The sequence below is a fragment of the Sus scrofa genome, chromosome 5, assembly GCF_054392235.1.
Source record: "Sus scrofa isolate SSC_HxYL_T2T_F1_AM1 chromosome 5, Sscrofa_HxYL_maternal_Yorkshire_Landrace_v2.0, whole genome shotgun sequence".
In the NCBI taxonomy this organism is placed as follows: Eukaryota; Metazoa; Chordata; class Mammalia; order Artiodactyla; family Suidae; genus Sus; species Sus scrofa.
This window is the reverse complement of record NC_139387.1, coordinates 49,854,206-49,907,459: the sequence shown is the minus strand read 5'-3', so window position 1 is coordinate 49,907,459 and position 53,254 is coordinate 49,854,206. Positions and strand designations below refer to the sequence as shown.

Genomic DNA, 53,254 nt, shown 5'->3' with positions numbered 1-53,254 from the left:
AAAGAAGATATACAGATGGCCAACAAGCACAGGAGAAAATGCTGAACATCACTAATTATTAGAAAAATGCAAGTCAAAACTACTAAGAGATACTACCTCAGACCTGTCATAATGGCCATCATTAACAAGTCAACAAATACTAAATGCTGGATAAGGTGTGGAGAAAAGTGTACCCTCCTACACTGTTGGTGGGAATGTAAACTGGTACAGCCACTATGGAAAACAGTATGGAGTTACCTTAGAAAACTAAATATAGAACTACTATATGACCCAGAAATCCCACTCTTGGCCATCTATCTGGGTAAACTTTAATTGAAAAAGATATATACACCCCTATGTTCACTGCAGCACTCTTCATAATAGCCAAGACATGGAAATCAACAGATGAATGGATTAAGAAGATGTGGTATATAAACACAATGGAATACTACTCAGCCATAAAAAAGAACAAAAGAATGCCATTTACAGCAACATGGATGCAACTAAAGACTCTCATACTAAGTGAAGTGAGTGAGAAAGACATACCATATTATATCACTTATATATGGAATCTAATATATGGCACAAATGAACCTATCTACAGAAACGAAACAAACTCATGGACTTGGAGAATAGACTAGTGGTTGGCAAGGGAGAGAGAGGGAGTGGGATAGACTGGGAGTTTGGGGTTAATAGATGCAAACTATTGCATTTGGAGTGGATAAGCAATGAGACCCTGCTGTATAACATAGGGAACTATATCTAGTCACCTGTGGTGGATATGATGGAGGATAATATGAGAAAAAAGAATATATATATAAAACTGGATTACTTTGCCGTACAGTAGAAATTGACAGAACACTATAAATCAACTATAACAGGAAAAATAAAAATAATTTTATAAAACAATACACAAAAATACCTACCTATAAGTTTAATAACATATCTCAAACCATTTTAAATGATCGGTAAGGGAATATAGCAAAGTTTGTGATTAAATGCCTCTACTTCAAAAATGTCTATATTGGCAGAGTTCTACATCACAGCACCTGAAATATATTCAAGAGTATATACGTACATGCTGTAAATGTAAGATCTTTAGTATTTTGTTAAGGTAATGAAGTCAATAGTACGGTAATCTCCTTTAAAATGTCACATACCAACAAAAGCCCTGAGTAGACTTTTTTAAAAGAATGAGACAGACTGCTCAGTTAAAGAAGAATTTTTAAAAAACAAAAAATCAGTACATAAAGCTAAAGTAATAACAGGTTAGGAAGTTCCTGACTTCTGTTCTGACCGGAAATCTGAACAGAAGTCAGAAACTTCTAACTCTAAGAGGCTAAAATGGTATTGTGGTGAGGAGGCATAGAAGCTAAAGAGTTGTATTAACTAAGACTGAAGATGAAATATTTAAATATTTACTTTTTTGGGGGGGGGGGGGGCTGTGAGTGCAGCATGTGGAAGTTCCCAGGCCAGAGATAGAGCCAGTGCCAAAATAGCAACACAAGACACTGCAGTGACAATGCCAGATCCTTAACCTACTGCCCACAAGGGAACTCTGAATTACTTTTAAATCAGTTTTTTCCTCAAAATGTTCTGTTTCTTAATTTCCTCAGGCTTTTTCCACATTTTGTATTGGAAAAGGAGTCATCCTGTTCAAATTCAGGACACATGACAAATGATAACTTAAAACAGCCTCCACTGAGCCCAGTTTGTCCAGTCCAGTGTTTAGTCTGCCCTAGAAAAGCTGAGCTGTATATCCAAAACATCTGTGCAAAACAGCAATGGAAAATATGATGAAGGAAAACACACCTGGGAACTAAGAAGAATAGTAAGTATGGTAGGAAGGGCCACTCAAACCAAGCCTGGCTCGGGAACTTCCGCAGTGGCCTTAGAAAGTCGATCTCTAAGAGTCTCAATTTTATTATCCCCCTACAACAGTCTCTACCTCACCAGGACCACTGCAAAGATCAAATAAGAGTATACAGATGAGAGCACTCTATAACTTATGAAGTGAAATGGAAATATTAGTAAAAGGTTTTTATGGTAAAACTCTTCCATGAATTATTCCAGGCTTAATGATCATTAAAACAGATCCTTGAGCTCTATCCAAGAAAAGACAAGCCAGGGTAAGTACCACAGCAATCTACTATTTCATCTTTTAAATTTTCTTTTGTCTTTTCAGGGCCACACCCATGGTCTATGGAGGTTCCCATGCCAGGGGTCAAACTGGAGCCACAGCAACACCAGATCTGAGCCATGTCTTTGACCTACACCGCAGTTCCTGGCAATAATGGATTCTTAACCCATTGACTGGGACCAGGGACTGAGCCCTCGTCCTCATGGATCCTATTCGGATTCATTATTGCTGAGCCACAATGGGAACTCCTACTTTAAATTTTTTAATAAAAACGTGTTCTAGGAGTTCCTGTTGTGGCTCAGCAGGTTAAGAGCCCAAGACAGTGTCCATGAGTATATGGATTCAACCTCTGGCTCTGCTCAGTGGGTTAAGGATCCAGCATTGCTGCAATCTGCAGCAAAGGTCAGAGATGTGGCTCAGGTCCGGTGTTGCTCTGCCTGTGGTGTACACCTGTAGCTGCAGCTCCAATTCAACCCCCAGGCCAGGAACTTCCATATGCCACAGATATAGCTGTTAAAAAAAAAAAAAAGAAAATGTTCAGTAATATGCAGAATGAAAAATACCCACTTATAATAGTTCTACAGTAAAATGCACAATGAAAAAAAAAAAACTACTACAACCCCCTTTCCAACACTAACCAACTTTGTACATACTACAGAGTCAGGGGGGAGAATTCAAGCGATCACATATACATGCTTTTAGAAATTTTTACACAAATTTTATTGCTCACACTGCTTGATGTTTTCTCTTCCAACTTATTTAACCACTTTCCTAGTAATGGGCATCCAGATTACTTCTCCAGTTTTTGCTGTTACAATTAATGCTATACAAAATATTTCTATCCATGCATCTTGGCATGATTCCAAAACTATTTGTAAATTCCTAGCAGTAGAATTTCTGGGTCAGAAAGCATACTCTCCAAAAAGTATTAATTTCATTCCCATCAATAGTATGAGTGCCCATTTTCCCACATGCTTACCAAAATATGCACTTTAAAACTTTAGGGAGTTCTCTTATGGTGCAGCAGGTTAAGGATGTAGCTTTGTCACTGTAACAGCTCAGGTAGCTGCTGTGGTGTGGGTTCAATCCCTGGCCTGGGAACTTCTGCATTCAGCAGATAGAGCCAAAAAAAAAATTTACATATGCTCATTATTATTATTTTTTTTTGTATGTATGGATGAATAACCTCTTCACTTGTTACCCTGTTTTTGGCCACCTTTCTCTTGATTTCCTACCACCACAGGTGATCATTTGTCTTTTGACATTATTTCCCCTAACAGAAGTTTTAGAGGAACAAATTCTGTGTGTCAAATTTATCTATCTTCTATGGCTTCCAGGTTTTGTGTCCCACTTAGAAATCTCTTCCATACTTTCACATAGGTTTCCCCCCACAAAAATCATGCTACTACAAAGCCAAAGTTGACAAGCCCCACCTCTGCATTCAAAGCTTCCAGTCATTTTTAGGTGCCACATTCTTAAATATGAACATCCAACCCATAATCATAAATTTCTGAGTGAATATAACAATACAGACAATAGACTAAGACAAAGAGAAATAGACTACAGAGGGAGGAAATCCTTTTTAAAAATCAACTATCCTTAGAATTAGACAATAATGCAGCCATGAAACAAGAATGGAATACATATGTAAGGAATATTCAAGATAACAGAAGAAACACAGCAGAAATTTAAAAACCCCTTAAAAATGCTGATAGACAAAATCAAGGGAATCTTCTGAAACAAGAAAAAAGATGAGAAGATTAAATAACTGGTCCAAGGAGGTTTAGCTTCTGAGTAAGATTTCCAGATACAGAATAGAAAAAAAACAGAAGTGTTATAGAAATCAGAGAGGAGTTCCCGTCGTGGCACAGTGGTTAACGAATCCGACTAGGAACCATGAGGTTGCGGGTTCGGTCCCTGCCCTTGCTCAGTGGGTTAACGATCTGGCGTTGCCGTGAGCTGTGGTGTAGGTTGCAGATGTGGCTTGGATCCCGCGTTGCTGTGGCTCTGGCATAGGCCAGGGGCTACCGCTCCGATTAGACCCCTAGCCTGGGAACCTCCATATGCCGCGGGAGCGGCCCAAAGAAATAGCAAAAAGACAACAAAAAGAAAAAGAAAGAAAAAGAAATCAGAGAAATAAGAGATTTGCTCTCAGCACATGAAATGGGTAAAATTAATATACTTGATGTGTCTGAACATTCATTGTTATAGCCCCTGATTCTGGTACAAATCAGATAACCCACATATTTGAAAGACAAAGTTAATCATTTATTTCAACACATAAGGCCCTTAAGATAAAATGAATAAAGGAATATTGCCTAAGAAACTTAGAATTAGTGATCCTGAGGCATCTTGATAATGGGTAACAATATTTTATCAAATGGCATTCAGCATCTTGCACTGGTAGCAAGTGAGCTGTACCTATCAGTTTATCAACATTTTCCCAAAAGCTACAAAATGAGGACAACTATACTGGCCTAATCATTAAAGTGGCAATTGAGAATGTGAGATACGCTAGCCAGTAGGATCCCTAAAGAGACAACTCAATTTTTTCATCAAAATAAAGTGTTTGGGAGTTCCTGCTGTGGTGCAGTTGGTTAAGGACCTGACTTCAGCAGCTCAGATTCCCATGGAGGTGTGCATTCAATCCTTGCCCCAGAGCAGTGTTAAGGATCTAGCATTGCCACAGCTGCTATGCAGGTCGCAGCTGTGGCTCAATTCAGTCACTGGCCTGGGAATTTCTATATGCCACAGCTGCAGCCAAAAAATAAAAGTGAAGTGTCTGGCAGGGGAACAGAATGGAATTCATATGGAAAAACCTTAATGTCTATATGCCAACAATTATTTCACCTTATAAAATACATAAAATATCATTCTAGTTATCAAAACGATCACAACAGAACATCAGTCATTAAAGGAATTAAACCTTACAAACAGGAAAAATCAAAAAGTATGAAAATACAGTGTGTGGTGGCAAAGCACTGTAAACTTGTAGCTATTATAAAGTTTAGAAATTTTCAATTTAAAAATGGGATGGTTGACAGATACCTGGTACAGAAGGAAAGTGAGAAAACCTCTTAAAAATATTTCCTGTTTTAAATACCTCATTTACTCACTAATTTTAGAGAAGAGTCAGTTGCTCCCAGTTCTTAACAGAGAATTCTTTTAACAAAAGACTAAAAGGTTTAAAATGAAAGAAAACTCGGAGACTTCAGTAAATAGAAAAACTTTCTCTCTCCTACCTCTACCTCCGATAAGACAAGTATCTCTATATTCAGAGATACATAGTAATTTTACAGAATGCCTTTCCCCTTCAGTCATACTACAAGATCCTCTCAGTAAAACAGAACTTTCTGACACAAGGTCCATCAATGTACTTTACATATCTGTGGATCCTCACTGCATCTCCTGCAAAGGTATCTAAAATCTGTATACATGTACATCTTCCTATAAAGACAACTGGACTTTTATCAAAAGCTTCAGGAAAAAGTGTCTTCAAAAATTATATTACTGTAGAATGAAAGGTATTGTCCATTCCTGTTAAGTATAAGAAGTTAATTTTCCCAGTTGATCTTTACACTTAGAAAAACAGTATTTCATTTACAATACTCTCCCAAAATATGAGTATTATCATGAGGGGATACCCTAATTAATGAACCTCTTCTTGTTGGACACCTACCCTAAAAAATATAGTCACTCACAATAGTTTAAATGTTGATTGTGTGCAGGATGAAATGTCTAAATAAGCTGAAGACCCTAATACAGCAGGAAGCACTGTGGCTAAAAAGACTGAGAAGGGCCTCACTGAACTTGATTAACGACTGTTCTTACACTTGAACGTTTAATCATATTTCTGCTTTTCTATATACTTTTTAGTTTGTGTTCTGGACATAAAAGCTATTAACTAATTTATTTAACTGGAATACTACTATCCCTAATTCACAAAGTACCTACCATGAGTTGAAAAATTTCATTAAATAATGAATGACACTATATCCTCTGTCTCCATTTAACACCATGGAGAATTACACATGGCTCCAGGATTTAACTGCTGAACACACACCTAGCTCAAAAATATTAGCCTTAATAGCTGAATGCTCTTACCATCTTCCTGAGATTATTTAATATCTCATAGTGAGCAGAGAATCAAAATAACAATTTTCTGCCTCAGCATGTGACTTGTTTGCAGGGTAAGAATGCCCTTTGCCCAACCCTTAATAAATTCTAGAATACCACAATCAAAATGTTTATTTTAAAAAACTCTTCTTTACAGTGAGAAGTGTATGGAGTTCTTGTTAGTGAGAAACATACAAACTTAAATTGAGATGTGTGAGGATGTATGTCTAGAAAGGATACTTAACTCTGGCAATGTCTGCTACCATGCATATAAGAATACACACACACACAAACACACACACAGAACCCTAAAGTTTTCAGAATGAGAAAAACACAATTACAGCATCTAATCTTTATTACATGCTCGTGTGCCAGGCACTGTGTAAGGTCTTCTAGATAAATTCTTAGTTGAACCTCACTATTGCCCTATGAGGTTGATCTACCATGCCCATTTTATATTTTGGGAAATGGTCTTTTAAAAAATCAGTATAAGGAGTTCCTGGAGTGGTTCAGCAGAGATTAATCTGACTAGCATCCATGAGGATGCAGGTTCGATCCCTTGCCTTGCTCAGTGGGTTAAGGACCCAGCATTGCCGTGAGCTGTGGTGTAGATCACAGACACAGCTCACAGCTCAGATCCCGCGTTGCTGTGGCTGTGGTGTAGGCCAGCAGATATGGCTCTGATTCGACCCCTAGCCTGGGAACCTCCATATGCCATGGGTGTGGCCATAAAAAGACCAAAAAAGGAAAAAAAAACAACAACAATATAAAAACTTGCCCAAGATCAGTTACTAAGAGGCAAAATCAGCTCTCAAACATAGCACTGCCTGACTCCAGACTTACACTTTTTAATGACTAAACATTTTGTCTGCTCAAATTAAGAATCCACCACTATGCGCCTGTGTGATGGTGGACTAGTCGTATTACCTGTGTATCCCCTATTGTACCTTGTATTATCACATAGTAGGTACTTGAAGAAAGCTAACTGAAGGATAACACATCCTACTGCAAAACAGCTTCAGGGAGAATGTGTGATTTGGCCAGTGGAAAACAGATAAAAATTTTTGATGAACGATTTATATAGTAACAGAGAAAAACAACTCTAAAAGGAGCAGTTATATATAAATAAGGCTTATTTTAAAATAATAGTATGAACCCATGAATAAATTCCCATTCAAGAGTTATCAGTGATGAACACTAAAAATTAAACATTTTGCCTCTTAACTAAATGTTTGATCAAATAAAAACACTGAAGGTGCATGTAACTTTTTTATTGAGGCACAACAAGGCATTATAACTCGCCTAAACTTGAGGCAGTTAGTTTAGTAAGCTGAACGTTAATACAGTTAAGGATTAAGTGCAAACAATATACATTCACAGCTTGACTAGCGAGGCTACATCACAATTTATAAAGTGCCAGATTAGTGCTAATTGTCATTCAGCTTGATATTTTTCACCATGGGGAGGAAAACAAAAAAGTAAGGACCTCCTCCTTCCTCTAGGAATGAAAACATTTTCCTAAACCATCAATCACAAGGGCAAGGACTACTTTTCTTTTATTCCCACTAATTCGAATACCATATCCTTTCATCGTCAATTCTGTACTGACTTTCAATCTTGGTAAAGAAGATAGCCTGAAAATGTAGAATATTTCCAACTACTTCCATAAATTGCTCCCCTGTGCAAACGTAACCATATCTGGTCTCCCTGGAAGAGCTGAAGAATTGCATGATTGCTAGCAGTTTCATGGTCTGGAGCACCATCATTGGCATAGGCAGATACCAAGACCTCTTCATTCTTCATGAGGTTGACATACAGTGGCACATTCACTGCCAGCTTTAGCATGTGAAAAATGAAAACATATGTGCCATTCACCGGGCAATTAAATCTACCAAGCTGAAGATCAAAAGTTTCTCCCAAGTTGTTCAGAAGAAGATCAAACACAATAGGTTGGTCTAAAGTTCCAGGGGCAAGATTAGAGGTTCTGGCTGCTGAGAAGGCAACTCGCATCTGCTGAGGCAGGGGATACACGTGTACTGGCAGTATGGTGGCTGCTGGGTTTGTCACTGGCACATCCACAGGGGTCATGCTACGCGAGTCTCCTTGTCCAGAGTCACCACTGTTAAACGTTTCGTTGTCTCTTTCTGGGCTGCTCACCTGAGAAGAATCACTCCACCCTGCTGTTTTATTAGCAACAGTGAGTTTCTCATAATGAAGCAGTTAGCTTTGAACACAATATTTAACATTAGTCGGCTACTGAAACACAGATAAAAATACATTTTATAGTAAATTTGTTTAAAAAGCAATAAAGTAGAAATACAGGTTATTTTTCTAGATTTCTCTGGCAATAGGCTTTTTCACTACTATTCTAAAGCCGGAAAGGATCTAGATGATTTTGTCCAATGGCCTCACTTTGAAAATATTAAAAATATGTGGCCCCCAAAGGTTGGATAACTCAACCATAGTTACAGTTAGCAAAGTCTAATACCCAGGTATGCACTCTCTTTTTACTTCTTTATCTTTCTCTCATAATTCTCACTGAGTTCTTAACTCCTCACAATGACAAATTCACTCCAAGTATCTAATGTCAAAGGACTCAAGAAAGCTGAGATTACATAAACAACTCAATTTTTGGAACTACTAGCCACTAGACATTCGAATGTATTTTGTTATGGTACTAAGTCCCATGATAAATGCTTGTTCTTTATTTCCAAGTTAATAGGATAGAAAAATTTTAATGTTTTCAGTATTATACAGAAGGCCAGGGTAATGGGATTTCTTAAAAGGAAAAGATTCTCTTTTCTTGTGACAAAGTTAGTCTTCAGTAATTCTTGATTTTCTAAGTTACACTGAATCTTTTAATAGTACCTTCACATTTTAAGAAGAATTAAAAGTATCCTGATTTTGTTCAAGTCATTGTGTCTTAATTGTTCCTTACTGCTATCTATCAGTGTAGTGACACTAGAGTATTTAGGAGGGTTGATTATTCTAAAACCTCCATCCTGAAGCATCACACAAAACTATTACAAGTCAGCATAGTGAATATATAGCAAGGTAACATTATGCTCTGGTGACAAACAACTTTAAACACACACACTTAAATTGACATTTGATTTCCACAGCCTTTCTAGTAGTCTAATATTTCCCAAAGGTCTTCAGTACTACATTTAAGCAAGCTGAAAACCTCAAAAGATAAATGCTGAAAACAATGCACTTTGGGGAGAACCTGACAAAAGATAAAGAAAGATCTAGTAGTATGTTTTGAGTAAATAAACTCCTCAGTTAATTATCCTTACCTCTAGAATTTGCCCGAGGACCACCAGATGTCCCTCCTCGCTTGTAACACTGCTGGAAGTTATCCTAAAATGAACACATAATATTTACCTTAGCGCCAAAAATGCAAAACAACAATTACCTATTACCCAGGATTACAAATAAATCTGTAAGACTAAGTGCTGCTCTGAGCACCTGATCTGGCCTCCTCCAACAACCAAAGGGACACCAGGAAAAACAAATAAACCAAGGGCCACAATAGCAATACTGCTTCATCCACGAATTAACCCGACAGATTAGATATGTTAATATCTGCAAAAGCAATGAAGCACTTAGAGAACACTATGTAAAAGATATAATGCTAGGTAATGAGGGAAATTCATAAATACGGCCTGGTCATCTATTCCTCATCTCAGTGTAAGAGGAGATAATGAAGCAAAAGTACAGACCATTTCAATCTAGATGGATCTAGATGATTTTGTCCAATGGCCTCACTTTTAAAATATTAAAAATGTGTGGCCAATCTTGCTCTATTTATAAACCCAAGTATGAAGACCAATTACAAACTATGCTAGTGTTTTGTTTTGTTTGACGGGGAATTTGGTAAGAACTATAATGTATGAACATGTTACTGCTTGGAATCTTTTAAGGGAAAATGTTCAAGAGGCAATATTTCAAACAGACTCCCAAGCATAGTGAAAGTCAGCCTCCACCAAAGTCACAAAAAGAATAATTAGTGATGCAATAAGATTAATACATGTAATAAAAAATTTAAACAGGATAAAAAAGTATACAATAAAAATAATCATTAAGCTTCCTATCCTAAACCCCCTAGTCCTCTTCCCAACACTACTACTATCATTAACATCTTATGTTTCCTCAGTAACATATTTAAAGCAACACACAAAAACACTAGAATACTGACTGGTATTAAGAACAGATCACTCTGTTACTGAAGTCGGTATTAATCAACATATTCCCTTCACACAGGGTACCTCATGATCAAATAATAACAGCTAACATTTGCACCCTTGATATAAGCTTGGCATTGCGTGCTAAGCTTTTATGTACAGCACTTCATCTAATCCTCAGGATCTCTCAGAGAGTAATCCTCAACACTTCAGAGTAAGATAAGTAACTCAAACAAATGAGTCTTCATCTAACAGATAAGGAACTAGCGCTCAGAAAGTGTAACATGCCCAAGGCCACACAACAAGGGAAATGGTGAGATCAGGGGTCAAATCCATATCATTTAGGTGACTCAGTGTGTTCTCCAAGGTGTGTTCTTCAATACTGCCTCTGTACAGACATCTATCTTACCTCACGCACCTCTAAGCTCTTCAAGTACAGGTCCTGTACACATTACCAGCAGAACTCAGTAAAATACCATACACATACTGAAAGGATTGTAAAACTTCAAAACGGAAAATGCTGACGTGGTATAAATTCATATCCATCTGTGACCAGTGACAGGGGGTTCCCAAAGTTTGTTAAAGTGGAATGCCTAGCATCCTCTTATCAGTCTTTTATCATATATAGTAAAGAACATCTGCTGAGCTATTCAAATCAAGAATTACAGGCCAAACAGAAACAGACTCAGTGACAGAGAACAGACTTTTGGTTGCCAAGGGGGACGGGGAAGGGAGTGGAATGGACTAGGAGATGGGGGTTGGTAGATGCAAACTATTACATTTAGAATGAATAAGCAATGAGGTTCTACTGTACAGCACAGAGAACTATATCCAGTCTCTTGGGATAGAACATGATGGAAGATAGTATGAGAAAGAATGTATATACATGACTGGGTCACTGTACTCTATAGCAAAAATAAGCACAACACTGTAAATCAACTGTACTTTAATAAAAAACACATTAAAAATTTTAAAGAATAAACAAAAAATTAAGCTTATAAAAAAGGACTCTCTGAGCTCTTATATCTAGAAAAGTTAAACCAAGGGCAATATAGTAAAGACCATGGGCTCTAGAGTTAAGAAACTTGCAATCTAATCTTAGTTCTACCATTTACTTGCTGAGGGACCTTAGACAAGTTACTGGTTTCTGAACCCCTGTTTCTCTTATAGGGTGGAAAAATAAATGAGTTAATTCAAACTTAATAAAATCCTTAAGACCTGCTCCATGTAACAGGCATTGGTGATTAATCCTACTTGAGTTAGGAGAAAAGCTTCCAACGCAACTCTCCATAGCACTTACAAGTAGTTCTAAAACTAAGAGTGCCTTTACAAAACAAATTATGACTCTGCTATAGTTTAATCTCCAGCGTAACATCAACAACTGTACTCTGATTCACTTATGACAATCATTCTTACCCTTTGGGAATAAGGTGTTCCGGGATACTCTCTAGCTTGGAACTGTAGCTGGCTATAATTTCCATTGGAAATTGAAGGAGGTCCTCTATAAGTATCAAAACCTAATAAATAAACAACTTACATAAAATTATGGGCAAAATTGTACTAAATTTTTAAATTTGTCTATTCTATACCACCTTAAACGTTAAACAGATCTTAACAATGCCATCATTGGATTTATGCCTTCTTTAAGCAAACTCTGTAATATTATTTCCACAATAAAACACATATTTATAAAATATCACAGACTTCAAATAAGCCAACTGTAGAAATTTACTACTGCTGGGATGCAGGTGGGATTAGGATGGTGGTTAAGGCCTCAGTCTAAATTATCTTTACTAATACCAAGCAGTGACCAGAACACTTGGAACCATATCTAACTTAAGAGAATATCACTATTATAGGCTCAAAGTTTATGTTTTTATCTGTGGTATACTCTGATAAACAACTAGAAAATGAGCATTGTCTAACTATGACATGTTTTGAGCCAGTCAAGTCAATTAACAAAAGAAAGACATTATTCAAATATGAAAACCAAAATTCATCCCTGGAAAAAAACAAAATGCTCAACCTTTCACTTCAGTTGTAGGATCAATCTGTTTTTCATACAAAAAGTTCCTCTGCTATAAACAACAGATATATTAGAAATACTGTATTTTACAGAAATAGGGAATTCTCTACTACATTATAAATGACATCCATAAAAAGGAACAAGGTATAAAGTAAAAATAGTTTATACAGACAAAATAATTCAGTATAATTAAATTTTATTCAGAGCATACCTTTATAACCACCAGGGGACCGATACGAATTGGTTAGTAATCTCCCACCACGAGTACATCCTCTAACAGATCCCCGGCTATTGACAAATGGTTGAGAGGGTCTGGGAAATACATTCGTCTGTGCTGGGTAAAAGGCAAGGCTACCATTGCTTACTTGAATAGTTCCATCAGGATAACTTGCTGCTTAAGGAAACAGTTTTAGAGTCCAAAAGTTAAATGGTAATAAAAATTTAATACTCTTTACACTTCAAAGTCAGTGTATATCAAAACTTTTAATACAACTTTCTCCCTTTTAGAAAAAAAAAGCAGGTGCTACATATGCACATTTATATATATATATATATATGGAGAGATCCCTCTCCATATATACATATAAAATAATAAATTATTCAAACTTTTTTAAAAGGGAAGAAAACTCTGACACATTCTACAATATAACATGGATGAACCTCGAAGACTTTATGCTGAATGGAATAGGTCAGTTACACAAGGACCAAGACTGTATGGTTCCTTATACAAGGTAAATATCTAGAATAGTCAGATTCATAGAGAGACGAACAGTGGTTGCCAGAGTTTGGAGGGAAGGGGGAAGAGGGAGTTAGTGTTAAAGGGGGAAGATGAAAAATCCCTAGAGATGGATGGTGGGCATGGCTGCAAAACAACCTGGATAAACTTAATGCCATAAAACCTGTACACTTAAATGGTTAAAATGGTGAATTTTATATTGTGCACATTTTACCACAATTAAAGGGAAAAAAAAGTTCAATAATCCAATCAAGGAGTAAAAGAAAACGAATTTTTATTAATATTCTAAATTAGTTAACTAAAAAGGTATATGACAAAAATATCCTTTAATGTAAATCACCTGCCCTATGTTTTCATAGTACAGGTGAGAGAACAGAATTAGGTCATTTGTGGCTAGGTCGAGGGATTTACACTAACCGCCTCTTGTGATTAACCAAGTACCCAAAATGCTCAAATAATCGCTCAGGCTTAAGTTTTAGAAAACCCTAAAGGAGTCTGAAATACCAACACTAAAAATCTACAAGGGCTTCTTAAATTGGGAAATATCTACAAAGTTGCCTATTCTTTAATGTACATTTTAGAACAGTATAAACTATCAAAAGGTTCTCCCATCTCTAAGCAAACAGTAGAATAAGCATACTAAATTATATCTTCACATTAATCAATGCTTTATTATAAGAGGGAAAAAAAGAAAAAAGGCCAGACTGCCATTTGTCTGTGTTAACAGAGTGTTAATAGAATGATTTCAAAACCTTCATAGAAGCCGCTGGATAATGCCCATGTACCTCTACCACCGTCAATGGTAATCAAAGCAATTGGATTTAAAAATAAGAGCCCACTTTGAGGTCAAATCAACCATCTAAGTTCTGCCTCTACAAAAGTTTAAAGGTAATAGGTGAACTTAACTAAAGAGAGGAAAAGGCAATAACTGTTTCTCACACTTGAATATGTGAAGAGATAATGTTCACTAATCAGGAAATAACTTCTCAAGTGTCCCTATAGATCTGCTTTCCATTTAATTAGCTTTCATCTAAGTCTTTAAAATATCATACAAAAGATCTTACCAGTCTCTTGAGAAAGGACAGTTTGTTCTACGTGTATAGCTGGCAGTTGGCACTGGGGTGGTGTTTGTGTACTTGCTGTAGTAAAACTTTGATTGTAGCCAGATGAATAAGGGGATTCTTTTATTTCTTGTTCTTTCCGTGGAGGCAAAGGTGCATTAACATTAAATACCTTAAAAGAGAGGGTACACTAAGTCATTTGTGAAGTTTCATAGAAAAATTAAGGGTGACATTCAGCAAAACTCTACAACATTCAAAAACTTCAATTTGATGGGCAAAGGACTTGAAAGACATTTCTCCAAAAAAGATAAATGGCCAATAGGTACATGAAAAGATGCCCAATATCATTAGTCATTAGAGAAATATATACTAAAACTACAATGAGATACCACTTCATACCCATTAGGATGGCCATGATTTAAAAAAAAAAAAAAAAAAAAAAAAAAGACGAAAAAGCTAAGGGTTGCTGAGGGTATGAAACTGCAACCCTTGTGCACTGCTGATGGGAGTGGAAAATGATGCAGCCACTGTAGAAAATCATACGGTAGCTTTTCAAAAAGCTAAATGTAGAACTGCCATATGATCCAGCAATTCCACTTCTAGGCATATACCCAAAGAACTGAAAGCAGAGACTCAAATAGATATTTGTATACCAATGTTCACAGCATAATTCGTAATAGACAAAAGGTAGAAGCAACCCAAGTGTCCATCAGCAGATGAATGGATAAACAGAATGTGGTATATACATACAATGGAATGTTTTTTGTTTACCATAAAGAAGAGAGAAATTTTGATCCATGTCACAACATGGAAAACATCATGCTAACTGAAATAAGCCAGATACAAAAGGATAATACTGTGATTCCACTTATATGAGGTACCTAAGAAAAGATAAATTCATAGAGACAAAGGGAGTTCCCATTATGGCTCAGCAATAATAAATCCAACTAGTACCCATGAGGAAGTAGGTTCAATCCCTGGCCTCACTGTGGGGCATTGCCACAGCTGTGGGGTAGGTCACAGATGTGGCTCAGATCTGGTGTTGCTATGACTGTAGCGTAGGCCAGCAGCAGCAGCTCCGATTCAACCCCTAGCCATATGCCACAGGTACAGTCCTAATACGCAAAACAAAAACAAAAACAAACAAACATAGAGGTTTCTAGAGCTTAGGGAAAGGGAGGGACAAGGAGCCATTGTTTAATGGGTACAGTTTCTGTTTGAGATGATGAAAAAGTTCTGGAAATAGATAGTGGTGATAGCTGTACAACACTATGGATGTACTTTACCATTGTATTATACATTTAAAAATGGTTAAAACAGATAACCAGTGAGGTTCTAGTGTACAGAACAGGGAACTATATCCAATCTCTTGGAGGTAGAACATGATGGAAGATAGTATGAGAAAAAGAATGTGTATATATATATATATATATATATATATATATATATGTGTGTGTGTGTGTGTGTGTGTATATATATGTGTGTGTGTGTATGTGTATGTATATATATGTGTGTGTATGTGTATGTATATATATGTGTGTGTATGTATATATATATATATATATATATATAAAACTGAGTCACTATGCCATACTCCAGAAATTGACACAACACTGTAAAATAACTATATTCTAATAAAATTTTTAAAAATAGTAAAAACAGTAAACTTCGTTATATTTTACCACAGTTAAAAAAAAATCTATGATTTATGACAGAAATTACACCAAGTACAAAAATTAACTCTCCTGCTATTATCATAATAATGCTTACTGAGAATGAAAACCACATAGGGAAAGAGGGTATTTTTTCAGAAACTTAAGATGAATGAAAAAAATCTGCCATTTATTGAAGTTTTACCATGTGGCAGGCAATGATCTGTCCACACTCTGGTCATCGTCTATAATACAGCACTTCTATTACTCTCTAGCCCCCTTATTCTGCTCTATTTTCCTTTACAACACACAGCATCTGATATTATATAAATTCATATATACACACAAATACATATATATATACACACACACATATATATATACACATATATACACATGAGTATTTTTCTCTCTAGCCCTCCCACCTCCACAATAAAGTGTAAGCTTCTTAAGCACAAAGATCTGTCTATTCTCCATTGTTACAACCCCTAAGAACAGCACTGGCTTCATGTTTGCTGAATAAATGAGTGAAGGAGCAAATGAGAACCAATTTAAACTGGATAGAATGCAGATAGAGAAGACCAGCCTAGTATGAGCAAAAAAGACATTGTGGCTGGAGGGGCTGTGGAGAAAAGGGAACCCTCCTGCACTGCTGGTGGGAATGTAAACTGGTACAGCCACTATGGAGAACAGTTTGGAGATACCTTAGAAATCTATACATAGAACTTCCATATGACCCTGCAATCCCACTCTTGGGCATCTATCCGGACAAAGCTCTACTTAAAAGAGACACATGCACCCGCATGTTCATTGCAGCACTATTCACAATAGCCAGGACATGGAAACAATCCAAATGTCCATCAACAGATGATTGGATTCGGAAGATGTGGTATATATACACAATGGAATACTACTCAGCCATAAAAAAGGATGACATCATGCCATCTGCAGCAACACGGATGGAACTAGAGAATCTCATCCTGAGTGAAATGAGCCAGAAAGACAAAGGCAAATACCATATGATATCACTTATAACTGGAATCTAATATCCAGCACAAATGAACATCTCCTCAGAAAAGAAAATCATGGACTTGGAGAAGAGACTTGAGGTTGCCTGATGGGAGAGGGAGGGAGTGGGAGGGATCAGGAGCTTGGGATTATCAGACACAACCTAGAATAGATTTACAAGGAGATCCTGCTGAATAGCATTGAGAACTATGTCTAGATACTCATGTTGCAACAGAAGAAAGAGTGGGGGAAAATCTGTAATTGCAATGTATACATCTAAGGATAACCTGACCCCCTTGCTGTACAGTGGGAAAATAAAAAAAAAAAAAAAAAGAATCTGACTGAAAAAAAAAAAAAGACATTGTGACAAGAATGTACAAGGCAAGCCCAGGAGACCAGTCTGCGAAGTTATACCAGAGTCTCTACTTTTTTGAGTGTCAGGCAAAGAATTTTCAACTTCCTTCTGTAATGGACCACTAGTTGCTTTTAATTAGGAATAAGAAAAAGTCAGTAAAGCCAATGTGGCAATTCTGTGTAGGATGGACTGACAGGAGATAAAGGGAAAGCAAGGACACTAAACTTTTCTAGGTGGCCAAGCAGGAAGTAATAAGATTAGAGAACTCTGGTGTCTAAATTCTCCAGCCCATTGCTCTGCATCGTGCCTGCTTTCCATTGCCACTCCACTGGCTCCAGCCAACCACCATCACCCAAAATTACCTGGAGTGGGACATTAAACACCATCAGAAAGGGTACTTACTGGCCAAGAGTTTTTGCTTTTTCCCTAAAGAACAGTTTTATACTATTCTGGGTTTATAGAAGAAACATACAAACCTTGTTGTAATATTACCTTAAGTTTTAAACTACAATTTGTAAAGGAATATGTAATTCAAAATACTATACAAATATGACCAATTCTCCAAAATCTAGCATGACATCAAGATGAAATCAAATGAAAGGTTTAACAGTGACAGAACATACAAGTAAGTGTCCTCTATTACAGGTTATTGATGCCATGGAACATCACTACTATGATATCAGTAATGATTAGTATTATTAAGTTATTTATAGAAAAGTATGTTCCTCACCACACTTTCTTTGCTTAATATGGGTCCTCAGCTTTGTCTACTACTAATTTTCAGAGAAGAAAATGTTCTGATAAAATAGCCATTTGAAATGATTGAGGCTTTGGATCTAATACTCTTCCATCACAAACACTGGACAAATGCAAATTCTACCAGCCCAAATAAGAGTAATACAAAGGCATTTTTTTTCACATAGTACCCAATATTAAGAAAAACAATGCCTTTTTAACAGGAATAATGAACTGCAATCATCATTCATGTTTCATACTCACTGTCTGCATGGCTTGAAAAGGTGCTGTGTTAATGGTTACTGAACTACTACTTGCTGGAGGTGACTGGAAGCCCTGTTCAGAGCCCTTTGACATGGGCGGATTTGGAGAAGCTAGTGAAGACGGCTGCTTGCTTGAGGGAACTGCTGCCTAGGGAGGAGAAATGCAGTATCAGTCAATTACCTGCCATACAACAAGCAGTTAACTTACACTAAACCCCAGACTGGCATAAGTCAGCAAGTTCTATAGAATGACATCTGGACACAGGAATGCAAAAGAATAGCTTTTGCTTACAATTTCAACTCTCAATTGCTGAGGATGCACACTAGCATTTGCTTTGCACAGCTTGCTGACTAAGTGAGAGTCTTACTATTAATCAGTCTAACAGAGGAGGGGCTGAACTTTTTATGAGTAACTAGTCCTTTTCAAACCCTATAATGGTATTTTCCAGTTCGGAATCTAATATTACTCCAAATTCATAGAGAATCAGGCTTAAGAAAACCCTTGAGTTAGTTGCTTAGTCAGTGTTAATTTGTCTCTAATTTTTTTTCTTTTTGGCCATGCCAGTGGCATGTGGAAGTTCCCAGGCCAGGAACTGAATGTGCACCACAGCAGCAACAACGCTGGATCCTTAATCCACTGAGCCACGAAGGAACTCCAATTTGTCTCTATTTTAAAGTCTTACTAGTAGATACCTAAGTTAGACATCTAAAAAAAGAAAGCCAAACCTGGAGTTCCCGTTGTGGCTCAGTGGTTAATGAATCCGACTAGGAACCATGAGGTTACAGGTTCGATCCCTGCCCTTATTCATTGGGTTAAGGATACGGCATTGCTGTGAGCTTTGGTGTAGGTTGCAGATGCAGCTCGGATCTGGCATTGCTGTGACTGTGGTGTAGGCCGGCAGCTGTAGCTCTGATTCAACCCCTAGCCTGGGGTTGAATCAGAGCTACAGGGAACCTCTATATGCCCCGAGTACAGCCCTAAAAAGCAAAAAAAAAAAAAAAAAAAAAAAAAAAAAAAAAAAAAAAAAAAAATACAGTGAGAAACTCAAACTAAGCATACTCCTACCTAGAAATATTCATCTTTCTGCCATTAACAGTTTGGACATATTTATTGTATCGGATAAGGCAATAATATGCTATTAAGTCTATTTATATGGCAAGGTCACAATGTTAAAGTTACCTTTTGGGTTCCAGGACTACAACATCTATAGAAAGCAAACATTAGTAAGGTATAAATGTTAAATCATTAAACTGATCATGCTTGTAACTCATACAATAAGCTGGTTCTGCTATTCTTTTTAAGACAGAAAAGAAATTAAGACAATTGGTCTCATATTACCTCAGGAGTCTCTGAGGTCATAAACTCTGTTTCAGATCCTGAAGAAGCCTGATCGGTAGTAACCAAGCAAGCATTTGAGCTACAAGTTACTGGAGAAGCAGCAGCCTAGACACAAGAAGATATAAAATGTTGTAAAAGGCATGCTTGGCTCACTTGATAGTTCTTGAACCCTGGGCTCCCTCACACGTTACTCTTGTTGAGCACTCAACTACTGCCAAATGCTATGCTAAACACTTTAACGTGTGTATATTAACTCCTAACCATAGCCCTGTGCAGTGGGTAAAACAATTCCTATCTTATTCATAATCAGGCAGAAACAAAGAAAGGTAAGTAATTTGCCCAAGATCACACTAAAATTCAGTGGTAGAATTGAGACTCAAATGTAAGCAGTCAGCTACATTGCCTTTCTAGGCCTGGTCACCAAAGCTACACATCAAATCCCATTCTCATTTACCAAGAATCTTGGCCCTGGAAACCTGGGGCCAGACCGCCAGGAACCATCCGCCATCACTGGGAGATGTGCCCAGGGTACATTAACACTCGAGGCATGGGTCTGCCAGGGATCATGGTAACTATGCTTTTACTCTAAGTGCTCTTAGTGTCTTAAAAAAGCAGGTAGAAATAGATATAACAGAAAGGATAAGCTCTACATAAATCACCGTGGCATGAAAATTCTAACAAAAAAACCTGAGGCTAATAATATGTATAAAACAAAAACTGGGAAAAAGCACAGTAGGAACTAAGGCTGTGACAACTATAACCAACAAAAAACGAAGAGAGAAGCTAGAAGGAATGCTATGGTAACAGAGATCTATAAAATTCTACCAATCACAAGCTCTGAAATGTCAGTGAATCCACCCCTTTTATCTAAACGCTTCAATGCAGTTCTCAGAAGCCTTAGCAATAAAACAGGTGAAGTGGAACTAATTAATGGTAACCAAATATCAGAACAGTGACCTTCTAGAACAGTTCATCAGGATATGCCACTTCTTGGGAAGGAGATGGAGACCAAGTTTTAAAAAGGTCTTATGAAAAAAAAATTGAAATCCTTTAGAACATTTTATATACCTAAATACACAGGTATAATTTAGGCCTGACAAAAATATTAGAATCATTGTAAAACCAGAGTGTTTCTAAAACTAGGCCTTTCTTCTAGCCCTCTCATTAAAACAATGAGACAACTGCTCAAAATAAGTGTGACTGGCTGTTATGGGGCTATAACTAACTCCATTATCACAAAAAAGATTCACAGATGCTAAATTAAAGCAACTTAAGCCACTTAAGCTTTAAAGGACCTTTGTATTTTAGTTAAAAGGTTAACGCAACAAAAAAGATAAACATTCTTTACATTAGTATTTATTTAGAAGCTATGGCAGTTCCTGCTTCCAAATATATTGCCCTTTTTCGGGCAGACTGCCCAGCAGGAGTTAGTTTTAGGTGCTAGTGAATAAACATGATGTTGGAGGTCAGTGGTTCCTAAAAATGGATGCGCCGATTTACCCAGGGAGCAGATTAAAAATACAGATGACTAAACAACATGCCTAGAAATTCTGATCCTGCAGATCTACAAAGGCATCCCTCAGCACCCACAGAGGATTGGTTCCAGGAGGCACTACAGATACCAAAACTCACAGACACTCAGGTCCCATGGTGCGCCCTCCATACCTGTGGTTCCACAACTTCAGTTCAAACCAACCTCAGATATGTGGTACCGTGTGTATTTAGAAAAAAAAAAATAATAATAAAAAATCTGCATATACGTGGACCCAAGCAGTTCAAACCCATCTCATTCAAGGGTCAATGGTTTATACTTTTATTTAAGTGACAAAATAATTCTGATGCAGCCATCCTATAGGCCTGCCCCTGAGATCTACTAAACTAGACTAATAGTTTTTCAAAAATTTTTAACTTGTGAATTGAAAGCTTCATATAGAACCTAATAGCTAGAACAGATAAAATGAAATTCTTTAGTTAAAGCAGTGAGTGGGGTGAGGGATCTTGCTCAATAAATACATTTTGAAAACTGAACTACATCTTATCAAACTAAATATAAACCACTGTAAACAAACGGTATTTACTCAGAAGGTTTTGGAAGGGAAAGCAGTAACTGTGGAACCACCTGGTCAAAATATTTAACGTAGTGTCAAGCAGCTACCATCTAGAAAATTGCCATAAGGTTTTCAGAAAGATCCTGAGAAAGAAAAAAATTTTAAGGTAATGAACAGAAAACACCTTGAACTTACTATTGATGAAAATGAAACATGGCGTTTAGAGATCCCAATGATTTGCCCCCTTTATTTTTCTAAGTGTGTTCTGTGAAAATTAGCTCATCAGGATATTAGCTGTTATATGTGGGACTGGCTAACCAAGAGTTAAACAAAATTAGTTTCTCTCTTTGGACCCTTTACTATGCCAATATACTAAGTGATTTAGGTTCCCAAATTACCTTTGAATTCTTCAGGCTTGCTCTTTCCTTACTAAAATCAGCCTCCTCATACTTAATCTAAAAAACTAGATACTCGTAGAACATTTTCAATAATTGAGTTAGGTATGTTAGGATGCATGAGTCTGAATATTCTTGCCAAAGCAAGTTTCTTCCCTGAATAGCAACAAGAGTAAATGAGAAATTAGTCTGGAGAAGTTACCTGTAACGGCTCTTGAAGAAAATCACTTTGATTGGATAGATTTTGTTCTGTAGATGCTGCAAAGAGTGAAATCAACAGTAAATTACTGGGGAGGAGAAAAGTTTATGTATATCAACTGGGTGGAAGCTAAAGCTTATGCTTTATAAAACAAAGCAGTATCTGGAAGGACTACGTGTCAAGTCCTTTCTATTAAAGCTCTAAAAAGAGTCAGAGAGGACTACAGAATAGGGCACTAGTTCCAACTCTGATACATAATGATGCTTTAAGGTTAAATGGGTAAAAGCAGCATTTCAAGGCTTCCAAGAAAAAAGAACTTTGACTTTAAAAAATAATGGTAATTGTAACATAGAAGATAAAAATCTGAACTATCATGAGTAGCAATTAGCTGATACACTTTAAGTTACAAGTTTCAAAATAAGTCCTAGCAGGGGTCATCTGTCTCTTCCGTTTTTTTCTTTTTGATTATTTAAAATAATATACTTTTCAATTACTTAGTTCCAGTTTAGCTTCTCATTAATGTCTATCACTTCTGTTAATTACTCTCACTTCTTTCTCCTTACCTTGCCCAGAAAGTATTGCACCAGTCTTCTGGTTGGTGCATGCTGGTCACTACAGCTGGACTATGGCTTTGATTATGTTATTCCTCCCCAGAGATAAAACAGTGTAGAATAAAAAGCCTAAAGTTTGAAGCATCAGATCCAGATTCATATCTGGGTTCCATCATTAGTTATTGTGGTAATCAGTACAATAAATACCACTGATGTAACTTTACTCATAGTTAGAATCCAAAAGCCTCCACTCTAGATTTATAGAGTCAAATGCGGGTCAGGCAAGTTCTAGTCAGAATTCACTCAAAGAACATAAAAAATAGCAAAAACAGCTACTGTGTACTTCTATTCACCCATCTGGAGATTTTCTCTAAAATGCAAACAGGTCAGTTAAGTACAGTAACATCCTATTGGTAATTCACTCATATATAACTCTAATAACAGATGGACACATTTAGAATAAATACCTAGATATAGTTTACCCTTAAGACAATCTGCAGTAAAATCATTTGTGAAAGAAATAATTGTTAGACCTAGAGCTGTTTGTTCCAAGTCTTAAGAATGATGACATACCTACTGGGCTACCTGGAGTAGCTGAAGGCGGCTGTGATGATGGAATTGCACTTGAAGGTTTGTCAAAATCCAGAATAGATTCCTAAAGACAAGATTTTAAATAATGAGTAGAAACAAAGCTTACTGCCTCCTGGTAAAGCTATTACCATTAAATTTTTTATGATGTTGTCCACTGCTTATCAACTCTAGGAATCTAGCTAATAACTATCTCAAGATGTTAATAACTTAGTCTTCGTAGGAGAAGAAATTAAGAGTTAAAAATGAAATCGAAAGTCAAACCTCAAGACTGCCAAGTATCAAAACTATAAATTAATTCAAAGGCAAAGTTAGGAAAAGAAATTCCTAACTTGAGGTCTTAAACATCAATTCTAATGAGACTGAACTCTCATTTTTATTATACCCAACCATTGAGAGGGTCTAATTATTTTATCTCAGCCACTAAACTAACTCATGCTCCTAGACAGTTTCATGACAAGAAGCCATTCTCTTCCCACATCTGTGTAGCCTCATTCTCCCAGAAACATTTCCAACATTCTGAGTGTTTAACTTACATACCTAGACTGATCATTGTAGATCTTTTATTTATCATCAAATAATCTTATGAAGTAAGCAATTTCTTCACTTTACAAATAAGTAGAAAGCTGGAGGCTAAATAACTTGCCACAGATTATACAAGTCTCAAATCTTTTTACTGTACAAAAACCTCTTATTTGCCTACTTCATCCCTCAGGAATATCATACTACTCTGAAATTCTGTAAGAGTCTGCATAACAGAATTTAGCATTTAACTATTAACACAAGTTTACAATTATATGGAATTGGGATATAAATTCCTTGAAGGCAATGAACATTATAATCATCTACACACAATGGCACCTACCAGAATGACAAACATAGCATAGATTCCCATAATCTAAGTGGAAATTATGGATGAGCTACAGCAGTAATGTCATTTGAACATTCAAGTTTCTTACATGTTTAATTCATTTTATTACTCACGACAAACAGGATTAGGAACAATTACCCTCATTTTTCAAAAAAAAAAGAAATGGAGGCAAAGAGTTCAGTAACTTGCCTAAACTCTCAGAGTTAGGAGGTAGCAGGGTCAAGATTCTACTCATTCTGGACACCAGAATCTATGCTCTTAACAACAACTTCATTATAATGCTTCATATCAGAAGCTAGTATCATATCACTTAAGATCCATTTAAGAACGACTCATACTTGCATAAAGTTACAAGTTCCTTGAATCTGGGTCATCAGATCCTGCAGTTTTTCTTTCCTCAATACTGGATCCTTTGGAAGGGTAGAGGAAGAACCTACAGGCTGATGCATAGGCTTAGGCACCTACAAGATAAATCCATAATGTGTAAGAGTGAAATCCAAATTCAATAGCCTAATTCAGGAAACTCAGCTTATTAATACATCTTAATGAAATCAAAACACATAGCATTGTTCATTTAAAGATTTAGCTTAGGTAAAGAATCTCCACATAAATGCATTTCTAAGGAATTTAATGTTAAACACATTTCCCTTTTCAGAACATTAATGGGACATCTTTCTAAATACCTTTTTAAAGGGAAGGCTCAGAACAACAGAACTTTTTTGATGGCAAGTTCTCTCATTATGGACATTAGTTACCCTGCATCCTCTATAAGATGCTACTGACTATAATATATAACACATCAATGATTTCCCCCCCGGGAAAGAAACTACTACTACCACATTGAATATCCATCCCATTTTTAGGACATATTTGATTTCAGAAACATTAAAATGTAAAAATGTATATACATACATCCTAAAACTGAGGCAATTCACTATTGTATTTTTTTTTTTTTTGTCTTTTTGTCTTTTCTAGGGGTGCGGCATATGGAGGTTCCCAGGCTAGGGGTCTAATCGCCGCTGCAGCTGCTGGCCTATGCCAGAGCCACAGCAATGTGGGATCTGAGTCGCGTTCTGCAACCTACACCACAGCTCATGGCAACATCAATCCTTAACCCACTGAGCGAGACCAGGGATCAAACCCGCAACCTCATGGTTCCTAGTCAGATTCGTTAACCACTGAGCCATGACGGGAACTCCTATGTTTTGTTATAAAGTAAGTATACTTTGTTGGGGTGGCGGGGGGTGGGCTATAGATGTTTAGAAGGTGGTTAGCCCTCATGCTAAATTTCTTAACACTGTTGCATAGCCTGAAATAGACCTAATGTTTATAGTTATTTCTTATAGATATCAGCAAGCCTGTCCCTACCAGAGCCTCTTCTCCACCTTCAAATTCACTGGGAAGTCACACAGCTAAGCTTATCAACAGTGTCATAAAATAACAGTAAATACACCCTACAAGAACATATCAAAGGCTCTTTTGGGAGACAAGTACAAACTTCAGTGATTTCTTTCATGTTATCTAGTCTTTTGGCTTTGAACTCTATTTTGCCCTTGACTGTACTTAGGCATGCATGCTCCAGGCAGCTGAGACTGCAATACAGACAAATACTGTACTATATAGAGAAAGATTGCAATATAGACAAATATTGTACTATATAGAGAAACTTGCTCTCAGTCACTGAAAGACCCAGCAATTTCAATAAAATGATGTCTCTGCCATGAAACAAATTAAAGGAGTTTTGGTCTGTCCAACTAAATACTCTTGATTTTTTTTTGGTTGTTATCATTTTTATTCCACACTCACTGCATACAGAATTTCCTAAACCAGGGATCGAACACGCACCACAGCAGTGACCAAAGCCACTGCAGTGACAAAGCCAGATCCTTAACCCACTGCGCCACAAGGGAACTCTGTAAACACCCTTATTTTAAATACTATTCAGCAAATTGCATGGTATCATCATTCTGGTGTGGTAAAGACTTGGCATTGCTATACCTAGTGGAATTTTTAATTGCGTTTTTTAAACTGCTTTATTGCAGTGTTAAACTGGGTTTTTAAAAATAAATTTCTTAAAATAGTCATATTACAATTACTGTCATGTGATATCTGACCAGTGAAATAAGGCTACCAGTCAGAAAATTAGTACCTTAGTACGCTACCAATCAGCGTCAGAAAGAAGCTAAAATTACATTACCACTTAAAGAGGAAGAAAGGAGAATTAAAGGGGACGAATAACTAAAATTCTCTCCCCATAGGGTAAAATTGAGGTGGGGTAATTTATTTATAAAATGCAATACTTCGAATTTCCTAAGCAAAATGTTTTTCAGACTGTTAGAGAACCAGAGACTTATGGGAAAGCCTCTGGCTGAAATGGCATGGAAGTCCAGGGCACATTACTAGACGGAGATGAGAACACTGAAAGGGTAGCAAGTTCACATTTCTTAGCAAACAAGGTGGCAACACATCTTCAACAAGTTTGCATTGAAACACTGGTAAATAACTCACACTTTAGTAAAAGACAACACTAGCTAGGATTCTATCCAAGGATTATTCATTATAAGCTTTCAGGTAAGAAGATAATATTTTTTCTTAAAACAGAATAAGGGTTATTTTTCGTTAAACAGAATAAGGCCTTATATTTGAACTAAATCTCCTGCTCCAAACCTAATTACAGACTATTTAACACCTGTACTTTTCATCTCCAGAAAATTCTTATTTTGGAACAGAAATAGAGAATTAATTCAGATCCTTCCCCAACTACTGCTCCTTCAAAAACAAAACATGAAAGATTCCTGTTTCTTCTCTTCACCTTCTTCAAACAGGACAGGTTAATCTGAGTGAATGCAAATAAGTGAAAGAGAAGGAAGAGAATACAGAAAAATGTAACTTCTGTCAGGAAAAGGTCTCCCATGTTGTGACATGCACTTACATTTCTCACTTGTTCACATGATGGTATTCTCTGAACTGTTCACTTTTTTTTTTTTTTTTTTTTTTTTTTTTTTTTTTTTTGGCCATACCTGCAGCATGCAAAAGTCCCTGGGCCAGGGATCAAACATGCATCACAGCTGTAACCAGAATCACAGCAGTGACAACACCATATCTTTAACACGCTAAGCCACCAGAGAATTCCTGAACTATCCACCCACTCTTCTGATGTCACACCACGTCATTAAAATTTGAGCATTGAAACAGTATTTTCTAACTGAAAATTTCCTCTCGGATTAGGTGCAAAAGACAGACTAAGTCTGTTTCCAGTTTTCTAAGGAAAACAAATTACACATTAAAGAGTTAAGTGAAATGCTTTAATATATTAATAACATAAGTTTTACTGATTTTTCTCCTAAAGAGAACTTTTAAATTACCGTTATCACAAATCTTTATTTATGCCTATACTGACAGGAACAGACTAATACAAATCAACTCACATCTTTGGGTTCTGTATTGAACTTCCTGGGCAGGAGCTGGTCATTTGGTATGAGGCTTGCTGCAGCTACCCCCCAGGACTTTGGAGAAATCTGTGATTGTGGTGTTAAAGGGTGTTTTTGACTCTCAACATTGTTTTCCCAGGATTTTGGTGTCTCTGACTGTCTTGAATCCTGTTCTTCACACATGGGAGTGGTCCATGACTTGGTAATGTCCTGTTCACTCTGCAGGGAAGGTGTCCAAGACTTTGGAGTTTGCTTCTTTGGATCCTGATCTTTCTGCAGCTGAACTGGCCAAGGTTTTGGTGTCTCCTGCTTCTTCGGTTCCTCTTGAATATATCCTACTTTGGACTTAGGAGTTTCTTGTTTCCACTGGCTAGGAGTTGGCTTGGTTTTGGAGATGTCCTGCTTCTTCTGCTCCTCCTGCAGAGTGGACCTGAGTTTTGGAATCTCTTGTTTCCTCTGTTCTAAGGAAACTGCAGGCTTTGATACCTCCTGGTGCTTAACAGAAGACTCCCAGGACTTGAAGGATTCCTGTTTCTTCTCCTGACCATCTGGTTCAGTAAGCATATCCCAACATTTGGGGAGATTTGGTTTTCTAGCATAATCTGTTTCCCAAGATTGCTCTTCACCTTGTTTGCTTGAATAATCTACTTCTGTCATGTAGCGTCTGTTAAGAAACTAGACCAGAGAAAAAACTGTACTCAAATCACAAAGTCTATAAAAGACCTTGAGGGTAATACTGAACTCTACTAATATTCCTCTGTCCACTGGTCTGAGCCACTGGCTAACAGGAAACTTCTATCCTTATTCTACTTGAAGACTATCCTGCTTTTTCGTCAATTCTTTCCCCTTGATTAACGGAAATACAAACTTTGATACTTCAAAAGCACCAATCTATATTTGACTCACCTAAGACTAGTAAGCAGTGCACATGGTGGTACCACATTGGCTTGATTGGGGCTCTTTTATCAGGGTTATTCTGCCTCTGCCAGCCTTAGGACCACTCCACCCACCTGATTCCTCTGTTAAGGCAGAGGATAGTTCAACTACACAAAGTTATACCCTTTAACCTGAAGTCTTATGTTTCCTGAATTACCAGCCTTTCCTTATTTCCATTATATAGCAATCATATTGTGATTTTGCTTCTTTCATTCTTTTCTGCTTCCATGAATTCCAATGTCGTTTCAGAAAGAGAACAAATACCCTCATCTATTTCCAATGTGAATAAATTCAAGACAGAGCAAAATCCCACCCATCTTTAAATTCTAATATAGAGGCCAAAACCAACAACAACATCTAACAAGCAATTATTGTGTGCTAGGCCAAATTGTAAGTAATTTAGAATTTAAGTTAACTCCTTTAATCCTCACAATAACCATATGAGACAGGCATTATTATTACACCCATTTTAATGTAGGAAGATAAGAGACACAGCTGGGCTAGATATCTTGCCCAAGGTTATTGAGCTAATAAGCTGCAGAGTCAGGATTCTAGCTCCAGAGCCTCAGGTCCTAGGCACAAAATGATATAAAAGTCTCAAAAACCAAAATTGACTGAAAGCTCTTTCAGTACCTTACCTCTTGTGGTTGTATCTCTGGCTGTGCAAGTTCCAAAAGAGACTCTGAGAAGATAAAAGGAATATTAAATAAATAAGTAAACTAAAGTTTTTAGACTGATTACACTATAATTCATTCTAGCCACAAATTTCAGAGGAGCAATAGAAAAATAGTGCAATTAAGTATATTCATGGCAGAAGTAATTCTCACTGTTGGGTGTTGGTCAAAACCATGTGGTCTGAAGCTAGAAGCTCTCCTTATATAAGACATTTTTCTAAAGTCAAGTTGCAGTAAAAACTGTTTTCTGATTGAAAATAAGACTATCGGAGTCCCTTTGTGCCTCTGCAGCTTAAGAACCCGACATAGCACCCATGAGGACGCGAGTTCAATCCCTAGCCTCGCCTAGTGGGTTAAGGATCAGGCATTGCTACAAGCTGCAGCCTAGGTCACAGATGTGGCTCAGATCATGTGTGGCTGTGGCTGTGGTGTAGGCCAGCAGCTGTGGCTCCAATTTGACCCCCGGTCTGGGAACTTCCATACACCACAGGAAGAAATATTTGAAAAGAAATACTTGTAACTTGCTAGTGGTTACCAGAATGCTGCCTAAATTACCTCCTTAGAAGTGATACTTTTTAAATAAATCCAGCCTTAACAATAAATAGCAAAAGTGCCATTTACTCAAAATATTTCTTCCCAAGAAAAGTGGAATTTTGAAAAATATGGAGTTCCCTTGTGGCAAGGGTTAAGGATCCAGTGTGGTCACTGTTGTTGTTCAGTGACACTGTGGCTCAGTTTGATCATTAGCCAGGGAACTTCAGCATGCTAAGGGTGAGGCAAAAAAGAAAAAATTATACATATGTATATCCTTTTACTGATTTTAGCAATTTTTTTTCCAATGTTAACCTCAGGTTATTTACATTCTTGTTCTGCTATAGTATGGGACTCTATTATAACTTATGTTTCAAACAATTTTAAATGGAATTATCCTAATAGTTTAACAGAGACTCATTCAAATTCTACAAATGCCTCATTTTAACAGTATACTCTTTTGTAACAAAGTGTAACCTAATTTTTTATTAAGGTTCACTCTGCAAATCACAGCAGTAAACCCTTGAGATGTTTCCTAAACCTAGGCTTACCCTGGGGCAAGTAAAGATTTCCATGCATGTAGAAAATAAAATTAAACTAAAGCAGTCATTTTACAATAATCTGACTCATTTTTAAGTGTTAAAAAATGAAACCACTATAAAGAAATTCAGAGATGACAACAAACCTGACTCTTTGACAGATTCAGTCTTCAATGATTGTTTTTTCTTCTCTGATTTTATTAGCATTTCTTCCTCCAATGATACCTCTTTTTCCTTAGCAGTTTTTGGAACTGGGATACTTTCAAAATAGCCTGAGTTCAGCAATTTAGACAGTAGATCTTTCATGTGTTTGTCTAAGAAAGAGTGATTAAGACTTAGTTATCACATAACCTAATAGTTTTTGGAAAATTATTTGGAAAAGAAATCCTAATATAATTTTATCCTACATGTAGTACATCCTTATAATACTTTACATTGGGGGTATTCAAAGAACTGGTTATACCATGAAAAAAAAAATACACAGTTCATCTCTACATCATAATGAATCAATAGAAATTTTAAAAATCAGAATCCCAAAATTTAGCAAGTCACTTAAGTTTCTCTGGGCCTCCATTTAGACCACTTGAAAAATGACTAAACATCAGAGAATCCAATCAAAGAATCTCATACAATACAAAAGCACACATCTATTCCCTGAGCTGGGAGAAAAGTCACTTCTCCCATCTGCCCCCAAGACAACAGAACTAACAATTAGTCTATCTTCCCTAAGTACTTAAAGTAAAACGACATAGCTTCTGAAACATAACCTTTAGAAAAACCTAGCTTGGACAATCTCTAAAGAATTTTTATAGTACAAAATTCTATGATTAAGATTTTACTCTTTAGTTACGCTGTATTTCACTCTTAGCACATCACCAAAAAATCTTAAAATGATGTTAAAGTTGCTTCAACATAAATAGATCTAAAGTCTATTTCATTCTTAATATCCACTAAAAACATAATTCCCAAATTAATCAAAGTTCTCATACTTGATTTGGGCCTATTATTCTTCTCGTAGGAAGATGATGACAATACTATGATTTTTTTTAAATCGGCTTTGAGATATAATTTACAAACAACAAAATTCACATTTTAAGTGTACAGTTTTAACAGATGCAACAGTCATGTTTCTTCCACCATAACCATGATATAGAACATTTTCATTAACTCAAAAAGTTCCCCTATGCCCCCTTAGTAATCAATTTCCTCCCCCTACTCTCTGGCAACCACTGACTTGCTATCACTCTAGTTATCTTTTTTCTAGAACTTCATATAAATGGAATCATACAATATGAACTCTTTTTTTCTGGCTTCTTTCAGAATAATTATAATTAACTTGGCATAATTATTTTGAGATTCATACACACTGTTGCAGTATCAATAGATCATTCCTTTTTTATTGCTGAGTAGATTCCATTATCTGGATTATATCACATTTTATCAATTATCAGTTGATGTACATTGGGCTGCATTCAGTTTGGAGCTATTATGAATAAACTGGTATAAACATTCATGTACAAGTACTTATGTGAACGTATGTTTTCAATTTTCCTGAGTACTAGAAGTATAATTGCTTGGTTGTACAGTAAGTGTACACTTAATTTTATAAAAATTAAACTAGTATTTAGTTTCCAAAGTATTTGTATCATTTTTCATTCTAACCAAGAAATAAATTTCTGTGATTTAAACTTGAAAGGACTTAGAAATTTTGAGATAATTATTCACACTTAAATATCTTTAAAGAGGAAGCAATCACTAGTAACAAAAATGTTTACAGCTTCCAGAGAGTTTTCATTATCCTAAGCTAGTACACAAAACTACGTATTTCATTGTCCAGCCATTTGTACTTGGTCATTTGGCCAAAGCCTATTTAGAAAGCAAAAGGACTCTTTCTCTCCAGATCATTTCCAGACCAACAGACAACAATGTGTCAATAGACTCTGTAGCCAAACCATGCCTATTTTCTAAAGCAGATATGATATATAAGCCTTGACATTAATAATGTGTGGACTTAAGATTCTTAAACAGAATAGGTACTGTAATATGGAATAAACACTCCAAAATGATCAAGCACTAGTCCATAGCTCTTGTCCCCAAATCATAATGACTTGCCACTTCAAAACTCTCCCTAGGTTCCATTTTAGTAAGCACAATTATATAATAGCTGCTTTTAACAGAACTAAACAAGATGTCATTCTCCCAATGAATCTGGTATTGTCAGACATGTAAGTTCTGATGGACTGACACAGTTTCAGCCCTCAATATCATACTAAACTCCTAGACATAAAGTTTAGTATTTACTGCATAAGTCCAGAGTAGAGAAAACTCACATGTCGTTCCTACCACTGCTTTCTCACTACCTTCCAAAAGGTCCCAAAAGTACAAGGATGACTGCTCCATCTGGTCTTCAACACTGACAAGGAAAAGCAGCAGCAGAACAAAGTGGCTTTAGAGGTACATATATTTATATATGGAGCAGTACAATTTATACAATATAATCCATCAACAGTTAAGACAGTCAATGTTAATTTTGTGGCTTTTTTTTAAACTCTTTGGAAATGAAAAATTGAAATTTTATAAAAAATGACTAAATGTCCACTTATGGATCTCAAATGTATGCATTTTTTTCTTTAAAACATCTAAAATAAAGATTTTTACCAAGCACAACTATTAAAGAATAGACCAAAATGACTTTAAAGCAATCAATGTAGTATCATTCATTATCAAGCATATGTCCTAGATAAAAGAAGAGTGGAATGGAAATATTAAGAGCCACATTTGACTTTAAAGAGAGCAGCTCATTTTTCAAATTATATTTCACATATTAAAGTAAGCTACATTCCTTGGATCTACCAAAGTGAAGCAGGAGAAGGAAGCAATCAAATAGGTAATGATGATGGAATGGACTATGGGAATGGGAATAAATAAATATGTGGCCATATAGGTAATTAAGAGTATCTGATTTCTTTCTGAACTGATAGGACTAACTTCAAATGACAAGTGAAATCTAACTCTGCTTTTGCATGGCTAACAGATACAATATTGAAACAACCTTCATATAATAAGCCAAAAGCATAGAGCTGTGCTCATTAGCTAGTTTACTCAATCTAAACAAAAACAGCAAATGAATAGCTAGAGGAGAAAAAAACTGGGTTGCCTTAATTTGCTGGTTTTATATTTTAAATTATCAGATGTGTTTCTTATTATTTTTTCACAGTATAAGAACACCAAATAATTCTCACTTTGACAGTTTAATGATACTGGCCAAGTTAAACTTTATTTACCTCCATTTAAGTACAGCAGTGGTACATAAGGAGGCAAAGACTCTCAGGTAAAAGAGCCTGAGATGGGAGTTTCCTTCACGGCTCAGTGGTTAAGGAACCCAACTAGGATCCATGAGGACCCCAGCCTCACTCAGCAGGTTAAGGATCTGGCCTTGCCGTGAGCTGTGGTATAGGTCGAAGACATAGCTGGGATCTGGCGCTGCTGCTGTGGTGTAGGCTGGCGGCTATAGCTACAGCTCCGATTCGACCCCTATCCTGGGAAACTCCACATGCCATGGGTACAGCCCTAAAATAGCAAAAAAAAAAAAAAGAAAAAAAAAAGAAAAAACCCTGAGATGATTACCAAAAAAACTTGAAGAAGAAACAAAATTAGCACGGTGGTTAATACCTGAATAAGGTTAAAACTTGATCAGACATTGTTTTTAAAATCCATATTACAATAACAAAGCAGATCGTTCAAATTTACTTTCCTTCTAGACAGTCATCCACTTTGAGTCTGGGTAGGCCAATGTTTCCAATGATGAATCAAATTAATGCCTTCTTAGTTAATTACATGTATATTAATAAATATCTATAACCACATACACATATGTATATTGTGTGTGTGGGTATATACATACATGTATATATACAGTTATATATATGCACACACACACACATATATGTAACTAAAGAGCTAGCTAAAGTGTTATGTGTCCGTCCTATTTCAGGAAAATGTTTTCATTAACTTACCTCAGACTTTCATTTCTTTCAGGACAGGTCAGTTTTGAAAATTTAATGAGGTAGTCAAGTTCTTTTAAAGGCAAATACACTGCACCATTCAAGCCCCCTTTGAAGTCTTTCTGCACATGTTCCTGTGTCAAGTTCTGTAATACATACTGAACTTGAAGTATAGTGCGAAGCTTTTTCTTCTCAGCCTCAAGTTTTAGCATGTGCTCCCTTCTCTGGGCTTTCTTCTGCGCTTTAAGTAGCTGTTAAAACAAAGCTAATTAAGGCTGACAACTCTCCACAACCCTATATTAGCAACCCATTAGTCTACAAAATTTTAATCCCAAAAGTTGAGATTAGATGATAAATCTCAAATATGTAACACTGACTGTGAAACTGACAGTCACTTAACCCCCTGCTTGGTTTTTGACCCAAGTAAATCACTGAGTAATAAGCTGGTCTGTCTCAGCTAACTGAAGCAGAAGAGTACAAATATCTGACCCCCAATTCCTATCACCATGATGAGAAGCAAAGTCCCTAACACTATGGTCCCTTTTAAACCCAAGGTTTTGCTTTCCCACATTATGTGTATCAAGCCTTTTTAGGCTATATTAAGAAAATGCTTCCATTTAGGATTTCGTTTTGTTTTAAATCTCATGTTCCAGAGGTCAAATATTTAAACTAAAATGGTTAATTTTCAACAAACCAAAGATGATTGGCTAAAGTATAAGGAATTGAAAACTAAACAGAAATAAAATATCTTACAAATATAATGCCAAAAAAGCCACAGTCAACAGTTTTTTAAAGTGAAATTAAAAGATATTCATAATAATTTGCCCATCTGTATGGAGCTTTATCTTCCAATATTTAGCTAACAAAACATACGTGGAAAATTACTGGAATTTAAGTTTTTCCTCAAATAAATGTATGTTTGTGTAGACTGAGTAGTCCTAAGTCTGTCTTAAAGCTCATAACTATAATACTAAAGTCTGATATAATACCTGGGTCCCAAAAGTGGCTTCTCCTTTATAAAATACCAATAATAAAAAGTACCATCTGCTTCCACTGAGAAACCTAAAAGGCCTTTTCTGCCCATAGTTATTTTCCCGTTTGTAATATTTCTATCCTATTAGATATTTTTCAAGGTATGAAGATTAAGAGAACAAAAAAAAATTTAAAAGAAGACTTTTCCTATAGATGAGTTAAAGTACTCTGATACAGCATCAATATTTAAAACTCTACAAAAGAGATGTTCATTCTCCTATTTGATTCAGATGGGAGGAGGGGACCTCAAGAAAAAGATTCATTATGGCGTCATTAATTTCTTTCTACAGGGTATGAAAGCAACTTAATGTGACTTGTGCTTCTACGAGAGGCAAGGGACAATGGGTAAAGATTTGAGACTGAGAGATGAACTGGTTGGGGGTTATGTGGGCAAGGATATTTTCTTCAGGACACACACCAGTAACACTTACCAAACTCAGTTTGTGCTTGAGAAGAGGAAAGTTGGGAAAGGTGGCAATTCTAGCTCTCCAGGACATCGGATTCTCCTGGACATAGTTTCATGATGGAGGAGGGAAAGGCACTTGGTGCTGAGGACATCTTTGGGACTATACCACACGATTACCTCAGACCTCTCTTTAGCCACCTCCCAGGTTGGATTCAGGGTGGACATGGGCCCAGCCCACCCTGAACTTCCCCTATCAAAGGATGCATTAGATTAAATGCTTATCTTTTTGTTTAGCTGCATCCCCTTAGGCTTCAGCTCCATGATGACAGGACTATATCTCTGTTGTTCACTAGTATATCACTGGTACCCAGCACTGTCTGACACATGACAGGCTCCAAGAAATTTATCCATTCAATCAAGTATCAAGTAAGAATTATGCTGACTCCTAGGTCATAATCAGATGTCACAAAAACCATTGACAGCAGACTATTTCTCCCTATTGATATGGAAACTAAGAAGACAGTTGCTTTCTCTTCTTCCAACTGAGGATTGGTTTAGAAAGAAGAACATTTGAAACAAACTTCTATCAACCAATAGTATTGAATCATAAAATTTATTTTCTGAACTATGACTAAAAATGATAAATCCCCACCAAAGGGCAAAAGTCTTATCATGAAGATAAAGAAGATGTGGTGGGCTGAACAGAAAGACTTTCAACTTTAGTTTGAAGGTAAAGAAGACAATGTTACACAAACTCAAAACAAGCTATCATAGAAGAGGCCTGGCAAAAGAAAGACTTTAGTAAAAAAGAGCCCCCAAATTACTAGGCTTGAAGATACTTTGCTATAAAAATAGTGAACCTACATAGGTGCCTGGTACATGGATGAGGTTTTAAAAAAAGATTTAAAAAGAAGAAAAGAACATCATATATTGAAAAAAATGACTGAATGGAAAACTAAAATTTGATAGGGTAACTCTGAGAAAAGAGAATTAATAGAATTTTTAAGTATTATAGAAGGATACTTGAAACTTCCAAGCAAATGGTAGATTTGAAAGATTTTTTTTTATAGGGAGTTCCCATCATGGCACAGTAGAAACAAATCCAACTAGGAACCATGAGGTTGCAGGTTCAATCCCTGGCCCTGCTCAATGGGTTAAGGATCTGGCATTGCCATGAGCTGTGGTGTAGGTCACAGATGCAGCTCAAATCTGAAATTGCCACAGCTGTAGGGTAGGCTGGCAGCTGTAGCTCCAATTCAACCCCTAGCCTGGGAACCCCCATATGCCATGGGTAAAAGCAAAAACAAAAAGAAAAAAAGAAAGATGTTTTTATAGTACAATGGACCAATACTAAATAACTTAACAGATGGGGGGAGGGGGAGTGAATCAATCACACAAGAATAAAAAAAAAATTTTTAAAAAGACTTAGAAATATTAAATCTAAGAGTTCCCATTGTCACTCAGCAGAAACAAACCTGACTAGGATTCCTGAGGATGCAAGTTCAATCCCTGGCCTTGATCAGTATGTTAAGTATCCAGTGTTGCCATGAGCTATGGTCTAGGTCACAGATGCAGCTCGGACCCGCAGCTGCAGTAGCTGCAGCTCTGATTTGACCCCTAGCCTGAGAACTTCCATATGCTGTGGGTGTGGCCCTGAAAAAGAAAAAAAGAAAAAAAAAAAAAAACCCGCAAAAGAAGTATTAAATCTAAAATAGCCTAGAAATATTTAGTAACTTTAGTAATAGAAAGTGTTAACATTAAGTAATGAATATGTGAACATGAGTTACAGTGTCCTATGGGTAACAAAAAGAGCTAATATCATCTTAGACTTGCATTAACAGAATTCCCATAAAAGAGAAGGTGGTTATATCTATACTAGGCTATTTTAAATTTCACACTACCTTTTAAAAGTTAATTAAATCAGACATCCAGAAGTGAGCAACCCAGAACTACATTATAAGGGTTAAGATGGTAGATGTCTTCAGCCTAAGAAAGATGTTTTGGGCTCTGTTTTTTTGGTTTTGTTGTTGTTGTTGATGATGCCAGAGAAATAGAGAATTTTAATTTACCGTATAAGATAGTATCCAAAAAAGTAGAAAAGACTATTTTTTGAAGCATGTGCCCTATCCCAGAAATAAATTTACCAAAATATTTCAATTGTTAGAACATGATCTTTAAAAGGGCCATCTATTTAATACTAAGATTCTAAAACAATGAAGAACACATCATATTAATTACTGATTAAATATGCAGGAGATAAAAGGGTGAATTGCCAACACACAGAATCTAATAAGCAGTGAGACCAGACTTGAATTAAATTTAACATAAACTATAAGTTTTCCTGGTAATAAGTGTCATGATCTTAAGAAGAAGAGTCTACCAATTATGCTTCTTATTATGTTAAATAATGCTAAACCTACAAGTCTATATTAAACTTCAAGCCTATATCCTGAAATATCTTTAATAAATGCTATGTCAAAGTAGTTTTTCCCCCTTCTCAATGATTTCTATAATTTCACAGTGAAATAATACCCATTAGATTACTAATACTTTATTCACAATGTCTCATATCCACATAACATATGCATTGAGACTCTAGAAATCTGAAACACAAGTTCTTCAGTAGCAATCCCATCTCCCTCAATAAAATATTAGCAGCAGTTGGATGAATGATAACCAAATACCATTATCAGACAATGACATTTTTCTTCAAAATCAGTGGTTTAATTGGCTTTAGGAAAAGCAAAGAAAACATACTCACATCTTGGCTCAGTCCAGAAAAGGTTTTCTGAAGTTCCTTGGCAAATTCTAAATTATGTAGCACTTCTTCATATTTCTCAACTGCTTCCTACCAAATAGGATGAGAAAATATCAATTCTGTGAACTTCTAAATACAAATATGTCTAAATAAGTAGTCATTAAATATGAGATTTAAGACTTTAGGAACTAGCCATTTACTATACATATTCAAAAAAGTAAGGAGAAAGTATTTAGTAGTTACATAAAGTTAAATTTAAAAATTCAGGCATTCCCATTGTGGCTCAGTGGTACCGAATCTGACTAGTATCCATGAGGACGAGGGTTCGATCCCTGACTTTGTGCAGTGGGTTAAAGATCCAGGAGTTCCCGTCGTGGCGCAGTGGTTAACGAATCTGACTAGGAACCATGAGGTTGCAGGTTCGATACCTGGCCTTGCTCAGTGGATTAACGATCCGGCATTGCCGTGAGCTGTGGTGTAGGTTGCAGATGCGGCTCGGATCCCACTTTGCTGTGGCTCTGGCACAGGCCAGTGGCTACAGCTCCGATTGGACCCCTAGCCTGGGAACCTCCATATGCCGCGGGAGCAGCCCAAGAAATAGCAAAAAGACAAAAAAAAAAAAAAAAAAAAAAAAAAGATCCAGCATTGTTTGTGGTGAGCTATGATGTAGGTAGCAGATGTGGCTCCAATCTGGCATTACTGTGGTTGTGGCATAGGCCAGCAGCCACAGCTCCAATCTGACACCTAGACTGGGAACTTCCACATGCTGTGGGTATAGTGCTAAAAAGACCAAAAAAAAAATTCAATTTTCTATACTAGAAATCTGAATAATAATTATTATTATAATTATTAAGCTGTGTCCATATCTATAAAGTCAAAAGTCAGGGAGGCCTGAGCACCGAGCCAGTAGGATCCCTCTGTCATTATTCATTCACTATACAAATATATTACACAAATAGTACAGTAAGGATCACACAGATGAAAGCAACCTCAATAAATTTATACTATGATAGAAAAGACTTGTTGGAGTTCCCACTGTGGCACAATGGGATCAGCGGCATCTTGGGCATCTGAGTTGCAGGTTCAATCCCCAGCCGAGCATGGTGGGTTAAGGATCCAGCATTGCTACAGCTGTGGTTTAGGTCACAACTGTGTCTTGGATCTGATTGTTGACCTAGGAACTCCACATGTCTCGGGGCAGCCAAAAAAAAAAAAAAGACTTATAAATAATTACCTATAACAGACAAATTAAGTATTATAACGGAAATACTGTGAACTTAAAGAAGCAAAATTTTTTGAGATTTTACAGATGAACAAAGCTGATCATTAGAGAAAGGGTAGTTTTTTTATGGGACTTTAACTTAAACCTATATGAAAGGACAAAAGGCCAGTCAGTATGAAACAGAACAAGGTGGGGAACTTGTCCAACCAGATAAAGACATATTATAAAGCTTGCATAATTAAAAATAGTATAATATTCTATTTCTAGGTAGTTATCCAAAAGAAATGAGAACATATGCTCACATGAAGACTTGTCAGAAACTTATATAACAGCATTATTCATTATAGTCCCAAAGAAAAACAATCCAAATATCCAGTAACTGTTAAATGGATAAACAAAGGAATTCTAGTTAGCAATAAAAAGAAATGATTTTTTTTTTTTTAATTTTTTTTTTTTTTTTTTTTTGTCTTTTTGTTGTTGTTGTTGCTATTTCTTGGGCCGCTCCCGCGGCATATGGAGGTTCCCAGGCTAGGGGTTGAATCGGAGCTGTAGCCACCGACCTACGCCAGAGCCACAGCAACGCGGGATCCCAGCCGCGTCTGCAACCTACACCACAGCTCACGGCAACGCCGGATCGTTAACCCACTGAGCAAGGGCAGGGACCGAACCCGCAACCTCATGGTTCCTAGTCGGATTCGTTAACCACTGCGCCACGACGGGAACTCCAGAAATGATTATTGATACATGCTGTAACATGGATGAACCTCAAAAACATAAGAACAAAGTCTAAGAAGCCAGATGCAAGACCTTTTTACAAAATCTCCAGGAAAAAAAAAAAATTTATAGACATAGAAAGCAAATAAGGGCACAAAAAGGTATTTGAAGGGGTTATGGAAATGATATAAAACTGGACTGTGGCGTTCCAGTTGTGGCTCAGCGTTAACAAACCCAACTAACATCCATGGAGACACGGGTTTGATCCCTGGCCTCGATCAGTGGGTTAAGTATCCAGCATTGCCGTGAGCTGTGGTGTATGTTGCAGACGTGGCTTGGATCCTGCGTTGCTGTGGCTCTGGTGTAGGCCGGTGGCTACAGCTCGGATTGGACCCCAGCCTGGGAACCTCCATATGCTGTGGGTGGGGCCCTAGAAAGACAAAAAGACCAAATAAATAAATAATACTGGATTGTCATTATAGTTATAACTCTACAAATTTACTATAAATTATTGAATTGCACATTTAGAATAGGTTAATGTTACATTTGTGATACCTCAATAAAGCTATTTTTAAAATAATCTGATATAATCTAAGTCTTTATAAAGGTATAGAGCAATAGAAACATGTGTACTACCTGTCTTAGCATAAACTGGTACAAGAATTTTGGAAAACAATTTGGCATTTTTACTATGAAGTTAACTACGGGCAAACTACATAGCCCAATGATAGGTATATACCCTGAAAAAATCTTACACCTGTACCTCAATAATATATATAAGACTGATCAAATTAGAACACCAAAAAATAATAGCAACTCAAACATCCATCTACTTACAGACTACTACCGAGTAAAGAAAAGCAAAAGAAATACAGTAACTTGCATCAATATAAAAATCCTAAACATAATGAGTGAAAAGGGTAAACTGCAGAAAATACAGTATAATGTTTATTATAAAAATTCAAAAAAGCAATTTGAAAAAAAAAATTCAAAAAAGCAACCCTAACAGATACAAGGACAATAAATAAGTTCTACTAAAACAAAAGGAAGAAAATAAAGGGGGTAAAATTCAGGATCAGGTTATAGGAAAGAGAGAGTTCTGGAAATGAGCTTCAATTATATTGATAATACACTATTTGGATTGAGTGGTGGGTTCCAACACTCACTTTATTACGCATTATAACTTCTACGTGATATTTTGTTTGGACTACGTATTCCACATAAAAGGGTAGAGAGGCCCCCCAACTATAGAACGAAGAATGCACAGATAACAACCATAGTACACAGTCCTCAAAGGGATATAAAGCTAGAAAGGAATATCCCTTCTTATCTACTCCCAAATGTTAAGTATTAACTTTGACTCAAGAAAAGCAGTATCAAAGGGGAATTACCTCAACTTCTCACTATCAAATGTGGATGCATCCTTTCTTTCTCCCTTTCTCTATACGGTGTTAGAAATATCCTTCTACCTGTGCCCTGGATCCTAATCAATTCTGCCTTCATAGGAAACCTTTTTTTTTTTTTTTGGCCTTTTTAGGGCCAAACCCTCAGCACATGGAAGTTCCCAGGCTTGGGGTCTAATCAGAGATAAAGCTGCTGGCCTACACCACAGCTCACAGCAACACCAGATCCTTAACCCACTGAGTGAGGCCAGGGATCAAACCAGCAACCTCAGGGTTCCTAGTCAGATTCGTTTTCGCTGCGCCACAACAGGAACTCCACATAGGAAATCTTAATTCCATGATTCCTTCTTTAGCGTCTTGAGCTTCTTCCTCTCTGCTGATGCTTAAACCAACATTTAACAAGTTCAAGTCTCCCTGAGCCCAAATAAGAAAAATAAAAAGTAACTTTCTGGCACCACCTCCTTCCAGTCTCAGACAAATTTCAAAAATATCTACATCGTCTCCATTTCCTTTCAGCCCTTATCAACCTGAACTGTTTCCACCATTCCACTAACACTGTCCCCACCATTCCACTAGAACTGTCCTGGCTAAAATCAGCAATGTCAATCCCTTCCTTTAAAACTATGGACCTTTTTATGGAGTTCCCGTCATGGCTCAGCGGTTAACGAATCCGACTAGGAACCATGAGGTTGTGGGTTCGGTCCCTGGCCTTGCTCAGTGGGTTAAGGATCCGGCGTTGCCATGAGCTGTGGTGTAGGTTGCAGACGCGGCTGGGATCCCGAGTTGCTGCGGCTCTGGCGTAGGCCGTTGGCTACAGCTCCGACTGGACCCCTAGCCTGGGAACTTCCATATACCGTGGGAGTGGCCCAAGAAATGGCAAAAAGACAAAAATAAATAAATAAGTAAATAAACCTATGGACCTTTTATAGCTCTCACTTAGATTAACATCTCAGAAGACTAACATAAAGGCATCCTTCTGCTCTAAAAACATCTCCCGATTTTTTATAACACTAAATTTCCATTTTTCTCCCATTTCTCCATATTTTTATTTACCAGCAATTTTTCCATTAATTTTTCTCAGCTCAGTTTTAAGCACTTATAAAATAAAGAAAATAGGACCCACATCACAGAAATGTCATACAATTTAAATAATTTCATATTTATAAATTATTCAGAATGATGCCTGGCCCTAAAGTAAATTCACTATAAATATTTTTAGCAATTATTATCCAAACATGAAATATTAGAGTTCCTTAGCATTCTGTCCTTGGCTTCTTTTCTGCTTTCTTTTTCTTTTTTTTTTTTTTTTTTTTTTGCCTTCTCTAGGGCCGCTCCTGTGGCATATGGAGGTTCCCAGGCTAGGGGTCGAATCAGAGCTGTAGCCACCAGCCTACACCAGAGCCACAGCAACACGGGATCCCAGCCGCGTCTGCAACCTACACCACAGCTCATGGCAATGCCAGATCCTTAACCCACTGAGCAAGGGCAGGAACCGAACCCGCAACCTCCTGGTTCCTAGTCGGATTCATTAACCACTGTACCATGACGGGAACTCCTCTTTTCTGCTTTCTGTACTCTCACCCAAGATAGTCTCATCTTTTCTCATGGCTTCAACTAGCAGTCATACAGGTGATACATTTGAAGACTACACTTCTTTATGCTCCAGACCTTTTCTTAAATACTTATTAGATATCTCAGTCCTTAATGTTTCACAGGCACATTAAAATCAATGGTCCAAAATTGAGTTCTTTATCCTATCCTCCCAACACATTCTTCTTGCCCAGTGTTTCAAAGCCCAACAAATGGTTTTGCCATCCGTCCACCTGTTCAAGCCAAAAGCCTGGAAACCACTCCTGGCTCTTCTCTCTATTCCTACATAATTACAAAGCTATGTTGATTTTACCCCTCAAATCCAGCTATTATGCTCAAAACCCCTCTGCCACTTTCTGGGTGCCAGTTCCCAAGAGCTCTGACCTAGACTACAGCTGTAGGAGCTCACTTGAGTCTCAGTTCTCTATTTCAAATCCAGATCTGAATCAAAATAAAGTTACAAATGGGACTCTAAAAAACTTATTAAGATATTTTTCTTACTACTAAAGGAGAAATCTAGGTTTATGTAGCAATCTTAGCAAAAGCTTAGAAATCTATAGCTTAGTCTCAACAGGTTACCTAAGAGTGACTACTAAAAGAGGTTACAGTGACTATGCGGATGAAATGATCATGCAGATCACAGTATTACAAATATCTGTTGGGTGAAAGAAGAAACACAAACCGAGTGATAAAATTTCTAATCAACAATACTGAAAACAGTACCAAATCAAATCTATAGTACACAGCAAAAGCAGTGTTTGAAGGAATAGTCACAGCTTTAAATATTTATCGGGGGGGGGGGGGGGAGAAACAATTAAGCAGTCAGCTTAAAATTAGAAAATGCAGTAAATAAACCAAAGGAGAGCAGAAAGATAAAAGGAGTAAAAGAGAAAAAAATAGGGAGTTTCCACTGTGCTGCAGCGGAAATTAATCCGACTACTATCCACGAGGACCCAGGTTTGATCCCTGGCCTCATTCAGTGGGTTAAGGATCTGGTGCTGCTGTGAGTTATGGTGTAGGTCTCAGACACAGCTCAGATCCCACATTTCTGAGGCATAGGTCAGAACTGTAGCTCTGATTTGACCCTTAGCCTGGGAACTTCCATATGCCACAAATACGGCTCTAAAAAGCCAAAAAGAAAAAAAGAGAGAGAGAGAGAAATAAACTTGTTATGAATAATTATTTTGCCCCAATCTTTGAAAATATATATTTTTTCTTTTTGGCCTCCCCATGGCATATGGAGTCCCAGGGCAGTGATCAAATCTGAGTCGGAGCTGCAACCTATGCCACAGCTGCCACAATGCTGAATCCTTAACCCAGTGGGCTGGACCAGGTGTCAAACCCATATCCCTGCCACTGCAGAAACACCATCGATCCTGTTGCACCACAGCAGGAACTCCTGCAAATAACTTTTTAAAACTGGATGATAAGTAGCTTAAAGGGAAAGTTCTGAAAAGTTCACTCCAAAAGAATAACCAAATCAATTTCCAAAGAAAAAAAAATGAGAATATTTTCAATGAACTCCCACCCAAAAAAGAACCAGGCTTGGTTTCAGAGAATTTTTTTTTTTGCTTTTTAAGATGGCACCTACGTTACATGGAAGTTCCCAGGCTAGGGGTCAAATCAGAGCTTCAGCTGCCGGCCTACACCACACCCACAGCAACCAAAGATCCAAACATCTGTGACCTACACCACAGCCCATGGCAAACCAAGATCCTTAACCCACTGAGCAGGGCCCGGGATCAAACCCGAATCTTCATGGATACTAGCCGGGTTTATTACCGCTGAGCCACAATGGGAACTCCCAGTTTCAGAGAACATCTCAACCAAACTTTAAAGTATTATGGAAACACTGACAATGTATTTAAAAAGGATGAATAAGTAGAGCACAGAGGATTTTTAGGGCAGTGAAACTATTCTGTACGTTACTCTAACAGGGATACATGCCATTATACATTTCTCAAAACTGACAGAATGTAGAACACAACGAGTTGAATCCTAATGTAAGCTACGGACTTTGATGATGATGTGTCAATGTAGGTTCAATTGTAATAATGAAGTACTTTGTTAAGGAATGTTGACAGTGCATGAGTAGGCTCAGGAAGTATACTGGAACTTTCTCTACTTTCTGCTCAATTTCACTGTGAACCTAAAACTGCTCCAAAAACAAGGTATATTTAAAAAAAAAAAAAAAAAAAAAAAAAAAAAAGGAGCAAAAATAAAGGCCAAAAAGTATCTTTATCAAGCTAAGTTGGAGAAGAGTATTTGTTTACACAGGCTTAAAGAAAACTCTGGACAGATACAAAGGAATTTATTAGAATCATAATACTAAGAACTTAGAGGAAGGACAAGGTAGAAGAAAAACTACCCTTTTTAAAATTTCCTAATTTCTAAACTATGTGAATTATTCCAACTTCAAAAACTAAACTTAGAGCTTTTTAATTAAGTACTATACAACTGACATCAGTGCTCTGAGGGATCAGATTACAGACTTTTTTCTTCACGTTCATTTGCATTTTCTAAATTTCTACCTTAAGCATATATTGCTTATTATATAAGATGTTATTTCCCAAAAGTATCACTAACTATATAATCATGTCTAAAAACTCAATATTCAATCATTTTATATTTAGTAAATCTATTATGTAATAACTATTTAAATGTTATGAACTATTCTAAGTACTAGAAATGAATAAACAAAATCTCTACTTTAGTGGAATGTAGAGACAAAACTTTACAGTTTGTCAGAGAAGTGCTTCTATTACGAAAACTGAAGCAAGGAAGGAGTTATGAGTGTGAACGGGGGAATAGTGGTATGGTATTGTCAGGACATGCCTTACTGAGACGACCTTCAAATAAAAAGCTGAAAGAGGTTGGGAACTGAACCATTTAGACATCTAGGAAAAAAGCATCCCAGGCAGTAGGAACAGAACATGCAAAAGCCCTGAAGTAGAAGCGTGCCTGGGATGTCTGAGGACCACTAAAAAGGCCAGTGTTGCTGAGATGAAGATGGCAAGAGAGAGAAGTCTAGGAAGTGCAATGAAGATGTAAAAGGAAGCAGGGAGCTTATTTTGTAAGGCCTTATAGGACACTCTGCCGCTGTGATGGAAATCAATGGGGACTCTTGAGCAAAGAAATGACCACCTGACTTGTATTTGAACATGATTACTGAGGCTACTAAGTTGAGAATCGACGTGAGGAGAGAGAGCAGAAATAGAAAAACCTGTGAGGAGGCCGTTACAGTAATGCAGATGAAAGGTGATATGGCTAGGACCAGGAAAGCAGAAACAGAATTTATGAGAAATGATCAGTTTCTGGATTTATTTTGAAGGCAGAACTGACAAGGCTTGCCAGTAGGCCAGATATGAACTATGAGAAGAAAAATGAGATATTCTCTAAGGTTATGGGCAACTCTATCCTTCTAGGTCATCAAACCATCAACTGGCACAGCAAAGATTAGAGGAAAAGGTTTTGGGGTGCAGAGTGAAATAAGAGTTTGCCAAAGGCAACTGGCCCTAGGAATTAGAGTTCAAAGGACTGATCTGTTGGCAATATAAATTTGGCATCTGTCAGGATATTACTCAAGAAATCAAAGTTAGTACTATAGAAGCAACATGTAGTTGTGAAGGCACTAATGACATACTGAGATTTAAGTTTGCTTAGCTGGAGCTCTGAAATATAGCAGGTCATCAACATTTCTTAGAGAGCTACTGTGAGAACCATCAACCTCTCCACTTCCATCCCCTGTATTTCCCCAAAGTCAAAAACACTACTATAACAGAACACTTCTTCCAAGAATATTTACAAAAAGTAAAGTTTCTTCACTTTTAAAGTTACTGAACATACCATGACTACTTAAAAACAAAGCCATATTAAAACTACCGGATATCCAGCAAAGTCCTTTCACCAGCTCTCTGACCACATCGTTCTTGGAGCTCACACAATTCAAATCTGTGCCTCAGCAAAATTGTAATTTACTACATCACAAAAATTCTAGGTCAGTGAGGAAGAGCCAGTATGGGAGGCGAAAAGTCCTTGAATGCCAGTATCTATGATATACAGTGAAGAATATTAGCTAAGAAAAGATAAAAGACAAGAGATCTACAAGCTAGATCAAATAGCTTTTAGATTGTGTCCCTTCTTAGGTAGGAGATATGATCGGGTCAAAATGGAAAATATCAACAAAAAAAATTTTTTTTTAATTTCCGTACTGCAGAAACTCTCCCCTTCACCATATTAAATAAAATGTGCAATTACCAGGTAATTCCAGGGCAAGGTAAACAATATTTTTAAAGGCTGTAAATGGTAAATATTTATAGTAAGATTTTTTTTTTAAAAGGCCAGATATATCTCTGACAGATAACCATGCCTCTTAACAAGGACTATGGTAATCCGGGATAGAAAAAAACAGGGAGAAACCATCAAAGGAATTAAGGGGAAGCAACCTAGCAAAAATCAAGGCAAGCTGTAGTAAATACTCTTTTACATTTTAGAGCAGAGTGATGTTGGGTTTGGAATACACCAGTTAACAGTAGGAATCTAGATTATTCCCCAATCTTCTTTAGTCCCCTCTGGTGAAAATTTAATTTAAATCCATATGATGGCGCTTAGTGAGAGTCTACATTTTCACTCTTATTGAACAATGCACAGTGCCATCCATACCATCTACAAGAATAAAAGAAGTAAGATCAAAGCTATGAGATCTAATAGGTGAAGACAAAGTCCTTTGAAAAATTCAGCGGATTCTCACTCTTCTTTTTTAGCCTATCAAATCTTTGGTCTCCCCTAAATTCATCTAGAGTTTTATTACGAAAAGGAAACCGGCAAGTGTGACCAAAAGATCATAAATCACTTACCAACTGGTCTGGATTAAGTTGCTCTCCATTTTTCAGGCGATCCTTATAATCTTCCAGTTTGAGCTACAAAAGAGAAACTAGTATTTACTATAGTCTGATATGACATTCCATAACAATTTCATTGTAAAAATACCAGACCATTTCTGATGAAAACAAAATTCTTGAAGCTATCAGCAATCGTAGATGAGTTCCAATCAGGGAAAAAAATACTGCACACAATCAACATTAGTCTGCAATTACAAAAGCAGAAATAAAACCCTTCTCTCTCTCTCCTTTTTTTTTTTTTTTTTTTTTGCTGCGCCCGTGGCATGCACAAGTTCCCAGGCCAGGGATTAAATCTGTGCCACAGCAGTAACAACGCCAGATCCTTAACCCATTGAGCCATCAAGGAACTTTGTAAAACCCTCTTCTCTTAATGGCCCCTATTTATAATTAGACCACTTGACATACAGGGATTTAACTAATTAATGTGCTCCTAACCAAGCAGTGCTCAATCAGGGGCAACATCTGCAGATATTTCTAGTTATCACAATTCTGGGGATGGGAGGGAGGCAGAGGGTGCTACTAGTATCTTGTGGGTAGAGGCCAAAGATGCTGATGAAAATCCCACAATGCACAGGACAGCCCCCCCCCCCACAACAAGGAATTACCCAGCACAAAATGTCAGTAGTGCTGAGGCTGAAAAATCCTGCTCTAATCTCATGCTTAAACTGTTACCTGTTGAATTATGTAGGCGTCTCTCCATAGGAAACTTCCTAATGTAAGTACAGAAATGTAAAAGAATTAAGGTAGCCTCGACTTGAAGCTAGAAATATAGAATTATAAGCTAGAAATCTAGAATTATAGTAGCCTTGAGTTTAAGCTATTTTTCATACAAAATTTGATATAAATAAATGACAAATAAACTGCATTTATTGTCCATAATGACATGACTTTATATGATATTCTAAAAGCAATGTTTAGGCTTCTTCCATATTGGCTTTATAGCTTTAAAATGCTTTCCCAGAAGTTTGAAACAAAACTGTGAGTAAGGACAAAATTGTTACTCAAAATTAAAAAAGTAACATAGTTAAGCTGAAGAGTATAATTATACATGTACATGTAGTTCCTCCACCTGGGGGAAGACATTAACGGGTCTCCATCAATAGGTCCAGCTCTGACTAGTTTCCCACAGTGGCAGGAAATTTGTGCTGACCCAGGCACATTCACCTTATCACACTTGTGATCAACTGCATGCATTCAAAAGACAACTGGTGAGAGCCAGGGCTACAGAGAAGCTACTAGTAACTGTCCTTTATTCACCATCTTCCTAGTGTGTGTGTTGGGGTGGGGGGTGGGAGGGAGAAAAAGAAAGAGAGTCAACCAGACTCTTAAAAAATCTCTTTACCCTCCTCCATTAAAAGCAACTTTCCTAAGGTTTAACTAGATCTTGGTATAAAAATATCTAAGAGTTCCTAGGTCCAGGCAATTAGTAACTCACCTCACTATCACAAGCAAAAGACAATCATGACACGACAAAGCAATGTGCAGTACTGTTTCACAGGCTACATGACTCAGGAAATGAGGAATGATGTGGACCTTTACATCAGCATTTACTGTAACGTCAGGCTAGTTATAACCCTGACTATCTTTACAAGGCTCTCTACAATGCTTTCACCTACCAATCTTAAACAATCACCTAGCAACACAAAAATCAGTGCTAAGCCATGTTCTGGCTCTACCATCCTTAAAGCTTCCAATGACTGCAGCAGCTATACTGCAATATCAACTGCTGCAGAAAGTCACAAGGAAAACAAGCTAAAAAAAATCAGGCTATTACTCATCTATGAAAAGAAACATTAATACCACACTCAAGGAATTAATCCAACCTAAAGTAGCTAGCTCTTCAAGTATTTCAACAGTAGCATGCATAATTTCACTGTGAAGAATATTTTTATTCGGGTATCCTGTCAAGCCAAACAGAAAGAGTTTAATAATGTCCACTATTAGCTTACTCGTATGTTTTCAGCCAGTTAAATCTCAAGGTTACTTAAATTTGGGGGAAAGAAATCTTTAGAAAGGAATACCCATGCGTCCTGATAGAAAGCAAAAATGTCAGTTCCTTAATCCTTATTTAAAGTGATGAATATACAGGCTGGGAGGAAAAAAAAAGTTACCTTCTTTTTCTCGATGTTTCTGATTTTGTGTTTAAGGCATATGAGTCCATTATCAATATATGTCTCATATGCCTGGGAAGGAGAGGCAGCAGAACTGAGAGTAGACTGCAAGGGGCTCACGGCCCTCTGGCTGTCCCCATGCTGACTGTGGTTCACTTGGGTCTTGGATGACTTCATGTTCCCCTCTTTCCCTTCCTCTAAATGGCCTGAAGGTGACTGGTAACCAAAAGGAGATGAAGAGAGTTGCACCATTGAAACAGATGAGGCTGAAGGAGGGAAAGGGGAAAAAAAAGTTAAGGATAAAAGTAAATTAGGTCTAGAGGCTTTAAATTCCCCTGAAAAGTCCAGACCCACGCCGTCAAAATTCTCTTCCACAGAAGTGAGCTCAAAACCCAATGATGCGTTAGATACCGTACTTCCATTTCACAGTCTTGGAAGCAATTAGTTCCAAGCACTGGCGCCTTTACCTAGGCAAAAATCTACAACATGGGGGATGGTTCCAGAAATTCAATTTCCCACATAGGGAGGAAGAGCAGCTATTATCAAGGAATGGCTTCAGAACTGAGGGCAATCCACATTCTGAGTAATTTCTATGGTCAAATGATGACACACACAAAATAAGCTTTCCCCATTGGGACAAGGCAGCCATTCCAACCCCTTTACATTACCTCTCACCACCAGCCCCAACTCTAATCACTAACAACGACATTTAAAAGAAAATCCCGAACACACAATTCTTTTACAGCTCTCATTCACTAAGACAAACTTCTTGAGCAAGAATGCTAACTTCCCTGTGATTGTTCTGGGGCCTACTAGGCAAGGTACTCTATCAAGCTGCGAGCGCCCCAAGTTGGTGCTCCGTTTTGTGGAGACTAACCCAGAACCACTCACACCTAAAAGGTTTCAGGGCTCATCCCAGGGAGCTTTACACTGCCCCGGTCTGTGGCCCTCACACCCCCTCCACCCCTGCACGTCGGAGCTATGGCCCCCACTCCCCTTGAGTAGCATCCCCAAAGCAAGGGCATAACAGGCCCCACGCGGACGCCGCGGACCCCAAACCCCGCAAGGCCCGCGCGAGAGGCGTCTCTACGGGGCTGGCACTCGGCGGCCCGAAGACAGCGACCCCCCGCCCTCCCCAGAGTCCTCGGGACGCCGAAGCACCCGGCCGGGGCCACTTCTGCAGGTGCCTCCTGCAGGAAAACGCACAGGCCACCTGCCTCCCAGGGCCCCGCCCCGAGGATGCCAAGCAGCCCAGCACCTCACGGCGTCGGCCGCCCAACTCTGCCCACCCTCGCCGGCCCCCACCACGCCGACTCAGGCCGCCGCAGCACGGCTTCACCTCCGCAGGCCGCAGAGGCCACTGCCGCCGCCGCTGCCGCAGCCCGGGCCAGCCTTCGAAAGCCGGCGGGAGCCAGGAGAGCTGCGGAGGTGGACCGGCGCCACCCCGCACTCGCGTCTCCTCCTCCCGTCTCCTTCCTCTCCCCTCCCAGTCCCCGCAGGCGGCGTCAGCGGCGCCGGGCACCCCGCCGACCTCGCCGCTCTAGCCCAGGTCCGCCCTCAACGCCGCGCAGCTTATATAGGCGCGCACCCCAACCGCGCGCGCGCGCAGCCTCTGGCCGCCGCCGCCTCCTCCTTCCGGAGCCCCGGCCCGGCAGCCGCGGGCCTCCGCCCGGGGGACGTTTGCACCAGGCCCAGCTGCTGCGGGAAGTCGGTCGCGAGAGGGCGCGTTCTCCTCGCGATTGCGCAGATTGCGGGGCACCAGGTGGGCCCGCTGAGTATGGGAGAGCCCGCCGGCCGCAGTCCCGGCAGCGTGCCCGACCTTGCTGATTGCATCCAGTAGCAACTGGATGTGCGACCTTGAACAGGTGATTTGGATTCCTCAGAAAGCGCCGCGAGCCCTTTGTGGACTTGCCGGTTAAACCGAGCTTGAGCCTCTGGTGGTTTCGGTAGGCACTCTTAAAATGCAGGGGTGCCATTGTCCCCCAGACTCCATCCTTCACGGTAGGATGGAGAAAGTCGCCGTTTCCTCAGAAAGAACTCGGCGTATAAGAACAGAATGTTCCAAACCATCATTGCTGTAAAAATGGAGTGGGTGACTCTGCAACCTTCAGTAATAATTGTTTATTTAGGCTGTGTTATTTGTTGCTTCTGAACACTAGTTCGTTGGCGCTCAGAGAAAAAAGCCGATAAAAAAATCTTGGTAAGGTTGCACTAAATTAAGAGAAAAGGCTGGAAATACCTCACTGTTTCTGGAGCCGAGTAGTGGAAAAGATAGTGTTTCTTATGCTATACTTCAAAAGAATAAGAGAAAAAAATGGAAAAACAAAAACCAGGAGTTACCTCAGCCCCAACATGTGTCCAGCTATTACACCAAATAGAACTGTCCCTAGGGCTTTGATAAAAATTATTTAGACTAGCAAGAGAAAAACAGAGAAAAAGTCAGAAGTGTAATCAAGGAAACAAAAGTCAAGTTTAAAAAGTTTTGGAAGAACCCACCCAAAAATTATCATGATTTTTTAAAACCATTTCTTGAGACAGTATTTTGCCAGTTATTATCAATGTTCTTTTTAATCCCTAGTAATCTAATATACCTTCTTGTTGCAGTTTAGCTTTGAATCTCTGACCTTGAGGGTGAGACAAATGTTAGATTGTACAGTTGTTTCATTGTTTATAACTAGAGAGAGAGTAGAAACTGTTGAGCCTGAGAGGAGGAAGGCTATGCCTTGGCCCTTGAAGAAGCAAAAAAAAAAAAAAAA

General features: G+C 37.8%; 1 protein-coding gene across 50 annotated transcripts; it reads right to left on the bottom strand.

Moving 5' to 3' along the window:
• Positions 1–7,491: 7,491 nt before the first annotated feature.
• On the bottom strand, positions 7,492–52,208 carry CAPRIN2 (caprin family member 2). 50 transcript variants are annotated; one of them, XM_084956391.1, is made up of 19 exons: positions 51,838–52,208; positions 50,499–50,764; positions 48,343–48,405; positions 38,561–38,647; positions 34,374–34,612; positions 32,688–32,770; positions 30,504–30,671; positions 29,252–29,295; positions 27,675–28,352; positions 24,585–24,707; positions 23,361–23,442; positions 22,240–22,295; positions 19,595–19,699; positions 18,257–18,403; positions 14,246–14,414; positions 12,657–12,839; positions 11,836–11,936; positions 9,532–9,595; positions 7,492–8,459 (listed from the first exon to the last, which is right to left on the bottom strand). In XM_084956391.1, the coding sequence occupies exons 2-19, from the start codon at positions 50,748–50,750 to the stop codon at positions 8,389–8,391; spliced, it is 2,715 nt and encodes a 904-aa protein (XP_084812517.1). In that variant the 5' UTR covers positions 50,751–50,764; positions 51,838–52,208; the 3' UTR covers positions 7,492–8,388. The 50 variants fall into 50 exon arrangements, with proteins under 50 accessions (XP_084812517.1, XP_005664067.1, XP_084812519.1 ...); XM_005664010.3 differs by having other exon boundaries at positions 7,492–8,415; XM_084956393.1 differs by having other exon boundaries at positions 12,657–12,836.
• Positions 52,209–53,254: the final 1,046 nt, after the last annotated feature.

Excerpts from the sequence above, each read along its gene's own strand:
- CAPRIN2 (XM_005664010.3), bottom strand. The coding sequence starts at position 50,750 with ATGGTGCAACTCTCTTCATCTCCTTTTGGTTACCAGTCACCTTCAGGC. Across the intron at positions 38,648-48,342 it reads AACTTAATCCAGACCAGTTG|GAAGCAGTTGAGAAATATGA; the intron begins GTAAGTGATTTA and ends CCTATTTGGTAG. Across the intron at positions 19,700-22,239 it reads TTCTTCAAGAGCCGTTACAG|GCTGCTGCTTCTCCAGTAAC; the intron begins GTAACTTCTCCA and ends TCTTGTGTCTAG.